Genomic DNA, 72089 nt, shown 5'->3' on the forward strand with positions numbered 1-72089 from the left:
AAGAGAGAAAGCCCAAATTCATAAAATTATGAATGAAAAGAGAGAGATCACAATGAACCCCAAGGAAGTAGAAACAATCATCAGAAGTTGTTATCAACAGTTATATGCCAATAAGCTTAGCAACCTAGATAAAATGGATGCATTCCTTGAAAACTATAAACTCTCAAAATTGAACCAGGAAGAAATTGACAACTTGAATAGACCAATATCTAGTAACGAGATTGAAGCGGTATCAAAAACCTCCCAAAAAACAATAGCCCAGGACTTGATAAATTCCCTGGGGAATTCTACCAAACTTTCACAGAAGAAATAACACCTATTCTCCTGAAGCTGTTTCAAAAAATTGAAGCAGAAGGAAAACTTCCAGAGTCTTTCTATGAAACCAGCATTACCCTGATCCCCAAACCAGGCAAAGACCCTACCAAAAAGGAGAATTTCAGACCAATGTCACTGATGAATATGGATGCTAAGATTCTCAACAAGATCCTAGCAAACAGGATCCAACAGCACATTAAAAAAGATTATCCACCATGACAAGATGGGATTCATCCCTGGCCTACAAGAATGGTTCAACATTCGCAAATCAATCAATGTGATACAACAAATTAATATGAGAAAACAGAAGAACCACATGGTCCTCTCAATTGATGCAGAAAAAGCATTTGACAAAATCCATCATCTGTTCCTGATTAAAACGCTTCAAAATATAGGATAAAGGGAACATTCCTGAACTTCATCTTTTCTTTTTTTAAAGTTTTTATTTGTTTATTTGACAGAGAGAGAGATCACAAGTAGGCAGAGAGGCAGGCAGAGAGAGAGGAGGGATCAGGCTCCCTGCTGAGCAGAGAGCCCAATCGGGGCTGGATCCCAGGACTCTGGGATCCTGACCTGAGTCAAAGGCAGAGGCTTTAACCCACCGAGCCACCCAGGATCCCCTACATTTTATTTTCATAAGTCACATGATTAGTGAAGGAAACTACTAGGATCTTTTTCCTTGGATTGAATTCAGCCCCTCAATAAAGGGTGATTTCACCCAGTGAAAAATCTCACAAAGACATGATGAATACAGTCATAGCATATGGGATCATGGGCCAAGAATTACTTTCTAAAGAAGAAGAGCATAACAGCTTAGTGGCACTTTAGTCAATAGAGGTTATGGGACTTGGTCCTTGCATGACAGAAAGCTCCTTAGGGTTTACATGCATTTGACTATTTTGTTTGATCAGGCTTGCCTTAGAAATACAAAGTCCCTGTTCTCATTTCCCTCCTTCTCCTCTTCCAGCCCTTCCTCTTTCCATCAAGGAGGAGGCTCAGCAACAGTCCATACTTCCTAACCACCCACATGCACACACTTGCCTCCTCTCCTCATCATTCAAAATCCATGCCTACTTCCTGAGCAGCCACACCAGTGTCCTTACATTGACTGTGTATTCTCCTAGCTCCACCTGAGGTCCTGAGGGAAGAGCTACACAGTGTGAAGGCAGAGGAAATAATCCCAACTATCCCTCAGGTACAGTCATTTTAGAAAATATTTTATTTATCTGAGAAGGAGAAAGAAGCACTAGCAGGGGTAGTATCAGTGATAAATGGAGAAACAGGCTCCCTGCTGAGGAGGTATCCCAATGTGGGGGTCCATCCCTGGACCCTGGGATCCTGACCTGAGCTGAAAACACACCTTTAAACAGATGAGCCACTCAGACACCATGGTAAAGTCACTTTCTGTGTTTTAAGGAAAACCTTTATTTTATATATGTTTCCATGAACATCTGAGCATTTACCTGCCAGAGGATAGAGACAATTTCCTTCGTGCTGAGAGTCTGCAGTGAGCTTATACCATTAATGAACACCATATGTAGAAGGCGTTCAGAAAATACCACCATCAATTAGTTAGGCAATGGATGTTCAGGAGCATTTTCCAGGAGTTAATTTTGTCTATTGAAACTAGCTTTGTCATTACTAAAGAAAATGGAACTGGGAGACCTGATATTCCAAGCTGAAGCCTTTTCTGGAGGTGATTTTCTCTCTGGATCATAAACTCAATGATTCCATCCTATCTTGTTTGCTTACATCACCAAGGGCACAGAGATGTGTGCATATGGTGTGCACAGGGTGACGTGATCCTTAGAGTTTCCCTTTCTCCGACTGCAGGAGGTGGCAACCAGAAGTGGCCCATGTACATGTTCTCAGATCAGTAACTTCTTGGGTACAAATCTAGCTTAAGGACAAGGTAGGGCTTTCTCTCCTCCTTTTGTCTGTAGAGCTTCCCTGATTCTGAGCTCCTGCTGGGAATGGAGGCTGGGGTGGACTGAAAAAGATGGACTATACTGTAGAAACCTAGGACCCTGTGTTAAAGTCCTTGAGAACAACTAGTTCTTGTAGATGGTGTGCTTGCTGTGTCTGAGGGTTGGGGCTTGTGTCTGTGTGTGTCAATGCGATGAGACTGAGCATGTGGGTGTGTTGAGTGCATGTCAGAACACATTTCCCACTTAACGCAGTTCAGTGCAAGGGTCAAAATTCCAAAGGCATACCTCCTTTGTCCTCACTGTGCACACCGCCTAGGACACCACATTTCTCTCTTACCACAACTACACCTGGAGGGTTGCTTAGGACTACCTTTCCTCAGACAGGGATGGGGAGAAATGAAGGGACCAACATCTGTCCTAGTTGGGGACATGTCTCATACATGGTCAAAGCACAGAAGAATCAGGAATCCAGTTTATTCTATCAAAAGATGATCAGATGTCTTAAAAAATGTTCACATCTTGCATTCCCACCAACAGTGGAAGAGGGTTCCCCTTTCTCCACATCTGCTCCAACACATGTTGTTTCCTGTCTTGCTGATTTTGGACATTCTAACTGGTGTAAGGTGATTTCTCAAGGTGGTTTTAATTTTAATCTCCCTGAGGGGTAGTGATGAACATTTTTTCATGTGTCTGATAGCCATTTGTATGTCTTCATTGGAGAAGTGTCTGTTCATATCTTCTGCCCATTTTTTGATGTGATTGTCTGTTTTGTGTGTGTTGAGTTTGAGGACTTCTTTATAGATCCTGGATATCAACCTTTTGTCTGTACTGTCATTTGCAAATATCTTCTCCCATTCCATGGGTTGCTTCTTTGTTTTCTTGACTATTTCCTTTGCTGTGCAAAAGCTTCTGATTTTGATGAAGTCCCAAAAGCTTATTTTGGCTTTTGTTTCCTTTGCCTTTGGAGACATATATTGAAAAAAGTTGCTGTGGCTGATATCGAAGAGATTACTGCCTATGTTCTCCTCTAGGATTTTGATGGATTCCTGTCTCACGTTGAGGTTGGTGCAGCCTCTTTGGAGAACAGAACTTCCCTATGACCCTGCAATTGCACGTCTGGGTATTTACCCCAAAGATACAGATGTCGTGAAAAGAAGGGCCATCTGTACCCCAGTGTTTTTAGCAGCAATTGCCACGGTTGCCAAACTTTGGAAAGAACCAAGATGCCCTTCAATGGACGAATGGATAAGGAAGATGTGGTCCATATACATTATGGAGTATTATGCCTCCATCAGAAAAGATGAATACCCAACTTTTGTAGCAAGATGGATGGGACTGGAAGAGATTATGCTGAGTGAAATAAGTCAAGCAGAGAGAGTCAATTATCATATGGTTTCACTTATTTGTGGAGCATAACAAATTGCATGGAGGACATGGGGAGTTAGAGAGGAGAATGGAGTTGGGGGACATTGGAAGGGGAGGTGAATCTGAGGGTTTTGAAGGGGCAGGGGGTGGGAGGTTGGGGTACCAAGTGGTGGGTATTATAGAGGGCACAGATTGCATGGAGCACTGGGTGTGGTGCAAAAATAATGAATACCGTTATGCTGAAAATAAATAAAAAATAAATTAAAAGAAATGTTCACATCTTGAAAGCAAGGAGGGTTGACATTGACAAATGGGCACTCCCAGGAAAGTTTCGTCATTAGCTTGGTGTCCGACCATACTTCCTGACAATATACTACATGGCCACCTTAGAGAGTCCCCCAGCTCTTGCCAGGCCTCCCCTCTGCAATTAACTTGCTAGTTGCTTGGGGCAGGGGGAGGGCTCTGGGAAAAAGGGTCCCACTGACTCAAAGGACACACACGCATGGCACAGAAAAGGAAGAATAGAAGGAAACAGAACTTTGTTGGTGGTGACTATATTGAAATGCAGAGATGTCAGCATGCTGAAATCATGTGTCTTTGTTTTTCCTCATTATAAATGATTAGTGAACAAATATAAAACTTTAGGGTAGTTTTCCTAGGATTAAATATAACCCTGCAAGACAGTGTTCTTTTAATAAATTACAATTTCTTAGAAGAGATGAGATATAAGTAAGAGTAGCATATGTCAATCCTGGCAAAGAAGTTGTCTTGAAAATGTCCACAACACAGCTGCTGTTTTGATGATCTTGGCTCTGTCAGTAAAACATAGTGTGCATATTAGTGTTTAACCTCTTTCAGATTGATAATTTCACCATGATTCAATTCCCTGTAGCCAAAATTCAGATGCAGTGCTTCTCCTTACTTTCCTGCTCCTTCCCCTGACATTTCTTGATCCAGCAGCAGTTCATTCCATACCGATTAACCACCCAACTCCATAGATGTGTACACAATGACCACACCAAGCAAAACTCCCTGAGCAATTTCTGAGGAGCCCCACCAATGTCCTTTTTCTGTGTATATCTACCTATCTTCCCTGGATGGCCTGATGGATGAATGTTCCATAAACAGTGTAGAGGAAGACACCTCATTTTTCATGATGATGGTAAGTTGGCCTTTCTTCATGTGAGATACAGAATTGTTTTTTTTTTTTTTCCTTTTTAATCAAAGTCAGATACAAAAATCTAAGCATGTACCCTTTACCCATATTTAGTTGGGGTCTATTATCAACTGCTACATGAGTCAAAAGACATTGAAAAAGCAGCAGGAATAGTTATAATCTGCAAGGTAGTGAGCTATTCCTCCTTGCCAATTAGTTTGTCAAACAGACCCAGGACATGTAACCTGTAGAGAGATTTGATGGCTCTGTCCATGACCCAGTTTTCTCTATTCATACTTTGGGGTTCTCTGGCCTCTATCACCTTTACATGTCTGGTTTTGTCCCATTAACAAGATAACAAAAGAGCTGTGTGAACAGGACAAGGCATGATTCGATACTCATAATGTTTTCTCCTCTGAAATCCTAGGCTGCCCTGCCATAAAGAGAGACTGGTAAGTATTCTGTACCCTGGAGTCACTCACTTGTTTGGAGAAATCTGGAAAATGGGAACAAAAGTGGGGCTTTATTGTAGGCTCAATCTTGAGAACCACCCAGAATCCAGATCCTGCTGAAAGGAGAATAAGGGTCATTTTCCAAGTGAAGACATGGGATCACATCGCACTGCCCCTGGAAGCTACTACACTGCCCTTAGGTGGTGTAGTTTGTGTGTGGGGCAGTAGGGGTGTCTACATGTGAGTCCATGCCCTGGATTCTCAGGGTTGGTGTGTGTGCTAGTTATTTGAATGGTGCATAATCAAATGTGTTTGTGTCCACAATTAATTAATGGTGTCCACTTTCTCAGGGAAGTTTCCCATCAGCATCATATCATGAATGTCTATGCATGTGAAAAATCTTCAACATGTACAATTTTTATATGTGTATATTACTGCAATTACACATCAATTCACCTTGAAAACAAATCGCATCACTAATGAGGAAGAGGATAACTGCACAAAAGACACACATTCATCTTTTACAATCCCTGTTACTGAGTTAGTGACTATGCAACTCTCACCTCATGGTAGGTCACTGGCACAAATGGTCACAGTACCCCACTCTTGCCACTTTACTCACACAAAACCCTCAGCATCAGAGGCTCCACAATAAGTCTCCCCAACTTCATCTGAAGCACGGAGTGCTGGGACAGACTCCTGCCTTCTGCAGGGGGGGTTCTGGGGCAGCCTCATGCCACACCCCATTCTGCAATGACTCTTGAGAAAGGAGCAACAGAAACGAATACACATTCCCTCCATCTTTGTCCTTTGAGATCTACTCTTTCCCTTCAATTAACATGTTTAAGAAACTGTCATCCTCACATGGAAAATCACACACTCACCACTGATCCTAGTTGCGGCTTTCTGAGGTGGGCCAAAAGGTATCCTATCAAAGGAGAAATGAGGTCTTCTTCAGGGACTGAGCACACTGTGGGAACCTGGGCCTCTTTCATGGAGGAAGGAAGGGTGCTTTGTGCATTGCAAGGCTGGTAAAGAGAACCTCAAACTTCACACTAAAAGAGATAAAAAGACTGGTACAAGTATATGACAAGAGGAAAAAATATATATATGCAAATAAAAAAAGAACCTCATCAAAAAGAACCCCACATGTAAGATTTATATGCTATCAGGACAAACACAAAAACACAGAAACACTGGTGGAAGAAGATGGGAGAGTTCTTATAAATTCTCAGTGTGTGCGAGGAAGGTTGTTTTGATTCTTCCTGGATGTATCTTGATATCTTTGTTAAAGGACTCAACTTTCCTAAGATAAAGGGGATTAAAAATTGGTTTAACTATAGGGATAGTATTGATTGTGGAAAGGGGATTATTTTGAAGTTTAACTCTATATGAATATTACAGGATAAAAATAAAAAGGAATAAACTAGACTAAACTAAACTAAAATGAAAAAAATGGAATTCAAAAAATAAAAATGCAAAAGAAAAACATAGGTGTATGTATCAAAAAGTTCAGGTTAGAAAGGTATTATGGAATTTGATGTACTGTATAGCTTGCTGTGATGGTAAATAGGCTAAAAATATTACCTATGTGTAAAAAAAAAAAAAAAGAACCAGAATAGTGGGAATGAGTGAACAATACAAGTTTTCCTATGAAGTAGTGGTTGTTCTCTTATAGTCCTTTCCACCCCCCCTCTTTTTTTTTTTTTCCTTTCTTGGTTTGTTTTCTGGGGGAGGGGCCTGCCACGTCGGTTGTCAGTCAATGATGTTTCCTGATTTAAGTCCTCCTGCCCCCCTCAAGGGGGTGGGCTCTGAGGAAACTGTTTTTTTTCAGACTTTTGTTCTCAGGCGGTTTTTATGCTTGTTCACTTTTTTTTTTCTCTCACCTGGACCGCCTTTGATGGTGTTTGTAGTTTTAGAGGAAAACAAACCACACCCTGATCTCCCTCTCAGAGAGAAGCCTCAGTCTGGGTGCAGATCCTAAATAAGTTCCCCCTTGGCCGCTGGCAGAGCAGGTTCCAAGTTTCAGACCCTGGGGGCGCAGGATCTTTGCTTGTACCCAAAGCCAAGGCAGTGGCAGCTGTCTGGGAGCTCCTGACCGCCAGAGAGGTTCCAAGCAGTGATCACACACTGAGATTTTGCCACTGGCCGAGGGTGGGAGTGCCTGGTCTTGCTGGTTCTAAGAGTGTGTGGCTTGCGCGCACCTCTTTCAGAGGCGACTATGGGTCATGCGCATGTCTCAGGCACTGAGATCGGGGCACAGGTCCGAAAGCACCAGGCTGGGCTTTTGCACACCTCTGTCCAGGGAGAGTTAGGGGCGCGTGGCTTAGGCTTTGAAACAATGGCGGGGGTCAAAGAGCGCCGGCCAGGCCTTTGTAACTTAGTGGAGCATGAGGGACTTGCATGCGTATCTCAGGCTTTGTGGTAGGGCTATCGCGTCTGCCGACCGGCCTGGCTCTAAAAAACAATCAGAGGGGTTTGAAGTGGTGGGTGGGGGAGGCTGGGGTACCAGGTGGTGGGTATTATAGAGGGCGCGGATTGCATGGAGCATTGGGTGTGGTGAAAAAATAATGAATATTGTTTTTCTGAAAATAAATAATTTTTTTTTAAAAAAGAGAACCTCTTTTTTTTTTACTCTTGCAGTTAATTTAATTTTTTCTTTTTCATTTTTTTTTTCTCGCCTTCGGGTAAAATTTTTTTTTAACTGTTACCTTTTTCTTTTTTAACGATTTTTTACTAGTTTATCTAATATATATATATTTTTTTTACATTTTTCTTAGGTGTTTTCCTTTTTTAAAAATTCCTTTCTTTTCTTTTTTTTTTTTTTTTTTTTTCTTTTTTTTTTTTTTTTCTTTCTTCCTTTCTGAACGTCTTTTTATCCCCGTTCTCCCCACTCACGATTTTGGACCTCTTCTAATTTGGTTAAAGCATATTTTCCTGGGGTTGTTGCCACCCTTTTAGTATTTTACTTACCCCTTCATTTACTCTTTTCTGGACAAAATGACAAGACGTAAAAATTCAACACAAAAAAAAGAACAAGAGGCAGTACCAAAGGCTAGGGACCTAATCAATACAGACATCGGTAATATGTCAGATCTAGAGTTCAGAATGACAATTCTCAAGGTTCTAGCCGGGCTCGAAAAGGCATGGAAGATATTAGAGAAACCCTCTCGAGAGATATAAAAGCCCTTTCTGGAGAAATAAAAGAACTACAATCTAACCAAGGTGAAATCAAAAAAGCTATTAATGAGGTGCAATCAAAAATGGAGGCTCTAACTGCTAGGATAAATGAGGCAGAAGAAAGAATTAGTGATGTAGAAGACCAAATGACAGAGAATAAAGAAGCTGAGCAAAAGAGGGACAAACAGCTACTGGACCACGAGGGGAGAATTCGAGAGATAAGTGACACCATAAGACGAAACAACATTAGAATAATTGGGATTCCAGAAGAAGAAGAAAGTGAGAGGGGAGCAGAAGGTATCCTGGAGAGAATTATTGGGGAGAATTTCCCCAATATGGCAAAGGGAACGAGCATCAAAATTCAGGAGGTTCAGAGAATGCCCCTCAAAATCAATAAGAATAGGCCCACACCCCGTCACCTAATAGTAAAATTTACAAGCCTTAGTGACAAAGAGAAAATCCTGAGAGCAGCATGGGAAAAGAAGTCTGTAACATACAATGGTAAAAATATTAGATTGGCAGCTGACTTATCCACAGAGACCTGGCAGGCCAGAAAGAGCTGGCATGATATTTTCAGAGCACTAAACGAGAAAAACATGCAGCCAAGAATACTATATCCAGCTAGGCTATCATTGAAAATAGAAGGAGAGATTAAAAGCTTCCAGGACAAACAACAACTGAAAGAATTTGCAAATACCAAACCAGCTCTACAGGAAATATTGAAAGGGGTCCTCTAAACAAAGAGAGAGCCTACAAGTGGTAGATCAGAAAGGAACAGAGACCATATACAGTAACAGTCACCTTACAGGCAATACAATGGCACTAAATTCATATCTCTCAATAGTTACCCTGAATGTGAATGGGCTAAATGCCCCTGTCAAAAGACACAGGGTATCAGAATGGATAAAAAAAACAAAACCCATCTATATGTTGCCTCCAAGAAACACATTTTAAGCCCGAAGACACCTCCAGATTTAAAGCGAGGGGGTGGAAAAGAATTTACCATGCTAATGGACATCAGAAGAAAGCAGGAGTGGCAATCCTTATATCAGATCAATTAGATTTTAAGCCAAAGACTATAATAAGAGATGAGGAAGGACACTATATCATACTCAAAGGGTCTGTCCAACAAGAAGATTTAACAATTTTAAATATCTATGCCCCCAATGTGGGAGCAGCCAACTATATAAACCAATTAATAACAAAATCAAAGAAACACATCAACAATAATACAATAATAGTAGGGGACTTTAACACTCCCCTCACTGAAATGGACAGATCATCCAAGCAAAAGATCAGCAAGGAAATAAAGGCCTTAAATGACACACTGGACCAGATGGACATTACAGATATATTCAGAATATTTCATCCCAAAGGAACAGAATACACATTCTTCTCTAGTGCACATGGAACATTCTCCAGAATAGATCACATCCTCGGTCCTAAATCAGGACTCAACCGGTATCAAAAGATTGGGATCATTCCCTGCATATTTTCAGACCACAATGCTCTAAAGCTAGAACTCAACCACAAAAGGAAGTTTGGAAAGAACCCAAATACATGGAGACTAAACAGTATCCTTCTAAAGAATGAATGGGTCAACCGGGAAATTAAAGAAGAATTGAAAAAAATCATGGAAACAAATGATAATTAATATACAACGGTTCAAAATCTGTGGGACACAACAAAGGCAGTCCTGAGAGGAAAATATATAGCGGTACAAGCCTTTCTCAAGAAACAAGAAAGGTCTCAGGTACACAACCTAACCCTACACCTAAAGGAGCTGGAGAAAGAACAAGAAAGAAACCCTAAGCCCAGAAGGAGAAGAGAAATCATAAAGATCAGAGCAGAAATCAATGAAATAGAAACCAAAAAAAAACAATAGAACAAATCAACGAAACTAGGAGCTGGTTCTTTGAAAGAATTAATAAAATTGATAAACCCCTGGCCAGACTTATCAAAAAGAAAAGAGAAAGGACCCAAATAAATAAAATCATGAATGAAAGAGGAGAGATCACAACTAACACCAAAGAAATACAAACTATTATAAGAACATACTATGAGCAACTCTACGGCAATAAATTTGACAATCTGGAAGAAATGGATGCATTCCTAGAAACATATAAACTACCACAACTGAACCAGGAAGAAATAGAAAGCCTGAACAGACCCATAACCAGTAAGGAGATTGAAACAGTCATTAAAAATCTCCAAACAAACAAAAGCCCAGGGCCAGACGGCTTCCCGGGGGAATTCTACCAAACATTTAAAGAAGAACTAATTCCTATTCTCCTGAAACTGTTCCAAAAAATAGAAATGGAAGGAAAACTTCCAAAGTCATTTTATGAGGCCAGCATCACCTTGATCCCAAAACCAGACAAGGATCCCACCAAAAAAGAGAGCTATAGACCGATATCCTTGATGAACACAGATGCGAAAATACTCAACAAAATACTAGCCAATAGGATTCAACAGTACATTAAAAAGATTATTCACCACGACCAAGTGGGATTTATTCCAGGGCTGCAAGGTTGGTTCAACATCCACAAATCAGTCAATGTGATACAACACATCAATAAAAGAAAGAACAAGAACCATATGATACTCTCAATAGATGCTGAAAAAGCATTTGACAAAGTACAACATCCCTTCCTGATCAAAACTATTCAAAGTGTAGGGATAGAGGGCACATACCTCAATATCATCAAAGCCATCTATGAAAAACCCACCGCAAATATCATTCTCAATCGAGAAAAACTGAAAGCTTTTCCGCTAAGGTCAGGAACACGGCAGGGATGTCCATTATCACCACTGCTATTCAACATCGTACTAGAGGTCCTAGCCTCAGCAATCAGACAACAAAAGGAAATTAAAGGCATCCAAATCGGCAAAGAAGAAGTCAAATTATCACTCTTCGCAGATGATATGATACTATATGTGGAAAACCCAAAAGACTCCACTCCAAAACTGCTAGAACTTATACAGGAATTCAGTAAAGTGTCAGGATATAAAATCAATGCACAGAAATCAGTTGCATTTCTCTACACCAACAGCAAGACAGAAGAAAGAGAAATTAAGGAGTCAATCCCATTTACAATTGCATCCAAAACCATAAGATACCTAGGAATAAACCTAACCAAAGAGACCCAGAATCTATACTCAGAAAACTATAAAGTACTCATGAAAGAAATTGAGGAAGACACAAAGAAATGGAAAAATGTTCCATGCTCCTGGATTGGAAGAATAAATATTGTGAAAATGTCTATGCTACCTAAAGCAATCTACACATTTAATGCAATTCCTATCAAAGTACCATCCATCTTTTTCAAAGAAATGGAACAAATAATGCTAAAATTTATATGGAACCAGAAAAGACCTCGAATAGCCAAAGGGATATTGAAAAAGAAAGCCAACGTTGGTGGCATCACAATTCCGGACTTCAAGCTCTATTACAAAGCTGTCATCATCAAGACAGCATGGTACCGGCACAAAAACAGACACATAGATCAATGGAACAGAATAGAGAGCCCAGAAATAGACCCTCAAATCTATGGTCAACTAATCTTCGACAAAGCAGGAAAGAATGTCCAATGGAAAAAAGACAGCCTCTTCAATAAATGGTGCTGGGAAAATTGGACAGCCACATGCAGAAAAATGAAATTGGACCATTTCCTTACACCACACACAAAAATAGACTCAAAATGGATGAAGGACCTCAATGTACGAAAGGAATCCATCAAAATCCTTGAGGAGAACACGGGCAGCAACCTCTTCGACCTCTGCCGCAGCAACATCTTCCTAGGAACAACGCAAAAGGCAAGGGAAGCAAGGGGAAAAATGAACTACTGGGATTTCATCAAGATCAAAAGCTTTTGCACAGCAAAGGAAACAGTTAACAAAATCAAAAGACCACTGACAGAATGGGAGAAGATATTTGCAAACGACATGTCAGATAAAGGACTAGTGTCCAGAATCTATAAAGAACTTAGCAAACTCAACACCCAAAGAACAAATAATCCAATCAAGAAATGGGCAGAAGACATGAACAGACATTTCTGCAAAGAAGACATCCAGATGGCGAACAGACACATGAAAAAGTGCTCCATATCACTCGGCATCAGGGAAATACAAATCAAAACCACAATGAGATATCACCTCACACCAGTCAGAATGGCTAAAATCAACAAGTCAGGAAATGACAGATGCTGGCGAGGATGCGGAGAAAGGGGAACCCTCCTACACTGTTGGTGGGAATGCAAGCTGGTGCAGCCACTCTGGAAAACAGCATGGAGGTTCCTCAAAATGTTGAAAATAGAACTGCCCTATGACCCAGCAATTGCACTATTGGGTATTTACCCTAAAGATACAAATGTAGTGATCCAAAGGGACACATGCACCCGAATGTTTATAGCAGCAATGTCCACAATAGCCAAACTATGGAAAGAACCTAGATGTCCATCAACAGATGAATGGATCAAGAAGATGTGGTATATATACACTATGGAATACTATGCAGCCATCAAAAGAAATGAAATCTTGCCATTTGCAACAACATGGATGGAACTAGAGCGTATCATGCTTAGCGAAATAAGTCAAGCAGAGAAAGACAACTATCATATGATCTCCCTGATATGAGGAAGTGGTGATGCAACATGGGGGCTTAAGTGGGTAGAAGAAGAATAAATGAAACAAAATGGGATTGGGAGGGAGACAAACCATAAGTGACTCTTAATCTCACAAAACAAACTGAGGGTTGCCGGGGGGAGGGGGTTTGGGAGAAGGGGGTGGGATTATGGACATTGGGGAGGGTATGTGCTTTGGTGAGTGCTGTGAAGTGTGTAAACCTGGTGATTCACAGACCTGTACCCCTGGGGATAAAAATATATGTTTATAAAAAATAAAAAATTAAAAAAAAAAAAGAAACAGCTGAAAGCAATCAGGTCAGACAGAGCCAAGGGGTGGAGGAATTTTTAAAATTACAAAAACCGAACCAAATCAAACCAAAACAAAAATCAAAAACAATGGCCAAGGGCGCCTGGGTGGCTCAGTGGGTTAAGTCACTGCCTTCAGCTCAGGTCATGATCTCAGGGTACTGGGATCGAGTCCCACATCGGGCTCTCTGCTCAGCAGGGAGCCTGCTTCCCTCTCTCTCTCTCTCTGCCTGCCTCTCCATCTACTTGTGATTTCTGTCAAATAAATAAATAAAATCTTTAAAAAAAAAAAGAATGTAGTGTCCTTTGGTATCTCTGATTACAGTGTTTAGGTTAAAATCTAATTTATCCGATATGAGAATCACTATCCCAGACTTCTATTGAGTCTCATTGCATGAAGGATGCTTCTCCATCCCTTCACTTTTAGTCTGGGTGCATCTTTAGGTTCAAAATGGGTCTCTTGTAGACAACAGATGGATAGGCCCTGTCGTTTTATCCAGTCTGCAACCCTATGCTGTTTTATGGGCGCATTTAGGCCATTCACATTGAGAGTGATTATTGATAGATACGTTTTTATTGACATCGTGTTACCTTTGAAGTATTTCTTTCTGTAGATTGTCTCTATATTGCTGTCCAATGCTATTCTTAGGATTTTTCCTCTTTTATAGAACCCCCCCCCTTCTTAATATTTCCTGCAGTGTCGGCGTGGTGGTTGCATAATATGTGAAGCCTTCCTGGTCTTGGAAACTCTTTATCTCTCCATCCATTTTGAATGTCAGTCTTGCTGAATAAAGTATTCTTGGCTGCAAGTTCTTCTCATTTAATGCCCTGAATATGTCTTGCCAGCCCTTTATGGCTTTCCAGGTCTCTGTGGACACGTCTGCCGTTATTCTGATGGGCTTCCCTCTGTAAGTAAGGAGCCTCTTTGTCCTAGTGGCTTTCAAGAGATTATACCTACAATTATGATTCCTCAATTTGACTTTCAGGTGCCTTGATGGGTTTTTGGAATCTATAATCTTGGGTGGAGACCTTTCTTCCTCTATTAAATGAACGCTGGATCCATTCGTGTTATTGGGAAAATTTTCATGAAGGACTTGTTCCACTATATCTTCTAGACTTCTTTCTTTCTCTTCCCCTTCAGGGATTCCAATCATTCTGACATTGGAACATTTCATGGCATCATTTCCCTGATTCTGTTTTCATGGTTTCTAAGCTGTTTGTTCCAGGCTTCCTCCTGATCCTTTCTATCTGTTTGTCCTCCAGATCACTAATTCTATCTTCTGTCTCAGTTACCCTAGCTTTGAGAGAATTTAGATTAGATTGGAACTCATTGAGAGCATTGTGAAGTTCATACCTGGTAGCTTTTGGCTCCGCCCTGACATTGTGAACATCCTGTCTGGTCACTTTCAGTAGGGCCCTAATCAATTCTATTTGGTCATCCATGGCTTTCTCCAACCTAGATATTGCCTGGATAATTGTTAGCCTGAGTTCTCTTTCCGACATATTGTCTATGTTGATAGCCATTAGCTCTGTTCTAGAAAGTCCATCCTATGTGTTTTTCTTCTGTTGGGCATTCCTCCTCCTAACATTTTCGTGAGAGATGACTGAATAGATGTAGCTGGATGTATCGACCGTGGTGCAGTCAAGGTGCGCCCTGTAACACTTCTGAGCAATCTGGATTCCCCACCCAAACGAGAGACAAAAGAAAAGAAAAAGAAAAAAAGAGAGACAGAGACAGGAAAGAAAGGGAAGATGAAAGAGAAGGTTCAGCCCAAATGGGTCCCAATGTATGATTTATGAAGTATATAAACAAATACAGACAAACAAAAAGACTGATAAAAGAATATGACACAAGAAATATATATATATATATATATATATATATATATATATATATATATATGAATACATGCAAATAAAGGAAGAACCTCATCAAAAAGAGCCCCAAGTATATGATATATATACTATCGGGACAAACACAAAAACACACAAACAGTGGTGAAAGAAAAAGATGGGAGAGTGGTTATAAATCCTCAGTGTGGGTAAAGAAGTTTTTTTTTTTTTTAAGATTTTTATTTATTTATTTGACAGACAGAGATCACAAGTAGGCAGAGAGGCAGGAAGAGAGAGAAGGAAGCAGGCTCCCTGCTGAGCAGAGAGCCCGATGAGGGCCTCGATCCCAGGACCCTGAGATCACGACCTGACCCGAAGGCAGAGCTTTAACCCACTGAGCCACCCAGGTGCCCAGGAAGGTTGTTTTGATTCTTCATGGATTTATCTTGATATCTTTGTTAAAGATATCAACTTTCCTAAGATAAAGCAGGGATTAGAAATTGGTTTACCTATCGGGGTAGTATTGATTGGGGAAAGGGGATTACTTTGAAGTTTAACTCTATATAAATATTAGAAAATAAAAATAAAAAGGAATAAACTAGACTAAACTATACTAAAATTAAAAAGAATAAATTTAAAATATAGAAATATAAGAGAAAAACACAGGTGTATGTATCAAAAAGTTCAGGTTAGAAGGTTATTATGGAATTTGATGTACTGGACAGCACACTGTGATGGTAAATAGGTTAAAATATTATCTATATAAAAAAATATGAACCAGAATAGTGGGAGTGAGTTGAAAATAAAAGTTTTCCTATGGTTGTTCTCTTGCAGACTTTTTGTTTTTGTTTTTATTGTTTTTGTTTTTTTACTATCTTGGTTTGTTTTCTGGGGAAGGGGCCTGCCATGTGGGTTTTCAGTCAATGATGTTCCCTGAGTTAAGTCCCCCTGCCCCCCTCAAGGGTGTGGGCTCTGAGGAAACTGGCTTTTTTTTTTAGGCTTTTGTTCTCTGGTGGATTTTATGTTTGCTCACCTTTTTTTTTTTTTTCTTCTCTCACCTTGACTGCTTTTGATGGTTTTTGTAGTTTTAGAGGAAAACAGACTGAACCCTGACATCCCTCTCAGAGAGAAGCCTCAGTCTGGCTGAAGAGCCCAAATGAGTTCCCCTGTTGCTGCTGGCAGAGCAGGTTCAGAGTAGTGGTCCCTGGGGACACCGGATCTTTTGCTTGTACCCAAAACCACCGAAGGGGCGGCAGTCTGGGAGCTCCACACCACCAAAGAGATTCCAAGCAGTGATTGCACACTGAGATTTTTCCACTGGCCTGGGCTGGAATTGCCTGGTCTTTCTGGGTCTAAGAGTGCTGGGCTTGCGCCCACCTCTTTCAGGGGCGGCTATAGGTCGCATGTGCGCATGCCTCAGGCACTGAGAAGGGGGTGCAGGTCTGAAAGCACCATGCTGGGCTTTTGTGCCCTTCTGTTAGGGGAGAGATTGGGACGCACATCTTAGGCTCTGAAAAAATGGCATGGGTCAAAGAGCAGTTGCTGGGTCTTTGTAATTCTCTCAGGGGAGTATGAGGGATGTGCACATGTATCTCAGGCTTTGTAGCAGGTCTCATGAATTCTGCCGTCTGGCTTGGCTCCCATCTCCTCACAGGAGCCAGAACCCACCCATGCTTGGGCGCGCTGGAGGCTTAGGGACCAAGACCTGTTTCTCCGCCACACTCTCTCTGTCTCAGCACCAGGGGAGGCTGTCCTGGGACCAGGGACTTAAGCCCCTGTCCCTAGTTTCCCCAATTCCTACAATTCCCCCCCCACACCAGGATCATTTGCTCTTTTTGAGTGCTTTCAACCAGTCTCCAAGTTAATGCTGGTCCCCAGATGCAGGGCACTCTCAGATTGGGGTATTACTTTCCAACCGGTCGCCTCTGGTGGCTCCCTCCCCCTTTTGTTTATCTTCTGGTATCAACCCAACATTCCCACTCCACTTTATCTGCCCACTGGTGTCTTCTGCCCCTGTAGAGATCCAGACGTGTATAATTCTGATCTCAGGCTGATTTCATGGGTGATCAGAGTTCTTTGGGAGGTAATCAGCTCACTTTAAGGTACAGGTTGAAGAGGTGCCTCCTCCTACTTCCCTGCCATCTTGTCCCCTCAATAGTACCACTTTTTTTAAGATTTTATTTATTTATTAGGGGGGGGAGCAAGCACAGGAAGACAGAATGGCAGGCAGAGGCAGAGGGAGAAGCAGGCTCCCTGCTGAGCAAGGAGCCCGATGTGGGACTCGATCCCAGGATGCTAGGATCATGACCTGAGCCGAAGGCAGCTGCTTAACCAACAGAGCCAGCCAGGCATCCCGTACCACTTTTTAATTTAAAGGCTATTTAAGGAATCCAGCTTCACTGACAAATCAAAAATAAGCAACACAGAAAAACTAGAAAATACATTCATTTAATAATGAAGAGAAATTGGAGGATGGAAATAAAAAGAAACAAAACAAAACAATAACAACAAAAACACTGATTTCCCTAAAAGTGAGGTAGCCAACTTAAGAGAGGAGAATTCAGAAAATCAATGTGAACATACCCATAGAACAGCAATTCATATTTCCTCTAATGGGAACCTTCACACCTGTTCACCAAACTGAAAGAGGCTAGGTTCACAGAGTGACAGTTGAAGTGGAAGAAAGGGTGTGTGTCATAAGGTCACCATGGTGATACATCATGATAGAATTTTTAGAGTGAAGACAGCTCTGCACACTATGGGTTGATGGAGAGGGTGGTTCAGGGATTGTTTGATGGATGCTGGGCATTAAAGAGGGCACTTGTTGTGATCAGCTTTGAGTGTTGTATGCTAGTGATGAATCACTGAATTCTACTCCAGAAACAAATACTGCACTGTAAGTTAACTAACAAACAAAGAAAACAACAACAAAAAACAAACAACAATAACAATAAAAGAATACTCCTGGAGGGGGAATGTAAGAGACTTAAATTTTCATCTCACATCTTCTATTCTATAAAACTTTTATTAATAAGACATTGTTTCAAAATGTCTTTCAAGGGGAACTTGGGTGGCTCAATTAGTTAAGCATCTGCCATGGGTTCAGGTCATTCTCCTGGAGTCCAGGGGTCAAACCCAGTATCAGCCTTTCTGCTCAGTGGGGAGTCTACTGCTCTCTCTGCCTCTCACACCACTCCTGTGGTCACTATCACTCTCTAAAATAAGTAAAACCTTTAAAACAAAAGCCCTTTCTACAAGGATTCTCTCCCTCTTTTCCTTCCAGGAAAGAAGTCCCCCTTTTCCTTCCAAGAAACCCTTGGAGCCAAGGATGACAATTACTGATGTTGTCTCAGGGATGGACTGCCTGAACCACAAGGTTTGGACACAAAAATATTTCCCTAATTTTCGAACAAATTTCATTAATTTGATTTTCAAGTTTCCTTTTCTGCTGGGGCCAGAAAAATATTCTTCAAAAAACAGTGGATTTCTCCTGCATTTCATATCTTAAAGGCATTTCATGAATTGACTTCTCTCTCCCCTGCCCTCCAACCTGAATTTCTGGTCTGCAATGAGGGTAGTTCTGTGTGGACAGTGGGTCCTACCCCATCACTGGATGAGGCCTCCTCTGGCACGTGTGCATGTCATGGGGCTAGGTTACATTTTCAGGCATGGGGTGTCCTAACACAGACTCATAAGTAGAGGCAGTTCACAACTAGACATAAACCTCTTGGTTGCTGAGGTCAATCTGGGCACTCTGAGTGTTTGTACCCAAAACTTGTCTGCTGGTTTCACCCCTTGTCCATCCACTCAACTGAGCTGGCATGCAGGGTACCACAGAACTGTAAGCCCCTGTAGGACTGGCGATATGCTGTGTGGTCTCTTGGAACGTGAAAATTCAGAACTCCTTCAGCACCTAGAGTAGTAGGCAGTTCCAGGCAGTAAATATAATGTGTTTTCCATTATGACTTATAAAACATAATAGGATTGAAACAAATGAGAAGCAGCAAAAATTTACACATTACAAAACAATATTTTTGCTTCTTTAGGTAATGCAGTTATACTGTTTTACCAAATAATATCTAAAATGATCATTTTTTTCTGACAGTTTAAAAAAGCTGTATTAGTTATGTCATGAAAATGTATACTTTTAAGAACTTAATTTTTTAATAATGCCATCAGCTAATCTCTGTCATGTTGGCAAATATCAGATAACTAATTTTAGTTTATGGCTTGTGAGTATTTTTTCTGTTGGTGTGAATACAGGTATACATATTTAGAGTACCTTATATCTATGATGGATGATATTGGATGGATTTCTGATAACAAAATAAACATTTATGACCCCTAGAGCTGATTCTTTTGAAACCCATTTTCCAAAAAGATTTAACTGTAAACAAATCAATGTCAGGAATCTGGATTTAATGTGAGCTCTACTTTGGCATTTTGATGTTTCTTCTGATGTTTGCCATAATTTAATGATGTATAAATTGTCTAACGTGTTCTTTGCATGTGTACCAAATTCCTGTCAATGAAGAAGTAGGAGCTGGAAAATACCTGAAACTTCAATTTGGAAAATTAAGGACTGTTGTATGGGAGACATAGATTGGAGAGAATTCAGGTGTACCCCTGATTTTTAGTGGGTAGTTCATGTTTATGAGGGAAAAACATAGGCACTTGTTTTGAAAGAATGATGGTATTGGCTGGCAGCTAACAGGTTTCATTGTCTCTATTTCATTATCTCTATTTCAGTCCAGTGTAGAAGGATGTGTACCAAGAGGTGGGCCAGTTGTAACTCAGCAGTTCTAGGCTGCATGCTTCTCATTTAGTGCCCTGAATATATCTTGCCAGCCTCTTCTGGCTTGCCAGGTCTCTGTGGACAGGTCTGACGTTATTCTGATGGGCTTACCTCTGTAAGTAAGGAGCCTCTTTGCCCTGGCGGCTTTCAAGAGATTATACCTACAATTATAATTCCTCAATTTGACTATCAGGTGTCGTGACGTTTTTTGGGAATGTATAATCTTGGGTGGAGACCATTCAGCCTCTAGTACATGAACGCTGGTTCCATTCACGAGATTGGGAAAATTTTCATGAAGGACTTGTTCCACTATATCTTCTAGACTTCTTTCTTTCTCCTCCCCTTCAGGGATTCCAATAATTCTGACATTGCAACGCGTCATGGCATCATTTATTTCCCTGATTCTGTTTTTGTGGTTTCTAAGCTGTTTGTTCCAGGCTTCCTCCTGATCCTTTCTCTCTATCTGTCTTCCAGATCACTAATTCTATCTTCTGTCTCAGTTACCCTAGCTTTGAGAGAGCAGGTCCATATGGGTGCTGGAAGTAAAAAATTAATGGTGTTCTGAAAATTGAAACAGGAAATGTGTATATGCTTTATTTCCTTATTTTCTTTTTCTGTCTAGTTTGAGTGGCTGTCTTAGCAAAACTTCATTTTGAATCTTCTTTCATAATTCCAGCCCATCTTTTTTCTGAAATACTTCTGAAAGGAAAACCTCAATGATAAAATTGTGCTTTTCTACAATCCCATTTCATTGTGGGTGGTAGGCAACCTGTTCTGGGTCCATCATGCCCCTGGAAGTTGGGATTTTCATGGGGATAACCCAAGCTAGATGAGTCTTTGAGGAGATCTCATCTAGCTGTTACTTCAATTCCCATTTCTGATAGATCTGATGAATGACGTACCTTATTTGAGCAAAAATCATTTTGATATTTTCAGTATTACTATAAGGTAAAATGCAAAGTATAAGCAATTATAAAATTGCAAATAGTGTAAGATAAACATATTCAACAGTAAAATTTATAAATCTAGATGCAGGAGAACCCCACATCTTGGAGAAGGCAACTTAAGTACCAGAAAACAACATTCAACAGTTTTGGGGTAAGTGTCAGTTGACTTTTAAGGATCTATCTAGTGTTTGTAACTTAGTAGCTTTTAATTTTTAATTTAAGAATGTCATGCTCTTGAATATATGTAAATGCAGTGAGGGAACAACAATAAAGATCCAGAAACCCTTGAGAGTGTGTTTACCAGCAGAGAAGTAGCTTTCTTTAGTGTAAAAGAGCAAAACTCACAACAATACCTACCCAGAGAAAAATTGAGTCTCCATTAGATTTTTGTGTTTTGAGTGTATTACAGTATGTCCTTGCCCTGCCTCTTGGGAAAGAAATCCACTCAGTTGCCATCTGCTTCTTTTTCTGGGCTACAATCAGTTGAGGTCGGTCATTAGTTTGGTTGTCCTGTGGGAGTTTGCAGCCATTTTAATGAAATGGTATACATGAATCCATGACCTGGTGCCTTCTAATTTAGTGATGAGAAATAGCTGGTATGAATCCTTCCAGAGATACTGAAGGGAGTCTTTGTGGACTCTTCTCCAGGTTGAAGGCCATGATGATGTTTCTGTCTCCCAGGCACATGGTGTGGACAGACTGTTCCAGTAATGACTCATTTCTTTAAAGGGCATATTTAGAGTTGTCATTTCTTACAAAGTCATCATATCACCTTTATCTTGCTGGGCTCATATGCCCTTTGATCTCATCTCCCTGATCTTTCAGCAATGATTTCAAAGTATTAATGTTTTTGTCTCCCATGGGGAGTGGATCTAAGGTTCAATAATATTAAGGGAAGACCTTTGGACCTTGGTGAATGGAAAGATACCTTGTATTTCACCATTTGGGATTTGATGATGCCATTTATTTCTTCCACAAGGTGGAATGTTTAGGGAAGATATGGCCAGTTAAAATATTGCAGGATTGGGCCCAGCATGTATCCTGTGAAATGGGACCTTCAGTCACTGAATATTCTCCAGTTTGGAAGTACTTTATTCAGTAACATTTTTCTACTCTTGAAGTTGTATCTCTTAGAACAGAGAAGACTTCTATCCATTGAACAGTCTTACAAACCATTAGTAAAACACATCATATCCTGAGATGATGGCAGCCAGATTCCATTCATCACATCTATGTTTCATTTATTCCTTTATTATCTTCTTCCTTCTATTAACCTTGGTTTTCATTCTTTCCATAGTGTTATGTTTGGATTTCTTTTTCTTTAATCATTTATCTATTTTCCATCTATTACAGATTTTGGGTTTGTGGTTACCATGAGGTTCATATATGACATCTAAAGTATAAGCCAGTCTATGTTAGGTACATAGTCACTTATGTTTGAACACATTTTAGAACTTTTTGCTCTCCCCTCCACACATGATGTATATTCTGTCCTATTTTCCACCATTCTATTCATAATTTACTCAAATCTAATTATGTCTTTTCCACTTAAAAGAGTCTCTTCCTATTTCTTGTAATGCCATTTTAAGGGTGATAAACTCCTCTGAGTTCTTTTTGTCAGAGAAACTCTTTTCCACTACTTCAATTCTGAACGATCACCCTACTGGATGGAGTATATATTGTTATAGAATTATTCCTTTCAGAATATTGAATAGATCATGCCATTGTCTTCTGGGCTGCAAGGTTTCTGCTGAAAATTCACCTGATGACTTTATGGGGTTTCCTGTATACAGAACTTGTTGCCCTCATGCTATTTCTAAAGCTTTTTCCCTTTAATTTTTAATATTTGAATTATTATGTAATCCTGTGGGCCTCCTTGGGTGGCTCTTATTTTGAAATCTCTATGCTTCCTGATTTGGATGTCTGGTTCCTTTTTCACTTGAGGGAAGATTTCATCTAGTATTTATTCAACTATGGTTTCTGCTCTTTCTCTCTCTCTCCTTATTTTGACAACACAATAATGTGAGAGTTTCTTGCATCATGGTGTCCAAGAGACCCTTTAACCTAGACTTACATAGTTTTTTTTTATTATTATTCTTTTTATGGTCCAGCTTCCAAGCTCTCCATCACCTGGTCTTCCAGATGACTACCCATTCTTCAGAATCCATGAATCTTCTTTAGATTCCCTATGTTGTATATATGGTTTCAGTTATTGTATTATTTACCTCTCTCTCTTTTTTAAAATTTATATATTCTATCTCTTGTTGAACTTCTTACTGAGTACTTCCATATTTTTCCTGCAATCCAGTGAACATATTTTATAATCATTACCTTAAATGTCTCTTTTAATTTTTTTTAATTTACTTTAAACTTCTTTTTTAATTTCTTTTTTATTGTTTTGTTATTTATTTTAATTTTTAAAAATTTTAAATTTCTTATCAGTATACCAGAATTCATTGTTTATGCACCACACACAATGCTCCATGCAATACATGCCACCCATAATACCCACCAAAACTCCCAACCCCTGCCCCTCCAAAACCCTCAGATTGTTTTTCAGAGTCCATAGTCTCTGATAATTAATCTCCCCCTCCAATTTCCCCCAACTCTATTATCCTCTCAATCTCCCCATGTCCTTCGTGTTATTTCTGATGCGCAAACAAAACAAAACAAAACAAAAAAACCATGAAACTATATAATTGGCTTGACTTATTTTTCTCAGCATAATCTCTTGCAGTACCATCCATGTTGACACAAAAGTTGGGTATTGGGGAGGAGTAGGAGGAGGTGCCTTTTCAGCTGGTACCCCAAAGTGAGCTGATTACCTACCAAAGAACACCGATCACCCATGAAATCAGCCTGAGATCAGATTTATACGTCTGGATTTCTACAGGGGCAGAAGACACCAGTGGGCAGGTAAAGCGGAGTGGGAAGGCAGACTGATCAGAAGATAAACAAAAGGGGGAGGGAGCCACCAGAGACGACTGGTTGGAAAGTAGAACCCCAATACAAGCAAGAGTGCCCTGCGTCTGGGGACCAGCATTAACTTGGAGACTGGTTGAAAGCACTCAAAAAAAGCAAAGGATCCTGGGGGGAAATTGTGGGAATCAGGGCAGCTAGGGACAGGGGCTTAAGTCCCCGGTCCCAGGACAGCCTCCCAGGCGCTAAGGCAGAGAGAGTGTGGCGGATAAAACAGGTCTTGGTCCCTAAGCCTCCAGCACACCCAAGAATGCATGGGTTCTAGTTCCTGTGAGGGGATGGGAGCCACGCCAGTTGGTAGAACATGTGAGCCCTACTTCAAAGCGTGAGATACGTGTGCACATCCCTCATGCTCCCCTGAGAGAGTTACAAAGGCCCGGCCTGCGCTTTTGACCCACGCTATTGTTTCAAAGCCTAAGCCATGCGCCCCAAACTCTCCCCAGACAGAGGTGCACAAAAGCCCAGCCTGGTGCTTTCAGACCTGTGCCCCATTCTCAGTGCCTGAGACATGCGCATGACCAATAGCCACCTCTGAAAGAGGTGCGCACAAGCTGGGCACTCTTAGACCCAGCAAGACCAGGAACTCCCACCCTGGGCCAGCGGCAAAATCTCAGTGTGTGATCGCTGCTTGGAACCTCTCTGGCGGTCGGGAGCTCCCAGACAGCTGCCACTGCCTTGGCTTTGGGTACAAGCAAAAGATCCTGCGCCTCCAGGGTTGCAACTTGGAACCTGCTCTGCCAGCGGCCAAGGGGGAACTTATTTAGGCTCTGCACCCAGACTGAGGCTTCTCTCTGAGAGGGAGATCAGGGTGCGGTTTGTTTTCCTTTAAAACTACAAAAAACATCAAAGGCGGTCCAGGTGAGAGAAAAAAAAAAAGTTAACAAACATAAAAACCGCCTGAGAACAAAAGCCTGGAAAAAAACAGTTTCCTCAGAGTCTACCCCCTTGAGGGGGGCGGGAGGACTTAACTCAGGAAACATCATTGACTGACATCCAACGTGGCAGGGTCCTCCCCCAGAAAACAAACCAAGAAAGGAAAAAAAAAAGAGAGAGAGAGAGAGAGAGAGAGAGAGAGAAAGGAAAACTTGTATTGTTCACTCGTTCCCACTATTCCGGTTCTTTTTTTTTTTTTTTTTAAACACATAGGTAATTTTTTTAACCTATTTACCATCACACATCACAGCAAGCTGTACAGTACATCAAATTCCATAATACCCTTCTAAACTGAACTTTTTCGTACATACACCTATGTTTTTCTTTTGCATTTCTATTTTTGGAATTCCTTTATTTTATTTTATTTTTTTTTTAAGATTGTATTTATTTATTTGATGGAGATCACAAATAGGCAGAACAACAGGCAGAGAGAGAGAGGGAGAAGCAGACTCCCTGCTGAGCAGAGAGCCTGATGTGGGGCACAATCCCAGGATCCTGGGATCATGACCTGAGCTGAAGGCAGAGGCTTTAACCCACTGAGCCACCCAGGTGTCCTCTGGAATTCCTTTTTTTTAAATTTTAGTTTAGTTTAGTCTAGATTATTCCTTTTTTATTTTTATCCTCTAATATTCATATAGAGTTAAACTTCAAAGTAATCCCCTTTCCACAATCAATACTACCCCTATAGGTAAAACAATTTTTAATCCCCTTTATATTAGGAAAGTTGAGTCCTTTAACAAAGATATCAAGACACATCCAGGAAGAATCAAAACAACCTTCCTCGCACACACTGAGAATTTATAACCATTCTTCCATCTTCTTCTTCCACCAGTGTTTATGTGTCTTTGTGTTTGTCCTGATAGCATATAAATCTTACACTTGGGGTTCTTTTTGACGAGGTTCTTCCTTTATTTGCATATATATTTTTTCTCTTGTCATATAATTGTATCAGTCTTTTTGGCTCTTTTTGTTTGTCTAATTTATAAATCTTACCTTTGGGACCATTTGGGCTGAACCTTCTCTTTCATCTTCCCTTTCTTTCCTCTCTCTCTCTCTCTCTCTCTCTCTTTTTTTTACTTTTTACTTTTTTTCTTTTCTTTTGTCTCTCATTTGGGTGGGGAATCCTGATTGCTCAGAAGTGTTCCAGGGTGCACCTTGACTGCACCACAGTTGATACATTCAGCTACATTTATTCAGTCATCTCCCACCAAAATGACTAGGAGGAGGAATGACCAACAGGAGAAAAATACAGAGGATGGACCTTCTGCAACAGAGCTAACAACTATCAACATAGACAATATGTCAGAAAGAGAATTCAGGGTAACAATTATCCAGCCAATAGCTAGATTGGAGAAAACCATGGATGACCAAACGGAATTTATTAGGGGCAAACTGAAAGCGACCATACAGGATCTTCATAATGTTAGGGTGGAGCTTAAAGCTACCAGGGAGGTGCTCTCGATGAATTCCAATCTAATCTAAACTTTCAAAAACTAGGGTAACTGAGACAGAAGACAGAATTAGTGATCTGGAAGACAAACAGATAGAGAGAAAGGATCAGGAGGAAGCCTGGAACAAACAGCTTAGAAACCACAAAAACAGAATCAGGGAAATAAATGATGCCATGAAGCATTCCAATGTCAGAATTATTGGAATCCCTGAAGGGGAGGAGAAAGAAAGAAGTCTAGAAGATATAGTGGAACAAGTCCTTCATGAAAATTTTCCCAATCTCGTGAATGGAATCAGCGTTCATGTACTAGAGGCTGAATGGTCTCCACCCAAGATTATACATTCCCAAAAAACGTCACGACACCTGATAGTCAAATTGAGGATTATAATTGTAGGTATAATCTCTTGAAAACCACCAGGGCAAAGAGGCTCCTTACAGAGGGAAGCCCATAAAAGAAGAAAATCCTAAAAGTAGCATTGAAGAGAAATATAGAGAGAGTATACAGACAGAAAGACTTCAAAGGTAACTCAATGTCAATAAAAACGTATCTATCAATAATCACTCTCAATTTGAATGGCCTAAATGCACCCATAAAACGGCACAGGATTGCAGATTGGATAAAACGACAGGACCCATCCATATGTTGTCTACAAGAGACCCATTTTGAACCTAAAGAAACACACAGACTGAAAGTGAAGGGGTGGAGAAGCATCTTTCATGCCAATGGGCCTCAAATGAAGGCTGGGGTAGCGATTCTCATATCAGATAGATTAGACTTTAAACTAAAGACTGTAGTCAGAGATACAGTAGGACACTACAATATCCTTAAAGGGACTATCAACCAAGATGATCTAACAATGGTACATATCTATGCTCCCAATATGGGAGTAGCCAATTACTTAAGAAAACTGTTATTCAAGATAAATAGTCATATTGATATGAATACACTAATCGTAGGAGATCTTGACACACCTCTCTCAGAAATAGACAGATCAAAGAAGCAGAAAATCAATAAAGAAACAAGAGCAGTGAATGACACATTGGACCAGATGGACCTCATACATATATACAGAACATTCCACCCTAAAACAACAGAATACTCATTGTTCTCAAGTGCACATGGAACCTTATCCAGAATAGAGCACATGCTGGGTCATAAATCCGGACTCAGTTGATATCAAAAAACTGAGATTATTCCCTTCATATTCTCAGATCATAATGCTTTGAAACTGGGCCTCAAGCACAAGGAAAAGTTCAGAAGGAACTCAAACACTGGGAAGCTAAAGACCACCCTGCTTAAGAATGCTTGAATCAACCAGGAGATCAAAGAAGAGCTGAAACAATTCATGGAAACCAATGATAAAGAAGACACTTCAGTCCAAAACCTATGGGATACAGCAAAGGCGGTCTTAAGGGGGAAATACATAGCCATCCAAGCCTCCCTCAAAAAAAATTGAAAAATCCAGAATACACCAGCTGTCTCTACACCTTAAAGAACTGGAGAATCAACAACAAGTCAAACCAACTCCACACATAAGAAGGGATATAATCAAGATTATAGCTGATATCAATGAGGTAGGAAACAAAGAAACGGTAGAACGTATCAATGAAACTAGAAGCTGTTTTTTTTGAAAGAATCAATAAGATCGATAAACTATTGGCGACACTAATCCAAAAGAAAAGAGAGAAAGCCCAAATTCATAAAATTATGAATGAAGGGGCGCCTGGGTGGCTCAGTGGGTTATGCCGCTGCCTTCGGCTCAGGTCATGATCTCAGGGTCCTGGGATCGAGTCCCGCATCGGGCTCTCTGCTCGGCAGGAAGCCTGCTTCCCTCTCTCTCTCTCTCTGCCTGCCTCTCCATCTACTTGTTATTTCTCTCTGTCAAATAAATAAATAAAATATTTAAAAAAAATTATGAATGAAAAGGGAGAGATCGCAACTAACACCAAGGAAGGAGAAACAATCATCAGAAGTTGTTATCAACAGTTGTATACCAATAAGATAAGCAACCTGGATGAAATGGATGCATTCCTGGAAAACTATAAACTCCCAAAATTGAACCAGAAAGAAATTGACAACCTGAATAGAACAATAATAAGGAGATTGAAAAAGGGATCAGAACCTTCCAAAAAACAAGAGCCCAAGACCTGAAAGATTCCCTGGAGAATTTTACCAAACTTTCAAAGAAGAAATAACACCTATTCTCCTGAAGCTGTTTCAAAAAATTGAAGCAGAAGGAAAACTTCCAGACTCTTTCTATGAAGCCAGAAAGCATTACCCTGATTCCAAAACCAGGCAAAGACCCTACCAAAAAGGAGAATTTTAGACCAATATCACTGATGAATATTGATGCTAATATTCTCAACAGGATCCTAGCCAACAGGATCCAAAAGCTCTTTAAAATGATTATCCACCATGATCAGGTAGGATTCAACCCTGGGCTACAAGGCTGGTTCAACATTCACAAATCAATCAATGTGATAGACCAAATTAATATGAGAACAAAGAAGAACCACACGGTCCTCTGAATTGATGCAGAAAAAGCATGTGACAAAATCCAGCATCCGTTCCTGATTAAAACACTTCAAAGTATAGGGAGAGAGGGAATATTCCTGAAACACATCAAATCTATCTATGAAAGACCCACAGCAAATATCATCCTCAATGGGTAAAAGCTTGCAACCTTCCCGATGAGATAAGGAAAAAGACAAGAATGCCGACTTTCAACACTCTTGTTCAACATAGTATTAGACCTCCTAGCAACAGAAATCAGACAACAAAGAGAAATAAAAGGTATCCAAATTGTCAATGAAGAAGTCAAACTCTCTCTCTATTTGCAGATGACATGATTCTTTATATGGAAAACCCAAAAGACTCCACCCCCAAACTACTAAAACTCATACAGCAATTCATCAACATGGCAGGATACAAAGTCAATGTGCAGAAATCAGTGGCTTTCTTATACAGTAACAATGAAAATACAGAAAGGGAAATTAGAGAATCGATTCCATTGACTATAGCACCAAGAACCATAAGATACCTGGGAATCAACCTAACCAAAGAAGTAAAGGATCTGTACTCAAGGAACTACAGAACACTCATGAAAGAAATTGAAGAAGACACAAAAAGATGGAAGACCATTCCATGCTTTTGGATCAGAAGAATAAACATTGTTAAAATGTCTATACTTGCCTAGATCAATCTATACTTTTAATGCCATTCCTATCAAAATTTCGCTGGTATTCTTCAAAGAGCTGGAGCAAATAATCCAGAAATTTGTATACAATCAGAAGAGACCCCAAATCGCTAAGGAAATGTTGAAAAACAAAAATAAACCTGGGGACATCACGTTACCTGATTTCAAGCTTTACTACAAAGCTGTGATCACCAAGACAGCATGGTACTGGCATACAAACAGACACATAGACCAGTGGAACAGAGTAGAGAGCCCAGATATGGATGCTCAACTCTATGGTCAATTAATCTTCGAAAAAGCAGGAAAAATATACAGTGAAAAAACTACAGTCTCTTCAATAAATGGTGCTGGTAAAACTGGACAGCTATATGTAGAAGAATGAAATTCGACCATTCTCTTACACCGTACACAAAAATAAACTAAAAATGGATAAAAGACCTCAACGTGAGACAGGAATCCATCAGAAGCATAGAGGAGAACATAGGCAGTAATCTCTTTGATATCAGCCACAGCAACTTCTTTCAAGATATGTCTCCAAAGGCAAAGGTAACAAAAGCGAAAATAAACTTTTGGGACTTCATCAAAATCAAAAGCTTCTATACAGCAGAGGAAACAGTCAAAAAAAAAAAAAAGCGAAGAGGCAAACCACGGAATGGGAGAAGATATTTGCAAATGACTGTACAGAAGAAAGGTTGATATCCACGATCTATAATGAACTCAAACTAAACAAACATGAAACAGGCAAACATATTTAAAAATGAGCAGAAGAGCGGGGAGGAGTCAAGATGGCGGAGAAGTAGCAGGCTGAGACTACTTCACCGACCCGGAGATCAGCTAGATAGCTTATCTAAAGATTGCAAACACCTGAAAACCCATCGGCAGATCGAAGAGAAGAACAGTAAATCTGGAAACAGAAAAACAACCACTTTATGAAAGGTAGGACCGGCAGAGAAGTGAATCCAAAGCGACGGGAAGATAGACCCCGGGGGGAGGGGCCGGCTGCCAGCAAGCGGCGGAGCAATGGAGCACAAAATCAGGCCTTTTAAAAGTCTGTTCCACTGAGGGACATCGCTCCAGAGGCTAAACCAGGGCGAAGCCCACGCGGGGTCAGCATGGCCTCAGGTCCCGCAGGGTCACAGAAGGATCGGGGGTGTCTGAGTGTCGCAGAGCTTGTGGGTATTGGAACGGGAAAGCCGGCTAAAGAGAGAGAGCAGACAGTAAGCTCAGAGCTCGGTGTTACCTTGAACCAGTCACAGGCTCCGTGAGCTCGGAGCGCGGCCAGAGGTCAGGCAGACAGGAGTAACTGGGCGCTGTTCTAGAGGGCGCACTGAGGAGTGGGGCCCTGGGCTCTCAGCTCCTCTGGGCCGGAGACCAGGAGGCCACCATTTGTATTCTCATCCTCCAGAACTCTACGGAAATTGATCAGGGAACAAAAACTCCTGAAAGCAAACCCAAGCGGATTACTCATCCCGGCCCCTGGTAAGGGCGGTGCAATTCCGCCTGGGGAAAAGACACTTGAGAATCACTACACCAGACCCCTCCCCCAGAAGATCAACAAGAAATCCAGCCGAGACCAAGTTCACCTACCAAGGAGTGCGGTTTCAATACCAAAGAGAGCAGCAGAATTTCAGAGGAGGAGAAAGCAAAGCACGGAACTCATGACTTTTTCCCTGTGATTTTTTTTAGTCTTGCAGTCAATTTAATTTTTTCTTTTTCATTTTTTGTTTTTCTCCTCGCCTTATGGTAAAAATATTTTTTAAACTTTTACCTTTTTCTTTTTTATTGTTTTTTAACTACTTTATCTAATATATATATTTATTATTTTTTTTATATTTTTCTTATTTGTTTTCTTTTTTTAAATTCTTTTCTTTTATTTTTATTTCTTTTTTTTTCTTTCTTCCTTTTTGAACCACTTTTTATCCCCTTTCTCCCCCCTCACGATTTGGGATATCCTCTAATTTGGTTAAAGGATATGTTCCTGGGGTTGTTGCCACCCTTTTAGTATTTTACTTGCTCCTTCATATACTCTTATCTGGACAAAATGACAAGACAGAAAAATTCAACACAAAAAAAAGAACAAGAGGCAGTACCAAAGGCTAGGGACCTAATCAATAAAAACATTGGTAATATGTCAGATCTAGAGTTCAGAATGACAATTCTCAAGGTTCTAGCCGGGCTTGAAAAAGGCATGGAAGATATTATTGAAATCCTCTCGGGAGATATAAAAGCCCTTCCTGGAGAAATAAAAGAACTAAAATCTAACCAAGTTGAAATCAAAAAAGCTATTAATGAGGTGCAATAAAAAATGGAGGCTCTAACTGCTAGGATAAATGAGGCAGAAGAAAGAATTAGTGATATAGAAGACCAAATGACAGAGAATAAAGAAGCTGAGCAAAAGAGGGACAAACAGATACTGGACCACGAGCGGAGAATTCGAGAGATAAGTGACACCATAAGACGAAACAACATTAGAAAAATTGGGATTCCAGAAGAAGAAGAAAGTTAGAGGGAAGCAGAAGGTATACTGGAGAGAATTATTGGGGAGAATTTCCCCAATATGGCAAAGGGAACGAGCATCAAAATTCAGGAGGTTCACAGAACGCCCCTCAAAATCAATAAGAATAGGCCCACACCCCGTCACCTAATAGTAAAACTTACAAGTCTCAGTGACAAAGAGAAAATCCTGAAAGCAGCCCGGGAAAAGAAGTCTTAGCATACAATGGTAAAAATATTAGATTGGCAGCTGACTTATCCACAGAGACCTGGCAGGCCAGAAAAAGTTGGCATGATATTTTCAGAGCACTAAACGAGAAAAACATGCAGCCAAGAATACTATATCCAGCTAGGCTATCATTGAAAATAGAAGGAGAGATTAAAAGCTTCCAGGACAAACAAAAACTGAAAGAATTTGCAAACACCAAACCAGCTCTACAGGATTCTTGAAAGGGGTCCTCTAAGCAAAGAGAGAGCCTACAAGTGGTAGATCAGAAAGGAACAGAGAACATATACAGTAACAGTCACCTTACAGGCAATACAATGGCACTAAATTCATATCTCTCAATAGTTACCCTGAATGTGAATGGGCTAAATGCCCCTGTCAAAAGACACAGGGTATCAGAATAGATAAAAAAACAAAACCCATCTATATGTTGCCTCCAAGAAACTCATTTTAAGCCCGAAGACACCTCCAGATTTAAAGTGAGGGGGTGGAAAAGAATTTACCATGCTAATGGACATCAGAAGAAAGCAGGAGTGGCAATCCTTATATCAGATCAATTAGATTTTAAGCCAAAGACTATAATAAGAGATGAGGAAGGACACTATATCATACTCAAAGGGTCTGTCCAACAAGAAGATTTAACAATTTTAAATATCTATGCCCGCAAAATGGGATCAGCCAACTATATAAACCAATTAATAACAAAATCAAAGAAAAACATCAACAATAATACAATAATAGTAGGGGACTTTAACACTCCCCTCACTGAAATGGACATATCATCCAAGCAAAAGATCAGCAAGGAAATAAAGGCCTTAAACGATACACTGGACTAGATGGACATCACAGATTTATTCAGAACATTTCATCCCAAAGCAACAGAATACACAGTCTTCTCTAGTGCACATGGAACATTCCCCAGAGTAGATCACATCCTCGGTCCTAAATCAGGACTCAACCGGTATCAAAAGATTGGGTTCATTCCCTGCATATTTTCAGACCACAATGCTCTAAAGCAAGAACTCAACCACAAAAGGAAGATAGAAAAGACCCCAAATACATGGAGACTAAACAGCATCCTTCTTAAGAATGAATGGGTCAACCGAGAAATTAAAGAATTGAAAAAAATCATGGAAACAAATGATAATGAAAATACAATGGTTCAAAATCTGTGGGACACAACAAAGGCAGTCCTGAGAGGAAAATATAAAGCGGTACATGACTTTCTCAAGAAACAAGAAAGATCTCAGGTATACAACCTAACCCTACAGCTAAAGGAGTTGGAGAAAGAACAAGAAAAAAACCCTAAGCCAAGCAGGAGAAGAGAAATCATAAAGATCAGAGCAGAAATCAATGAAATAGAAACCAAAAAGACAATAGAGCAAATCAATGAAACTAGGAGCTGGTTCTTTGAAAGAATTAATAAAATTGATAAACCCTTGGCCAGACTTATCAAAAAGAAAAGAGAAAGGACCCAAATAAATAAAATCATGAATGAAAGAGGAGAGATCACAACTAACACCAAAGAAATACAAACTATTATAAGAACATACTATGAGCCAACATACTCTACGCCAACAAATTTGACAATCTGGAAGAAATGGATGCATTCCTAGAAACATATAAACTACCAAAACTGAACCATGAAGAAATAGAAAGCCTGAACAAACCTATAACCAGTAAGGAGATTGAAACAGTCATGAAAAATCTCCAAACAAACAAAAGCCCAGGGCCAGACGGCTTCCCGGGGGAATTCTTCCAAACATTTAAAGAAGAACTAATTCCTATTCTCCTGAAACTGTTCCAAAAAATAGAAATGGAAGGAAAACTTCCAAACTCATTTTATGAGGCCAGCATCACCTTGATCCCAAAACCAGACAAGGATCCCACCAAAAAAGAGAGCTATAGACCAATATGCTTGAGGAACACAGATGCGAAAATACTCAACAAAATACTAGCCAATAGGATTCAACAGTACATTAAAAGGATTATTCTCCACGACCAAGTGGGGTTTATTCCAGGGCTGCAAGGTTGGTTCAACATCCGCAAATCAGTCAATTTAATACAACACATCAATAAAAGAGAGAACAAGAACCATATGATACTCTCAATAGGTGCTGAAAAAGCATTTGACAAAGTACAGCATCCCTTCCTGATCAAAACTCTTCAAAGTATAGGGATAGAGGGCACATACCTCAACATCATCAAAGCCATCTATGAAAAACCCACCGCAAATATCATTCTCAATGGAGAAAAACTGAAAGCTTTTCCGCTAAGGTCAGGAACATGGCAGGGATGTCCATTATCACCACTGCTATTCAACATAGACTAGAGGTCCTAGCCTCAGCAATCAGACAACAAAAGGAAATTAAAGGCATCCAAATCGGCAAAGAAGAAGTCAAATTATCACTCTTCGCAGATGATATGATACTATATGTGGAAAACCCAAAAGACTCCACTCCAAAACTGCTAGAACTCATACAGGAATTCAGTAAAGTGTCAGGATATAAAATCAATGCACAGAAATCAGTTGCATTTCTCTACACCAACAGCAAGACAGAAGAAAGAGCAATTAAGGTTTCAATCGCATTTAAAATTGCACCCAAAACCATAAGATACCTAGGAATAAACTTAACCAAAGAGTCACAGGATCTATACTCAGAAAACTATAAAGTACTCATGAAAGAAATTGAGGAAGAGACAAAGAAATGGAATAATGTTCCATGCTCCTGGATTGGAAGAATAAATATTGTGAAAATGTCTATGCTACCTAAAGCAATGTACACATTTAATGCAATTCCTATCAAAGTGCCATCTATCTTTTTCAAATAAATGGAACAAATAACTCGAAAATTTATATGGAACCAGAAAAGACCTCGAATAGCCAAAGGGATATTGAAAAAGAAAGCCAGCGTTGGTGGCATCACAATTCCAGACTTCAAGCTCTATTACAAAGCTGTCATCATCAAGACAGCATGGTACTGGCACAAAAACAGACACATAGATTAATGGAACAGAATAGAGAGCCCAGAAGTAGACCCTCAACTCTATAGTCAACTATTCTTCGACAATGCAGGTAAGAATGTTGAATGGAAAAAAGACAGCCTCTTCAATAAATGGTGCTGGGAAAATTGGACAGCCGCATGCAGAAAAATGAAATTGGACCATTTCCTTACACCACACATTAAAATAGACTCAAAATGGATGAAGGACCTCAATGTGCCAAAGGAATCCCTCAAAATCCTTGAGGAGAACACAGGCAGCAACCTCTTCAACCTCAGCCGCAGCAACATCTTCCTAGGAACAACGCCAAAGGCAAGGGAAGCAAGGGCAAAAATGAACTATTGGGATTTCATCAAGATCAAAAGCTTTTGCACAGCAAAGGAAACAGTTAACAAAATCAAAAGACAACTGACAGAATGGGAGAAGATATTTGCAAATGACATATCAGATAAAGTACTAGTGTCTAAAATCTATAAAGAACTTAGCAAACTCAACACCCAAAGAACAAATAATCCAATCAAGAAATGGGCAGAGGACATGAACAGACATTTCTGCAAAGAAGACATCCAGCTGGCCAACAGACACATGAAAAGTGCTCCATATCACTCGGCATCAGGGAAATACAAATCAAAACCACAATGAGATATCACCTCACACCAGTCAGAATGGCTAAAATCAACAAGTCAGGAAATGACAGATGCTGGCGAGGATGCGGAGAAAGGGCAACACTCCTACACTGTTGGTGGGAATGCTAGCTGGTGCAGCCACTCTGGAAAACAGCATGGAGGTTCTTCAAAATGTTGAAAATAGAACTGCCCTATGACCTAGCAATTGCACTATTGGGTATTTACCCTAAAGATACAAAGTAGTGATCCAAAGGGGCACGTGCACCCGAATGTTTATAGCAGCAATGTCCACAATAGCCAAACTTTGGAAAGAACCTAGATGTCCATCAACAGATGAATGGATCAAGAAGATGTGGTATATATACACAATGGAATACTATGCAGCCATCAAAAGAAATGAAGTCTTGCCATTTGCGACAACATGTATGGAAGTAGAGCATGTCATGATTAGCGAAATAAGTCAAGCAGAGAAAGACAACTATTGTATGATCTCCCTGATATGAGGAAGTGGTGATGCAACATGGGGGCTTAAGTGGGTAAGAGAAGAATCAATGAAACAAGATGGGATTTTGAGGGAGACAAACCATAAGTGACTCTTAATCTCACAAAACAAACTGAGGGTTGCTGGGGGGAGGGCTTTAGGGAGAAGGGGGTGGGATTATGGACATTGGGGAGGGTATGTGCTTTGGTGAGTGCTTTGAAGTGTGTAAACCTGGTGATTCACAGACTTGTACCCTTGGGGATAAAAATATATGTTTATAAAAAATAAACAATTATAAAAAATTTAAAAAAAAAAAAGATAAAAATAAAAATGGGTAGAAGATATGAACAGACACTTCTCCAATCAAGACATACAAATGGCTATCAGACACATGAAAAAATGTTTATCATTACTAGCCCTCAAGGAGATTCAAATTAAAACCACATTCAGATATCACCTTACACCAGTTATAATTGCCAAAATTAGCAAAACAGGAAACAACATGTGTTGGAGAGGATTTGGAGAAAGGGGAACCCTCTTCCACTGTTGGTGGGAATGCAAGTTGGTGCAGCCTCTTTGGAGAACATTGTGGAGATTCATCAAGAAATTAAAAATAGAGCTTCCCTATGACCCTGCAATTGCACTCCTGGGCATTTACCCCAAGCATACAGATGTCGTGAAAAGAAGGGCCATCTGTACTCCAATGTTTATAGCAGCAATGGCCACTGTCACCAAACTATGGAAAGAACCAAGATGCCCTTCAAAGGACCAATGGATAAGGAAGATGTGGTCCATATATGCTATGGAGTATTATGCCTCCATCAGAAAAGATGAATACCCAACTTTTGTACCAACATGGACAGGACTGGAAGGGATTATGCTGAGTGAAATAAGTAAAGCAGAGAGTCAATTATCATATGGTTTCACTTATTTGTCGAGTATTACAAATATCATGGAGGACAAGGGATGTTAGAGAGGAGAAGGGAGTTGGGGTAAATTGGAAGGTGAAGTGAATCATGAGAGACTATGGACTCTGAAAAACAATCTGAGGGGTTTGAAGTGGCGGGGGTGTGGGAGGTGGAGGTACCAGGTGGTGGGTATTTAGAGGGCACAGATTGCATGGAGCACTGTGTGTGGTGAAAAAATAATGAATACTGTTTTTCTGAAAATAAATAAATTAATTTATTTTAAAAAAGATTACTCATTCTATGAAAGGAAAAAAAAATTGGGGTTCTTTGCAGATCCTGGATATTAACCTTTTGTCTGTACTGTCATTTGCAAATATCTTCTCCCATTCCATGGGTTGCCTCTTCGTTTTGTTGACTGCTTCTTTTGCTGTACAGAAGCTTTTGATTTTGAGGAAGCCCCCCAAATTCATTTTCGCTTTTGTTTGCCTTTGGAGACATATCTTGAAAGAATTTGCATGCATGATGTCGAAGAGGTTATTGCCTATGTTCTCCTCCAGTACTCTGATGGATTCTTGCCTCATGTTGAGGTCTTTTATCCCTTTCCAGTGTAACTTGAAGTATGGTGTTGAGTTTCATTCTTCTACACATAGCTGTCCAACTTTCCCAGCACCATTTAGTGAGGAGACTGTCTTTTTTCCACTGTATACTTTTTCCTGCTTTATCAAAGATTATTTTACCATAGAGTAGATGGTCTGTATCTTGGCTCTCTATTGTGTTCCACTGGTCTACGTGTCTGTTTTTATACTGGAACCATGCTGTCTTGGTGATCACAGCTTTGTAGTAAAGCTTGAAATCAGGCATCGAAATGCCTCCAGTTTTATTTTTCTTTTTCAACATTTCCTTAGCAATTTGGGGTCTTTTCTGATTCCATACAGATTTTAGGATTGTTTGCTCCAGTTCTTTGAACAAGGCTGGTAGTATTTTGATTGGAATTGTATTGAAAGTATAGATTGCTCTAGGAAGTATAGACATTTTAACAATGTTTACTCTTCTTATCTAAGAGCATGGAATGGTCTTCTATGTTTTTGTGTCTTCTTTGATTTCTTTCATGAAAGTTCTATGGTTCCTCGAGTACAGATCCTTTACCTCTTTGGTTTGGTTTATTTCCAGGTATCTTATGGCTCTTGGTGCTATAGTAGATGGAATTGATTCTCTAATTTCTCAGTCTGTGCTCATTGTTAGTGTGTAAGACAGCAACTTATTTCTGTACATTGATTTTGTAATATGCCACATTACTGAATTGCTGTATGAGTTCTAGTAGTTTGGGGGTGGAGTCTTTTTTTGTTTTCCATATAAAGAATAATATAATCTGTGAAGAAAAAGAGTTCGACTTCTTCATTTCCAATTTGAATACATTTTATTTCTCTTTGTTGTCTGATTGCTCTTTCTAGGCCTTCTAATACTATGTTGAACAAGAGTGGTGAAAGTGGGCATCCTTGTCATATTCCTGATCTCAAAGGGAAGGTTGTTGGCTTGGATATTATTAGCTAGGATTGTGTTGAGAATCTTAACATCCATATTCATGAGGGATATTGGTCTGAAATTCTCCTTTTTGGTGTAGCCTTTGCCTGGTTTGCGAATCTGAGTAATGCTGGCTTCATAAAAAGCATCTGGAAGTTTGCCTTTTGTTTCAATTATTTGAATCAGCTTCAGAAGAGTAGGTATCATTTCTTCTTTGAACATTTGGTAGAATTCCCCAGGGAATCTGTCAGGTCCTGGGGTTTTGTTTTTTGGGAGGCTATTGATCACTGCTTCAATCTTGTCAGTAGATATTGTTCTATTCAGGTTGTCAATTTCTTCTTGATTCAGTTTTGGAAGTTTATAGTTTTCCAGGAATGCATCCATTTGATCTATGTGGCATAACTTATTGACATATATCAGTTGATAATAACTTCTGATGATTGTTTCTATTTCCTTGGTGTTAGTTGAGATCTCTCCCTTTTCATTCATAATTTTATTAATTTAGGTCTTCTCTTTTGGATTAGTTTGACCAATGGTTTATCGATCTTATTCTTTCAAAAAACAGCTTCTAGTTTAGATGATGTGTTCTACTGTATCTCTAGTTTCTACCTCATCGATCTCTGATCTATTCTTGTGTGTGGGGTTTGCTTAATTTGTTTTTAATTCTCCAGTTCTTTAAGGTTTAAAGACAGCCAGTATATTCTGGAGATTATATATATATATATATTTTTTTTTTTTTGAAGGAGGCTTGGATGGCTATATATTTCCCCTTTAGGAATGCCTTTGTCATATCGCATAGAGTGGACCCATGGGCCAATGTGTCTTCATTTTCATTAGTTTCCATGAGTTATTTAATTTCATTGTTTTCCTGGTTGATCCAGGCATTCTTAAGCAAGGTGGTCTTTAGCTTCCAATGTTTGAATGCCTTTCAAATTTTTTCTAGTGGTTGAGTTTCAGTTTCAAAGCATTGTGATCTAAGAATAAGCAGGGAATAATCTCAATCTTTTGCTATCAGTTGAGCCCCGATTGGTGACCCAGTATGTGTTCTATTCTGGGAAGGTTGCATGTACACTCTAGAAGAATAAGTGTTCTGTTGTTTTAGGGTCGAATGTTTTGTATATATCTATGAGGTCCATGTTGTCCCATGTGTGATTCAGTGCTCTTGTTTCTTTATTGATTGTCTGCTTGGATGATATGTCTGTTACTGAGTGTGGTGTGTTAAGATCCCCCATAATTATTGCATTTATGTCAATAAGACTTTTATATTGATTAACAGTTTTCTTATGTAATTTACTCCTCCTATATTTGGGGCATAAGTATTTACAGTCGTTACATTGTCTAGCTGGATATTCCCTTTAAGAATGATTTAATGTCCACCTGTATCTCTGACTACAGTCTTTAGTTTAAAATCTAATTATCTGATATGATAATTGCAACCCCAACCTTCTTTTGAGGCCCATTGGCATGAAAGATGATTCTCCACATTTTCCCTTTCAGTCTGGATGTATCCTTAGATTCAAAATAGGTCTCTTCTAGACAACATATGAATGGGTCCTCTCATTTTATCCAATCTGCAACCCAGTGCCATTTTATGGGCACATTTATGCCATTCACGTTGAGAGTGATTATTGAGAGATATATTTTTATTTTATACATTTTCATGTTACCTGCAAAGTATTTGTTTCTATAGACTGTCTCCATGTACTTCTGTTCAACTATATTCTTGGTGGGGTTTTTTTCCTTTTTATAGGACCCCCCCCCCTTAATATTTCTTGGAGTGTCGGCTTGGTGGTCACATACCCTTTTAAACCTTGCTAGTCTTGGAAGCTCCTTATATCTCTATCCATTTAAATGTCAGTCTTGCTGGATAAAGTATTCTTGGTTGCATTTTCTTCTCATTTAGTGCCCTGAGTATGTCTTGCAGCCCTTTCTGGATTTCCAGGTTTCTATGGACGGGTCTGACATTATTCTGATGGGACTTCCTCTGTATGTAAGAAATGTATTTGCCCTAGCTTCTTTCAAGATCTCTTGTTTACAATTATGATTCATCATTTTCACAGTCAAGTGTTTCAAGGTCTTTCTAGATTCTATGATCTTGGGGGGAGACATTTGTGCCTCTAGGAAATGAATGCTGGTTCCATTCATGAAATTGGGAAAATTTTCATGGAGAATTTGTTCATCTATATTCTCTAGTCTTCTTTCTTTCTTCTCCCTCTCAGGGATTCCAATATTCCTGACGTTGGAATGTTTCATGTTGTCATTCATTTCCCTAATTCTGTTTTCATGGCTTCTAAGCCGCTTGTCCCAGGCTTCCTCCTAATCTTTTTTTTTTTTTTTTCTGTATCAGTTTGTCATCTAGATCACTAATTCTGTCTTCTGCCACAGTTACCCTAGCTGTTAGAGAATTAAGATTAGATTGGAACTCATTGAGAGCATTCTTAACATCTTCCCTGATCATCTTCCCTGGTGGCTTTCACTTCTGCCCTAATAAAGTCCATTTTGTCATGAAAGGGTTTTTCCAACCTAGTCATTGCCTTGGGCAATTTTTAGCCTGAATTCCCTTTCTGACATATTGTTTATGTCCATATCCAATTGGTCTGATGGAGAGAGCACAGTCTCCGAATTTTTTCTTTATTGGACATTTTTCCTCCTAGTCATTTTGGTGAGAGATGGCTGAGGGGATGTGTAGCTGAATTTATCAACTGTGGTGCAGGCAAGGTGAACTCTGGAGTGCTTCTGAGCAATCGGGAGTCCACACAATAAGGAAAGAAAAAAAGGAAAAAAGATAGAGAGACAGGGAAAAAAATCTAAAAAAGTAAAAGAGAGTAAAAGAGAAGACCCAGCCCAAATGGGCCCCAAATGTAAAATTTATAAAGAATATAAACAAAAACAGAGAAACAAAAATACTGACAAATGTAAATTACAAGGAAAAAAAAAAGAAGAAAGAATCCAGCTACAATGAACCCCAAGTATAAGATTTATATATTACCAGGAAATACACAGAAACACTGACAGGAGAAAAATATGGGAGGGCGGTTATAAATTCTCAGTGTGTGTGAAGAAGGTTATTTTGATATCTCTGGATATATCTTGATATCTTTGTTAAAGGACTCAACTTTCTTGAGATTAAGGGGGATGAAAACTGGTATATATATATGGGTAGCATTGATTGTGGAAAGGGAATTACCTTGAAGCTTATCTCTATATGAATATTAAAAAAATAATAAAATAAAATATAAGTGGGGCGCCTGGGTGGCTCAGTAGGTTAATGCCTCTGCCTTCAGCTCAGGTCATGATCTCAGGGTCCTGAGATAAAGCCCCACATCAGGCTCTCTGCTCAGCAGGGAGCCTGCTTCCCCCCACCCCCCACCTGCCTGCCTCTCTGCCTCCTTCTGATTTTTCTGTCAAATAAATTATATATATATATATATATATATATATATATATATGAATAAAAATATAAAAGCAAAAGAAAAGCACAAGTATATGTATAAAGAAACTTCAAGTTAAAAATTTATTATGGAATTTGTTGTACTGAACATCTCATTGTGATGGTAAATAGGTTAAAATTGTTTAAATAATTGAAAAGAACTAGAATAGTGGGAAAGAATTAATTAAAAATAAAAGTTGTATCCACGAAGCACTGGTGGTTGTCCTTTTCTTTTCTTTCTTTTTTTTTTTCTTTTTTTTCTTTTTGGCTTGTTTTGCTGTGATTTTGTTGTTGTTTTTGGCTGGCTTTCTGGGGGAGGGTCCTGCCACATGGTTTTTCAGGCAGTTTTCCTAGAGTTGAATCCTCCTGCCCACTATCAAGGGGCTGGGCTCTGAGGAAACCAGTTTTTCAGGTTTCTGTACTCTGGAGGTTTGTTTGTGTGTTTGGTTTTTGTTTGTTTGTTTGTTTGTTTTCTTCCCTTGGGGATTTTGGCAGTTCTTTGGGTGTTTAGGGGAAATCAAACTGCACCTAGACCTCCCCTTTATGTGCACCAGAGCACATAAATCCCCATTCTGCTGCCAGTATAGCATATCCTCAGTCTCGGTCTCTGGGGTCAAAGGAACTCCACTTTTACTCAAAACCACAAAAAGTACTAGTCCAGACAGCTGCCTTCCAGCAGCTTCCTCTACCAAGGATGTGTGGGCAGGTCTAGGCTTCCATAGAGATCCTAACCAGAGACAGCACACTGATATTTTCATGCTGGCTGGGGCTGGGAGTTTTCAGACTCTCCTAGTCCTAGAGATCACTGGCTAGAGACTGCAGACTCCTCTCTCAGGGAAGGGTGTGGAGCACGACTCAGACCCTGGTCACACAGCACACCTGCAGAGTGCAAAAGGCTGTGCTTCTAGAGAACACTGGCTGGAGTCCACACCAGACTCTCCCGTGTATTGCCACCCAGATGCTCTCACACACACACCAGTGGATCAGGGTCCAAGGCCTGGATTCTTCACTGCACTCTCTCTGGCTCAGTGCCAGAGGTGGCTGCCCTGGGTCCATGGGCTTAAGATCTTGTCCTTAACCTCCCCATTCCACAAATTTCCCCTTAAGATCTTTTGCTCTTTTTGAATACTTTCAACTATATTCCAAGTTATTTCTTGTCCCCAGTCACAGGGCTCTCTTGTATTTGGTTTTTTTTTTTTTTTTTACATTCCCATGGGTTGCTTCTAGTGGCTCCCTCGCCTTTTGTTTTTCTTCCGTTATCAGTCTGATGTTCCCATTCTGCTTTACCTGTCCACTGGTATCCTCTGCTCCCATAGAGATCCAGAAGTGTATAACTTAATCTCAGGCTGATTTCATGGTTGATCAGAGTTCTTTAGTTGATAATCAGCTCAATTTAGGGGACCTGTTGAAACAGCACCTCCTACTTCTCTGCCATCTTGTCTCTCCTACTTTAAACTTCTTGTCAGGAATATTGTTTATCTCTGTTTCACTTAGTTCCTTTTCTGAGGTTTTATATTTTTCACCTGTCTGGAGCATATTTCTCTTTCATCTCATTTTATTTGACTTTATGTGCTGTTATGGTTGTTGCTGTTGTTCTTTTTAATAATTTGGGCAGAAAAGCTACCTCCTAATGTTGAAGGAATGGTCTAGTGTATGGTCATCCCCTCTGTAAACTGTGTGTGCCTGGTGACTGAATAACTGGTCAGAGCTGTGGACAGCATGTGCTATGGGCCTAGCATACTTTGTGTGGGCCGCCTGGTGGAAGAGCCAATCTCAAGTGGGTGTGAGCCAGGGTGTTCACAGGGCTCTTTGGGCAGAGAATGTCCTGACAGAACATCCTAAGCTTGAATGGACGGGGATGAGAGTGGTCCTGGGGCTCTCTTCAGAGGGCTCCCTAGTAATGCAGTTCTAGGCGAGCTGCTTGCAAGGTGGGGTCTCCCAGTGTGCTCAGGGTGAACCCTGGTGCAGCAATTGGAGCCAGAGAGCAGGGTTGTGGAGAGCAATTACTGATGGTGGCTGGAGCTCAGATGGGAGTCACACCAGGAAACTGGGGTGCAGGGTAAGAAGGTACCCAGTCAAGGAGGGTGAAGACAAAGCAGGCAGGAGTCAGGAAACTTCAGAGTACTCTGCACCAGGAGTGCCCAAAAACACTTCTGGAGATCAATTACTGTGGACATGGATGTTTCTGAGATTCTTTACACCTGTGGCACATTGGCAAGACATCTGGATATGCACTGAGTGCTGACCAGGATTTCTCAGATATGCTGTTCTGGGGCTGCCTCAGAGAGATGACTAGGATTGCTGTGGGCTAGGAACCTGGGGCTGAGAAGATAGGTGAGCTAGAACTCCCAAACCCTGCTCCAGTGTCCATTATGAATTTAGAGGTATAGTGTAAACTATAGTACTTGCCAGCCCCTCCAACTGGGAGAGTGTTCCAGCTACTTCTTTGTTATTTGTCTGAGTTGTAGGGCTGTTTTATTTATATTCTAGTTGTGCTTTTAAACACCAGCTTTTCTTCTGTGCCCCAGGGCTGACAAGTCTGTCCATGGTGCCTCCATACTAACTCTCCACTCCAGTTTGTAGTGCCAGGACTGGGGATTGCCTTCACAAGAGTGTCTCTGTCTCCATTAAGGTTGTTTTAGATAGTTTGTATCCACAGATTAAGGAAGCGAGTAAGGGGACTTTTTACATGGCCATCTTGTATCAGCTGGGTTTCTATTTCTAATTATGTTTCAATCATTCCTGTAAGAATCCCAGGATGCAACTCTAAGCCTTCTGACGCCCTGGGAAGTAGTCTGCATCCATTATAACACCTCTGCTTTCATGGGAGTAAGACTCCAACTCCGGCCCTTGGTTTTATTTATTTTTATTATTTTTAAAAATATTTTATTTATTTGATATATAGAGAGAGCCCAAGTAGGCAGAGAGGCAGGCGGGGGGGGGGGGGAGACTCCCTGCCATGCAGAGTCCCCAAGCAGGGTCCAATCCCAGTACCTGAGACCATGACCCAAGCTGAGACAGAGGCCCAACCCACTGAGTCACCCAGGCACCTCAGCCCCTAGTTTTAAACACTGTGCTTACATCTGGCTGGCTTTCTCACCTGGATGACTGTTTCTATTCCCCTGTGGACATGCACTCTCAAGTGCCTCCAGCTAAGTCAGAAAACAGACATCAGTGTGCACACAGCTTAAGCCTTGCTCACATTTGGTGTTTCCTTTTCCTTTCAAAGCATGTAAATGTTTACATGTTTGTGTTCCCATCTATGTAGTCCCATTTGAAAAACTATTTTATTAACCATTTATATATCATTGCTTTGGGACAACGTACCAGCACAATTTCCACCTGACTGACAATTCTCTTTCAGCTTCTGCTATCTGGGAGTGGCGGTCAGGACTCCAAGATGATGGCTGAGATGAAAGTGGAGGCAGTGGACAGAAGCACCTCGACTCAAAATATATATTTGATAATGAATTTTGTAAAATGTATTAATTGAATGTGGGTGGTGAGGTATGGGATTGTTACAACATCTGTCAATATTTAAATTTGATCAATGGATAAATCTGGAATAATTTAGTTAAGTGGGATAGACTGGAAGAGAAAGCTTATTTCCTAAGTGGTTGCCATCCAGTTTCCTACTGACAACGGAAAGATGGAACATTGGTAAGACTTAGAAGTGAACCTACCAAGCAGCTGGATGGATACCTGAGAGACTCAGGAAAAAAGTCTGCATGGAAACAAAATAGGAAGTTGTCAGCTTATTGATGGTACTGAAAGCCTGTCTCTGCCATTTATACCTTCTGCTGTAGGTTAGTCATATTGATTGTCCAGAGCCACATTCAACTAACAGATCTCTCTATTCAGATTTGGCAACTCTTCCTCCTTCATGTCACTGGATGCCTAAGTTTTCTCTTACACAAATAATCCTTCACATTTGCATGACAAAGAAACACAAGTGGCTCTTAACTCAATACTGAGAACATGGGTATCTTTTAACATGAACAAGTGGATATAGGATAGAATAGGTGGTTATCTAGATGTTAAGCGAGAACTGTTTTCTACCTGAACTCACATCATCCACACATAGCATAATACTGAGCTTCTTTGTGAATGGGGATGAGAAAGGACTTAGCCAACTTGCTGGGGTCTTCTTCAACACCTGGATAGAGTAGCTTTCAGTCATCCTCTCCTCCATCTACCTGGGTGACCTTTCCCCTCTTTCATACCCACCAAACCCTGTCAGTTCTTTCAGCTTCATACTTAAGATTATGTAGATTTCTATTGTGGTATAAATGCACGTAACATTGCATCTACCCTCTTGATGAATTTCCAAGTGTAAGGCACACTATTGTCAATTCTATTCATCTGGTCTGGCACCAGGTCTCTAGATTCTTCCATCTGGCATGACTCAATATCCAGCAGTATGGAAGAGCAACACCACATTTCTTCTTCCCTAAACTCCTGGAAGCCACCCCCTGCTCTCTGCTTCCATAACTCTGACAAGTTTAGAGCCCTCTTATAAATGTAATCAAATGGGAAGGGATTTTGGTAGGTGGCTTCTTTCACTTACAGTCCTGTCCTCGATGACATTCATGTGTCCACAGTGACAGGTATGGTTCCTCTTCTAAAAGCTAAAGAAGATTGCATTGTATGGATATACCAATTTTTCCTGGGAATTCATCTGTCACTGAACACTGGGCTACTTTTTGCACCTGGGGGATTCTGGATAATTCTGCAAAGAAGATGCGATTATAGATGTATCTTTAATATAATAATTTAAATTTCTTTGGTTGTTTCCCCGGACATGAGAGTACTTGGTGTATTGGAGTTCCTTTTGCAACTGTTTGAGGACACTCAAAACACTTTCCCAGGGTAGTTGGCACCATTCTATATTCCACTAGTAGCAAATTAAGTCTCAAATTTCCTGCATCCTTCCAACATGGGTTTTGGGTTGGAATTTATAGTTTGGGTCCTAACTACCCTAATAGATGAAGTCTTTTGGATTTACATTGCCCTCACAGTGTGTTATGCTGAGCATCTTTTCACAGGTCTGTTGGCCAGTGATTTGTTTCCTTTGCAGCAAAGTCTATTTAGATCTTTTCCCTGATTCTCTAACTTAGTTAAATGTTGTTCCTTTTTTTGTTCCTTTTGTAAATGAACTTTTCTGATATAAGGATTGCAAATATTGTGTCCAATATATAGGTTGTCTTTACATTCTGTTTGTTGTTTCAGAAGGGAATGCTTTTTCTAACCTGTAGTCTTGTCAAGGATCATTATGTCATCATGGTTGCATTTTATTTGGGGGTCTCTATTTTGCTCCAACATGTTCCTGCTTATTTCTATGCCAGAAGTGCCTAGTGTGTTTAATGAAGTGATCTAATGTATTGGAAAGTCTGCATCAATGGAGCTACCACCTGATTCTTCATACTCAAGACTGTTTTAGCTATTGGTGTTCCTTTGTGGTTCCATATATATTTTAGAAATTTTTCTGTTTCTATAAAATCACATTGTGTTGCATTGAATATGTACACCATTTATTCTAGGAACTGGAGGTTCACCTTACTTTATTAGTGTCCAAAGGCCTCTAGCAGTGTCTGGGAGGTGTGTGTGTGAGCCCAGGAACTTCTTACATATATAAATGGTTCTATCAGGAGCATCACAATCAATGCCAGAGAAATAATCAGGGGAGCAGGGATGGTATCTAGTTCATCATTGGCTTCCAGTATTGTGCTATCCAGGAAGGAATCTGTCTACAATCCATTTTACAGTTACTCATTACCTAAATGAATTATACTAATATCATAAAAGAAAAGAAAACCTCCACTTCCTCACTCACACTAGCCACATGCCAAGTGTCCTGTAACTGCTGGAATTTCAGATTCTGACATTTCAAAGGGGAGAGCTGTAAAGGGCATGTAGAGGTTACATGGAAGTGATTCCTATAGCATCTTGGTCACATTAGAAGGACTGAAACTCTGATCCCTATCTCCTTGAAGGTCTCTGACTCCAACAGCCCAGTGAACATCTGACAACATACCAGAAAGGTTAGGCATATGCTGAAAGGCCCACAGCCATCTCAAGTAAAGTGGGAGGAATGGGTGAGCCAGTCTCTCTAGTAATAGGATTTCTCCTGTTTTAGTTACTGTATATTTGCATGTGGTGATCATACAGGACCCCAACAGTGAGGAGGACTTCTCTTCAGGTAAGGAATGGCACAAAGGAAGGGGACAGTGGGCCATGGCTCTGGGGAACTTGGGGTTGCCCCTGCTGCTCTAGAGGATGAAGATGGTGGATAAGAAATCAGAAAAGAAAGGGACACATTCGTGACAGGTCTGATTTGTTCATTTCAGATTTTCTGACTGAAGAGAACAACAATGGTGTTCATGGGCCCTTCACGTATGCTGCATTTGAAATTACCATTCCTTGGTTGGCTATTTTAATGATCATTCTCATAAAATCGATACTTCCTTCCCTTTGCTGCTGCCCACTGTCAAACCTTGGTTTCACTGGTTGTTGGCACTGTGGAATTGTGCATGAAAGATTCTGGAACTTTCTTGACATTGGCCTACAATGGACATGACTTGGGGGCCACAGCAACCCACTCCTGTGGAAGAGAAATGGACACAAAGTTCTAGTGTGAGCCAGGAGGTGAAAGACAAACTCTCTCCCTTATAACAGCCAGGACTTGTACCAAGCATTCCTGGTTCTGTCATATTTGTTGCACCTTCAAGAGGGCGCCTAGAGCTGGAGAAGGTAAAGCATACTTCCTATGGGTTCACTACATAGGCTTCTGTCGACCTTCACATCCCACCCAAGTCTGACCTGTGCTTCCAGGGGAAAAAGTCCCACATGCAGCTGTCCTGGGGAACTTCTGTGGTGATCCCGGATTCTAGATGACTGTGTAAAGGTGTTAATGGGCCTCCTTCACACACCTGTTGTCACATCCCTGTTGACACTCTCTTGGAAGCAGGGCCAGGGAGTCACTGCTCCTTTCATAACCCACCTCTCCAGCACACAGCACTGGCCATGCTCCCCACACCCCAGTCATGCTGATCATGTGAACTTTACTCAGGCATTCCCAGGGCCCTACGTGACACCCCCCCCCATTACTTTTCCTGCAAAGCTCAGCAGGAGCAACAGCAAGCACCCTGTGTTTTAGTGGCCACACCACTGGGCATTTTTCAGGGATACACTTAAAATTTTAGGGAAATTTCCACATTACTGTCCCTTCATTTTCATTAATCTTCTATAACACTTCCGGGAACAGATGACATTGTTTCACAATGTTGTTTCTAAGCTCACACTGTCTGAGGGGCCTCAGAAAGGGAGGCTGGGCTTGGGTGCCCTGAGTTGGCTGTTTCCTACCTGGAAGACTGTGGTCATGCTCAAGTATGCTCTTCCTTTCAGCTTTCAAGAGGTTTCCCTTCAGTGGACTGGAGAAACAAACAAACAAACAAACAACAACAAAAAGACAAGGGAAGCAATCTAACAATCAGAAGAAGAGGACTTGGGAATGGGGTGGGTTTGGAAGAAAAAGGGGCAGGCAAGCATCCATACATGTTCTTTATCACGACTTACTTGTTGGTACCTCAGGAAACCTGAGGTGCTACCCTAGTGTTTTTGCACCAAGAGGAGATGAGAGGAAGTTCATAGTTCCTGCAGGCACTGGGATGCCCTGAGAACATCCCCTGAGGAACCTGAACCTGATTTGTAAAACTCTTTGTGGTGGTTGGGCTTTGTTATCTAGCAGCTCCTCAACTTGGAGAAAGGGCACTGGACCCCAGGAAGTATATGCAATGTGCTCTTTAGAAAAGAGCTTTGAGGGCTGTTGATCCCCTCACTCTGTAGGACCCACCCCTGTGCTCCCAAACTGCAAGCCAGCAGATTACTTCCAAGAACATCACTATTTGAGATGAAATATTGGTAGGATGACCTAATCTCCTACTTCTGGCATCTGGGAAATGAGTGAACAAGACAATCCCCTGGGCTCATGTGAGCAGGAGAACTCACCACACTGAGCACTACATCCCTGCTATCAAGTAGGTCCCATCATCAAGCTCAGACACATATGACTGCCACTCCCTTGGAACCTACCCAACTTCTCAAGTCCCCTGAGCCTCCAAGAAGCCTTGTGGGTCACCTCATGCCACCATTTCCCCATGCAAGCTTGATATTCTGTCAATCATCCTCCATATGTCACAAGACGATCAGGGAAAGGCCACCCTATCTGCTCCTCACTTGCTCATGCCCTGCCCACAGTGTGTGGACTGTGCAATATCACTTCCCATGGGAGTCAGGAGCACATAGCCTCTGACACACCACCTGCAATACTCATGTGTTCCTTTACAGAGAAGGGCATGTTGAGGACTCTCAGAGAGGCCGGGGAAGAGACAGTCAAGCAGGAGGAAGACCCAGCAGTCACAGGGGAGGATACTCGTGGAAGGGTCCCAAGTGACACTGGTAGTGTAGTCCTCATTCAGCCCCAGGGGGCCCATGGGAAACTTAATATTCTTCATGCTACACATTGGTCCTACAAGAAAATCCCCATCTCAAGACCTCAGAAGGCACTTCCAACAATAACCCACAGGCCTTAGGTAAGAGCTTCCCCAGACCACATGCCACTTGCTATCTCATACAACTCCACCCTCTGTCACCTACAGATACACAGCATGACAGTCTGCCAAAACCCAGATACACCAGATTCTGCAGAGGTCCTCAGAGAAAGGTAGCCAGGAGGGCCTTGGCACTCCATCTGCACTTTGATATTGGCCCAGAGGAAGAGTCATCCTGAAAAGGATCCACACTGAAAAAAGGAGAAAAAATATACATGGAGGAACTGTTCTATGCATTTGACCTTTGCAGACCCCCCAAACAGACAACTACTGCATCCAACCAGAAGACATAACTGGGACCCCTGGGGGTCCTTTGAATCAGCCACCACACCCATAGGTGGGTGTCCAGTCACTGTTGATAACTGGCATTATGAAGAGGAGGCAATGCTCTGGCCCTTCAATAGTCCATTGTCTTGTGAGATTGCACCCACATTGGACTGTGGGGCTAAGCGACCTTCCAGTCTTTGCCCCTATCCACTGAAGGGGCTGCTACTACTATGACTGTCTTTCCAGTTCCCAGAAAGAAAGCAAAGCATGAGAGATACAAGAAGAAGCAGGCCTTCCAGGGCCCTATAACCACCCTGGAATCTAACTGATGCACAGCAGCCACCCTAGCTGTAGTCCCTCATGGCACATTCACTGAATTGCCTGTCACTACCATGCACAAGAACGTAATCAGTGCTGGGCCTAACACTGACACTGGCACCATAAAACAGAACCACTTCAGCCTGTGTATTTCTGCAGCAGCAATAGGTTGAAGGAGGAGAGGCTATCCCAAATCTGAGCTCAACCTCTGGAGCACACAGACACCACAGTAGAGTAACTGGGGCTGCAAGCATTGTGTTGCAACTTGAGGAAAACTTGGGCGTGAATGACTGGGATGCTAGATATCTAGAACTTACAGAAATGTGATCACACGTTTATTTAAAAGGAAGTTAAAGCATCTAGCTTTTCTTTATACCTGAACCCTCAAACTCAAAAGGTCTCAGTTAAGTATTCTTACTTCCATGGCAATCATAGCCATTTGCATGACTTCAATCAGAATCTGTTCTCCTAGTAACAGGATATCATTGGAAACATGGGTTATTTTACCAGGACTGTGAGTGGAATGTCATCTTTCAGAGAGATATGGATAGACTCAGATAGGACCAAATGGCTTTAAGGAACTAAGGTTGGCATTATGAAACCTGGAGCCATCAAGCCCCTTGAGAATGTTGGCCTGGCACATTGCTTCCAGATTGCCAGCAGCCTCACAAGATGCATAAAGAATGTCACCTGTGGCAGGTGCAGGGACCTCAGGATATATTGGGGACCTCAGGCAGAGTAATCTTCCCAAATCTACAGGTATTTCAGGCATGTCTGTTGGAAATCACTTCCCTCGGCTTCTGACCTGGAGAGACAATTGGAAGTTCAACCTAGAGATTAATTATAAAAGTTCCAGCACGGCAGATTCAGAAGGATCAGTATGATCCATCACTGTTCTTGCTGAGCTATGTAAATAATTCAGCCAAGCGTGTTAAAACTGGACTTGTTTTTCAAATAAATCAGTCTTATTTTGGTTATCTTTAGAAATGAGTGTTCTTTTATAGACAAATGTATGTTTCCATAACCCACCTTTGCTGACATTAAATTTTAACTCTGGTTGTCTTTAACAATTTGTTGCTTACCTAAGCTAGACAACTTGAGGTCATCTTCAGAAAAATTACCACAGCAACTCATGCAATCTCCTGGCTTGTTACTCTGTGGGGATAATAACAGGACTCCATGGTGTCAGGATTAGTTGAACAACTGGAAAATAAGATTAATTACCCAACAATTGTATAATTCAGTTAGCACATGGCCAATTCTATATGGCTGGGGTGACGAAATAATTTCCTCAAAGCCTGAGCATACGCCACTCCACAGGGTTAACTATGGACCTAGGAAGATAATGGATGACCCCAATTTCTTTTGAGCTGGATTGGATGAGGTAGTTGGGGATGCCCTTGTCTCTTGACAAGTTTTCTCCCACTTACCAGTGATTTCTTATCATTAGGATATTAAGGCTGGACCTCAAACAAATAGGGTTCCTAACAGTTTTATCTCTCATAGTCATACTGATCCTAGAAGCCACCACTATTGAGATACAATTGCCAACAAAGACTTTACCTGAGCATACAACTGCCCTCCGGGTAAAAGGGACCTCAGAGTTCACTTCAGGACAGTCCCTGACTGTAATGACTTCACATCAGGTCCAGAATGTCTTAGAGACCAAAGGCAACCAATAGCTGATAAGGGGCTGACTTATTAAGTATCAGTTTATGCTTATAGATATACCCAAACTAACACTTGAAACCTGTCAAACTTTAAATCCAGCTATCTTTATGCATTGACATTACCATTAAATGTCTATGGAACATGATTCTTCAGAGGTTATTCAGTTTACCAGATTTAAGATGCCCCTATGAAAATCCAGATGACAGTTGGTTTACCAATCGCAATAGTTTCATGGAAAGGGGTAAGAAAAGCCAGGTATGGGGGGAGACAAGATGGCGGGGAAGTAGTAGGAGGCATCTTTTAAACCTGTACCCTAAAGCGAGCTGATTACCTACTAAAGAACACCGATCACCCATGAAATTAGCCTGAGATCAGAATTATACACGTCTGGATCTCTACAGGGGCAGGAGATGCCAGTGGGCAGGAAAAGTGGAGTGGGAACATTAGACTGATATCAGAAGATAAACAAAATGGGGAGGGAGCCACCAGAGGTGATCAACTGGAAATTAATACCGCGAAAATGAGAGTGCCCTGCATCTGGGGACCAGCATTAACTTAGAGACTGGTGGAAACCACTCAGAAAGAGCAAATGATTATGGGGGGGATTGTGGGAATCGGGGTGACTAGGTATAGGGGCTTAAGTCCCCAGACCCAGGACAGCCTCCCCTGGTGCTGAGCCAGAAAGAGTGCGGCGGAGAAATCAGGTCTTGGTCCCTGAGCTTCCAGCATGCCTGAGAACACGTGGGGTTGGGCTCCTGTGAAGGCCTGGGAGCCTCGCCAGAAGGCAGAATGCCCAGCCGTGCTACAGAGCCTGAGACACGTGTGCCCCTCACCCTCCCCTGAGAGAGGTGCAACAAGATCCAGCCTGGTGCTCTCAGACCTGCTCCCTGCTACCAGAGCCTGAGACACACACATGACCCACAACCTCCCCTGAGAGAGGTGTGTGCAAGCCCAGCGCTCTTAGACCCAGAAAGACCAGGCACTCCCCGCCCAGGCCAGTGGGAAAATCTCCGTGTGTGATCACTGCTTGGAACCTCTCTAGTGGCCTGGAGCTGCCCAGACAGCCGCCGCTACCATGGTTTTTGGGTAAAAGCAGAAGATCCTGCATCCCCAGGGACTGCAACTTGGAACCTGCTCTGCCAGAGGCCAAGGGGGAATTTATATGGACTCTGCAACACCCACAAGGGACCAGATTGAGGCTTCTCTATGTGAGGGAGGTCAGGGTGCAGTTTGCTTTCCTCTAAACCTACAAAAACCATCAAAAGCGGTCAAGGCAAAAGAAAAAAAAAAAGTGAACAAACATATAAAAACCTCCAGAGAACAAAAGCCTGAAAAAAACCGGTTTCCTCAGAGCCCACCCCCTTGACGGAGGCGGGAGGACTTAACTCAGGGAACATCATTGACTGAAAACCCACGTGGCAGGCCCCTCCCTCAGAAAACCAACCAAGAATGAAAAAGAAAAAACAAAACAAAACAAACAAACAAATAAAAAACAAGAGAACAACCACCACTACTTCATAGGACAGCTTTTATTTTTAACTTGTTCCCACTATTCTGGTTCATTTTTTGTAAATAGCTAATTTTTCAACCTATTTACCATCACAGTGAGATGTCCAGTACATCGAATTCCATAATAACCTTCTACCTTAACTTTTTGATACATACACATGTGTTTTTCTTTTGCATTTCTATTTTTTTAATTTTTTTTCCTAAATTTTAGTTCAGTTTAGTCTAGTTTATTCATTTTTATTTTTATTTTTAAAAATTCATATAGAGTTAAAATTCAAGGTAATCCCCTTTCCCCAATCAAATGCTACCCTTATGGATGAACTAATTTTTAATCTTCATTTATCTTAAGAAAGTTGAGTGATTTAACAAAGATATCAAAATACACCCAGGAAGAATCAAAACAACCTTCCTCGCTCACACTGAGAATTTATAACCACTCTCCCATCTTTTTCTTCTGCCAGTCTTCCCCGTGTTTTTGTGTTTCTACTCATAAATATTAATAATATACTTGGAGTTCTTTTTGACGAGGTTCTTCCTTTAATTGCATATATAAATATATATTTTTTCTTTTTCTCTTTTCATATACAGTTATCAGTCGTTTGTTTGACTGTCTTTGTTTGTATACTTCTTATATCTTACCTTGGGGCCCATTTGGGCTGAACTTTCTCTTTTATCATCATCGCTTTCTCTCTCTCTCTCTCTCTCTCTCTCTCTTTTCTTTATCTTTTCTTTTTTCTCTCATTTGGGTGGGGAACCCTGATTGCTCAGAAGCATTCTGAGCATCCAGGGTGCACCTTGACTGCACCACAGTTGATACATCCAGCTATATCCATTTAGTCATCTATCAACAAAATGACTAGGAGGAGGAATGCCCAACAGAAGAAAAATACAGAGAATGAACCTTCTGCAACAGAGCTAACAGCTATAAACATAGACAATATGTCGGAAAGAGAATTCAGGATAACAATTATCCAGGCAATAGCTAGGTTGGAGAAAGCCATGGAAGACCAAACGGAATTGATTAGGGCAGAACTGAAAGCGATCAGGGACGATGTTCACAATGTTAGGGCAGAGATGAAAGCCACCAGGGATGAGGTTCACAATGCTCTCAATTAGTTCCAATTTAATCTAAATTCTCTCAAAGTTAGGGGAACTGAGACAGAGGATAGATGCAGTGATCTGGAGGACAAACAGATAGAGAGAAAGGATCAGGAGGAAGACTGGAACAAATAGCTTAGAAGCCACAAAAACAGAATCAGGGAAATAAATGATGCCATGAAATGTTCCAACGTCAGAATTATTGGAATCCCTGAAGGGGAGGAGAAAGAAAGAAGTCTAGAAGATATAGTAGAACAAGTTCTCTATGAAAATTTTCCCAGGCTCACAAATGGAACCAGCGTTCATGTACTAGAGGCCGAACGGTCTCCACCCAAGATAATAGATTGCAAAAAAACATCAAGGCAACTTATTGAGGAATCATAATTATAGATATAATCTCTTGAAAGCCGCTAGGAAAAAAAGGCTCCTTACTTACAAAGGAAAGCCCATCCTGGGGGGAGGAGTCAAGATGGCGGAGAAGTAGCGGGCCAAGACTACTTCAGCTAGCAGGAGATCAGATAGATAGCTTATCTAAAGATTGCAAACACCTGAAAATCCATCGGCAGATCGAAGAGAAGAAGAACAGAAATTCTGGAAACAGAAAGAAGATAGACCCCGGGGGAGGGGCCGGCTTCCTGCAAGTGGCGGAGCAACCGCGCACAAAATCAGGACTTTTAAAAGTTTGTTCCGCTGAGGGACATCGCGCCAGAGGCTGCCGGGGCAAAGCCCACACGGGGTCAGCGTGGCCTCAGGTCCCGCAGGGTCACAGAAGGATCGGGGGTGTCTGACTGTCGCAGAGCTTGCGGGTATTGGAACGGGAAAGCCGGCTACAGAGATGGAGCCGACAGTAAGCTCACAGCTCGGTGTTACCTTGAACCGGTCGCAGGCTCGGTGAGCTTGGAGCGCGGCCGGAGGTCAGGCAGACGGGAGTAACTGGGCGCTGTTCTCTGAGGGTGCACTGAGGAGTGCTGCCCTGGGCTCTCGGCTCCTCCAGGCCGGAGACCAGGAGGCCGCCATTTGTATTCCCGTCCTCTGGAACTCTACGGAAAGCGCTCAGGGAACAAAAGCTCCTGAAAGCAAACCCGAGCAGATTACTCACCCCGGCCCCAGGTAAGGGCGGTGCAATTCCGCCTGGGGCAAAGACACTTGAGAATCACTACAACAGGCCCCTCCCCCAGAAGATCAAAAAGAAATCCAGCCGAGACCAAGTTCGCCTACCAAAGAGTGCGGTTTCAATACCAAGGAGAGCAGCAGAATTCTAGAGGAGGAGAAAGCAAAGCACAGAACTCATGGCTTTTACCCTGTGATTTTTTTTAGTCTTGCGGTTAATTTAATTTTTTCTTTTTCATTTTTTGTTTTTTTTTCTCGCCTTCGGGTAAAATTTTTTTTAACTGTTACCTTTTTCTCTTTTAACGATTTTTTACTAGTTTATCTAATACATATATTTATTCTTTTTTATATTTTTCATAGGTGTTTTCTTTTTTTAAAAATTCTTTCCTTTTTTTTCTTTCTTTTTTCTTTCCTTTTTTTTTCTTTTTTCTTTTTTTCTTTCTTCCTTTTTGAACCTCTTTTTATCCCCTTTCTCCCCTTCACGATTTGGGATCTCTACTAATTTGGATAAAGCATATTTTCCTGGGGTAGTTGCCACCCTTTAGTATTTTTCGTGCCCCTTCATATACTCTTCTCTGGACAAACTGACAAGACGGAAAAATTCAACACAAAAAAAAAGAACAAGAGGCAGTACCGAAGGCTAGGGACCTAATCAATACAGACATTTGGTAATATGTCAGATCTAGAGATCAGAATGACAATTCTCAAGGTTCTAGCTGGGCTCCGAAAAGGCATGGAAGATATGAGAGAAACCCTCTCGAGAGATATAAAAGCCCTTTCTGGAGAAATAAAAAAACTAAAATCTAACCAAGTTGAAATCAAAAAAGGTATTAATGAGGTGCAATCAAAAATGGAGGCTCTCACTGCTAGGATAAATGAGGCAGAAGAAAGAATTAGTGATGTAGAAGACCAAATGACAGAGAATAAAGAAGCTGAACAAAAGAGGGACAAACAGCTACTGGACCACGAAGGGAGAATTCGAGAGATAAGTGACACCATAAGATGAAACAACATTAGAATAATTGGGATTCCAGAAGAAGAAGAAAGAGAGAGGGGCACAGAAGGTATACTAGAGAGAATTATTGGGGAGAATTTCCCCAATATGGCAAAGGGAACGAGCAACAAAATTCAGGAGGTGCAGAAACGCCCCTCAAAATCAATAAGAATAGGCCCACACCCCGTCACCTAATAGTAAAATTTACAATTCTCAGTGACAAAGAGAAAATCCTGAAAGCAGCCCGGGAAAAGAAGTCTGTATCATACAATGGTAAAAATATTAGATTGGCAGCTGACTTATCCACAGAGACCTGGCAGGCCAGAAAGAGCTGGCATGATATTTTCAGAGCACTAAATGAGAAAAACATGCAGCCAAGAATACTATATCCAGCTAGGCTATCATTGAAAATAGAAGGAGAGATTAAAATCTTTCAGGACAAACAACAACTGAAAGAATTTGCAAACACCAAAGCAGCTCTACAGGAAATATTGAAAGGGGTCCTCTAAGCAAAGAGAGAGCCTACAAGTGGTAGATCAGAAAGGAACAGAGACCATATACAGTAACAGTCACCTTAGAGGCAAAACAATGGCACTAAATTCATATCTCTCAATAGTTACCATGAATGTGAATGGGCTAAATGCCCCTGTCAAAAGACACAGGGTATCAGAATGGATAAAAAACCAATACCCATCTATATGTTGCCTCCAAGAAACTCATTTTAATCCCGAAGACACCTCCAGATGTAAAGTGAGGGGGTGGAAAAGAATTTACCATGCTAATGGACATCAGAAGAAAGCAGGAGTGGCAATCCTTATATCAGATCAATTAGATTTTAAGCCAAAGACTATAATAAGAGATGAGGAAGGACACTATATCATACTCAAAGGGTCTGTCCAACAAGAAGTTTTAACAATTTTAAATATCTATGCCCCCAACGTGGGAGCAGCCAACTATATAAACCAATTAATAACAAAATCAAAGAAGCACATCAACAATAATACAATGATAGTAGGAGACTTTAACACTCCCCTCACTGAAATGGACAGATCATCCAAGCAAAAGATCAACAAGGAAATAAAGGCCTTAAACGACACACTGGACCAGATGGACATCACAGATATATTCAGAATATTTCATCCCAAAGCAACAGAATACACATTCTTCTCTAGTGCACATGGAACATTCTCCAGAATAGATCACATCCTCGGTCCTAAATCAGGACTCAACCGGTATCAAAAGATTGGGATCATTCCCTGCATATTTTCAGACCACAATGCTCTAAAGCTAGAACTCAAACACAAAAGGAAGTTTGAAAAGAACCCAAATGCATGGAGACTAAACAGCAGCCTTCTAAAGAATGAATGGGTCAACCGGGAAATTAAAGCAGAAATGAAAAAAATCATGGAAACAAATGATAATGAAAACACAATGGTTCAAAATCTGTGGGACACAACAAAGGCAGTCCTGAGAGGAACATATATAGCGGTACAGTCCTTTCTCAAGAAACAAGAAAGGTCTCAGGTACACAATCTAACCCTACACCTAAAGGAACTGGAGAAAGAAGTAGAGGGAAACCCTAAGCCAAGCAGGAGAAGAGAAATCAAAAAGATCAGAGCAGAAATCAGTGAAATAGAAACCAAAAAGACAATAGAGCAAATCAATGAAACTTGGAGGAGGTTCTTTGAAAGAATTAATAAAATTGATAAAACCCTCGCGAGACTTATCAAAGAGAAAAGAGAAAGGACCCAAATAAATAAAATCATGAATGAAAGAGGAGAGATCACAACTAACACCAAAGAAATACAAACCATTATAAGTACATACTATGAGCAACTCTATGCCAATAAATTTGACAATCTGGAAGAAATGGATGCATTCCTAGAAACATATAAACTACCACAACTGAACCAGGAAGAAATAGAAAGCCTGAACAGACCCATAACCAGTAAGGAGATTGAAACAGTCATTGAAAATCTCCAAACAAACAAAAACCCAGGGCCAGACGGCTTCCCGGGGGAATTCTACCAAACATTTAAAGAAGAACTAATTCCTATTCTCCTGAAGCTCTTCCAAAAAATAGAAATGGAAGGAAAATTTCCAAATTCATTTTATGAGGCCAGCATCACCTTGATCCCCAAACCAGACAAGGATCCCACCAATAAAGAGAACTATAGACCAATATCCTTGATGAACACAAATGCGAAAATACTCAACAAAATACTAGCCAATAGGATTCAACAGTACATTAAAAAGATTATTCACCACGACCAAGTGGGATTTATTCCAGGGCTGCAAGGTTGGTTCAACATCCGCAAATCAGTCAATGTGATACAACACATCAATAAAAGTAAGAACAAGAACCATATGATACTCTCAATAGATGCTGAAAAAGCATTTGAAAAAGTACAGCATCCCTTCCTGATCAAAACTCTTCAAAGTGTAGGGATAGAGGGCACATACCTCAATATCATCAAAGCCATTTATGAAAAACCCACCGCAAATATCATTCTCAATGGAGAAAAACTGAAAGCTTTTCTGCTAAGGTCCGGAACACGGCAGGGATGTCCATTATCACCACTGCTATTCAACATAGTACTAGAGGACCTAGCCTCCGCAATCAGACAACAAAAGGAAATTAAAGGCATCCAAATCGGCAAAGAAGAAGTCAAATTATCACTCTTCGCAAATGATATGATACTATATGTTGAAAACCCAAAAGAATCCACTCCAAAACTGCTAGAACTTGTACAGGAATTCAGTAAAGTGTCAGGATATAAAATCAATGCACAGAAATGAGTTGCATTTCTCTACACCAACAGCAAGACAGAAGAAAGAGAAATTAAGGAGTTAATCCCATTTACAATTGCACCCAAAACCATAAGATACCTAGGAATAAACCTAACCAAAGAGACACAGAATCTATACTCAGAAAACTATAAAGTACTCAGGAAAGAAATTGAGGAAGACACAAAGAAATGGAAAAATGTTCCATGCTCCTGGATTGGAAGAATAAATATTGTGAAAATGTCTATGCTACCTAAAGCAATCTACACATTTAATGCAATTCCTATCAAAGTACCATCCATCTTTTTCAAAGAAATGGAACAAATAATTCTAAAATTTATATGGAACCAGAAAAGACCTCGAATAGCTAAAGGGATATTGAAAAAGAAAGCCAACGTTGGTGGCATCACAATTCCGGACTTCAAGCTCTATTACAAAGCTGTCATCATCAAGACAGCATGGTACTGTCACAAAAACAGACCCATAGATCAATGGAACAGAATAGAGAGCCCAGAAGTAGACCCTCAACTCTATAGTCAACTAATCTTCGACAAAGCAGGAAAGAATGTCCAATGGAAAAAAGACAGCCTCTTCAATAAATGGTGCTGGGAAAATTGGACAGCCACATGCAGAAAAATGAAATTGGACCATTTCCTTACACCACACACGAAAATAGACTCAAAATGGATGAAGGACCTCAATGTGCGAAAGGAATCCATCAAAATCCTTGAGGAGAACACAGGCAGCAACCTCTTCGACCTCAGCCGCAGCAACATCTTCCTAGGAACAACGAAAAAGGCAAGGGAAGCAAGGGCAAAAATGAACTATTGGGATTTCATCAAGATCAAAAGCTTTTGCACAGCAAAGGAAACAGTTAACAAAATCAAAAGACAACTGACAGAATGGGAGAAGATATTTGCAAACGACATATCAGATAAAGGACTAGTGTCCAGAATCTATAAAGAACTTAGCAAACTCAACACCCAAAGAACAAATAATCCAATCAAGAAATGGGCAGAGGACATGAACAGACATTTCTGCAAGACAACATCCAGCTGGCCAACAGACACATGAAAAAGTGCTCCATATCACTCGGCATCAGGGAAATACAAATCAAAACCACAATGAGATATCACCTCACACCAGTCAGAATGGCTAAAATCAACAAGTCAGGAAATGACAGATGCTAGCGAGAATGCGGAGAAAGGGGAACTCTCCTACACTGTTGGTGGGAATGCAGGCTGGTGCAACCTCTCTGGAAAACAGCATGGAGGTTCCTCAAAATGTTGAAAATAGAACTGCCCTATGACCCAGCAATTGCACTACTGGGTATTTACCCTAAAGATACAAACGTAGTTATCCAAAGGGGCACGTGCACCTGAATGTTTATAGCAGCAATGTCCACAATAGCCAAACTGTGGAAAGAACCTAGATGTCCATCAACAGATGAATGGATCAAGAAGATGTGGTATATATACACAATGGAATACTGTGCAGCCATCAAAAGAAATGAAATCTTGCCATTTGCGACAACATGGATGTAACTAGAGCGTATCAAGCTTAGCGAAATAAGTCAAGCAGAGAAAGACAACTATCATATGATCTCCCTGATATGAGGAAGTGTTGATGCAACATGGGGGCTTAAGTGGGTACGAGAAGAATAAATGAAAGAAGATGGGATTGGGAGGGAGACAAACCATAAGTGACTCTTAATCTCACAAAACAAACTGAGGGATGCTGGGGGGGTGGGGGTTTGGGAGAAGGAGGTGGTATTATGGACATTGGGGAGCGTATGTGTTTTGGTAAGTGCTGTGAAGTGTGTAAACCTGTTGATTCACAGACCTGTACCCCTGGGGATAAAAATATATGTTTATAAAAAATAAAAAATTATATTACATTTAAAAAAAAAAAAAAAGAAAGCCCATCCAAATAATGTCAGACCTGTCCACAGAGACCTGGAAAGCCAGAAATGGCTGTCATATATTCAGGTCACTAAATGTGAAGAACATGCAGCCAAGAATACTTTATTCAGCAAGACTGGCATTCAATATGGATGGAGAGATAAAGAGTTTCGAAGTCCAGCAAGGCTTAAAAGACTATGCAACCACCAAGCTGACTCTACAGGAAATATAAAGGGGGGTTCTATAAAAGAATAAAAATCCTAAGAATAGCATTGAACAGAAATTTAGAGACAATCTACAGAAAGAAAGACTTTAAGGTAACAGGATGTCAATAAAAACATATATATTAATGCAACATGGGGGCTTAAGGGGGTACGAGAAGAATAAATGAAACAAGATGGGATTGGGAGGGAGACAAACCATAAGTGACTCTTAATCTCACAAAACAAACACTCGGTTGCTGGGGGGAGGGGGGTAGGGAGCAGGGGGGTGAGGTTATGGAGACTGGGGAGGGTATGTGCTTTGGTGAGTGCTGTGAAGTGTATAAACCTGGAAATTCACAGACCTGTACCCCTGGGGATAAAAATATATTATATGCTTATAAAAAATAAAAAAATTAAAAAAAATCCTTATCTATCAATAATCACTCTCAATGTGAATGGCCTAAAAGCGCCCATAAAATGACAGAGTTGCAGATTGGATTAAATGACATGACCCATCCATATGTTGTCTACAGGAACCCATTTTGAAACTAAAGATACACCCAGACTGAAAGTGAAGGGATGGAGAAGCATCTTTCATACCAATGGGACTCAAAAGAAGGCCAGAGTAGCGAATCTTATATCAGATAAATTAGATTTTAAGCGAAAGACTGTAGTCAGAGAAACAGAACGACACTACAGAATTCTTAAAGGGACTATCCACCAAGATGATCTAATAATTGTAAATACCTGTGCCCCCAATATGGGAGAAACCAATTACATAAGAAAACTGTTAATCAAGATAAAGAGTTATATTGATATGAATACGTAAATAGTAGGAGATCTTAACACGGCTCTCTCAGAAATAGACAGATCATTGAAGCAGAAAATCAATAAAGAAACAACAGCATTGAATGACACATTGGACCAGATGGACCTCATAGATATATACAGAAAATTCCACCCTAAAACAGCAGAATACTCATTCTTCTCAAGTGCTCATGAAACCTTCTCCAGAATAGAGCACATACTGGGTCACAAATCAGTAATCAGCCACTACCAAAAGACTGAGATTATTCCCTGCATATTCTCAGATTACAATGCTTTGAAACTGGAGCTCAATCACAAGGAAAAATTTGGAAGGAACTCAAACACCTGGAAGATAAAGACCACCTTGCTTAAGAATGCTTGGATAAACCAGGAGATCAAAGAAATAGAACTTCCCTATGACCCTGCAATTGCACTCCTGGGTATTTACCCCAAAGATACAGATGTCGTGAAAAGAAGGGCCATCTGTTCCCCAATGTTTAAAGCAGCAATGGCCATTGTCGCCAAACTATGGAAAGAACCAAGATGCCCTTCAACAGACGAATGGATAAGGAAGATGTGGTCCATATACACTATGGAGTATTATGCCCCCATCAGAAAGGATGAATACCCAACTTTTGTAGCAACATGGACCGGACTGGAAGAGATCATGCTGAGTGAAATAAGTCAAGCAGAGAGAGTCAATTATCATATGGTTTCACTTATTTGTGGAGCATAACAAATATCATGGAGGACAAGGGGTGTTAGAGAGGAGAAGGGAGTTGGGGTCAATTGGAAGGGGAGGTGAATCACGAGGGACTATGGACTCTGAAAAACAATCTAAGGGTTTTGAAGTGGCAAGGGGGTGGGAAGTTGGGGTACCAGGTGGTGGGTATTATAAAGGGCATGGATTGCATGGAGCACTGGGTGTGGTGAAAAAATAATGACTGCTGTTTTTCTGAAAATAAATTAATTAATTAAAAAAAAAAAAGAACTGAAACAACTCATGGAAAACAATGAGAATGAAGACACTTCGGTCCAAAATCTATGGGATACAGCAAAGGTGGTCCTAAAGAGAAAATACATAGACATCCAAGGGTCCCTCAAAAAAATTGAAAAATCCAGAATACACCAGCTGTCTCTACACCTTAAAGAACTGGATAACCAACAACAAACCAAACCAACTCCACACATAAGAAGGGAAATAATCAACATTAGAGCTGAGATCAATGAAGTAGAAACCAGAGATATACTAGAAGGTATCAATGAAACTAGAAGCTGCTTTTTGGAAAGAATCAATAAGATCGATAAACCATTGGCCACACTAATCCAAAAGAAAAGAGAGAAATCCCAAATTAATAAAATTATGAATGAAAAGAGAGAGATCACAACTAACACCAAAGAAGTAGAAACAATCATCAGAAGTTATTATCAACAGTTATATGCCAGTAAGCTAAGCAACATAGATGAAATGGATGCATTCCTGGAAAATTGTAAACTCCCAAGATTGAACCAAAAAGAAATTGACAACCTGAATAGACCGATATCTAGTAACGAGATTGAAGCAATGATCAAAAACCTCTGGAAAACAATCTGAGGGGTTTGAAGTGGCGGGGGGGGGGGGGGCGAGGTTGGAGTACCAGGTGGTTTATTATAGAGGGCACGGATTGCATGGAGCACTGGGTGTGGTGAAAAAATAATTAATACTGCTTTTCTGAAAATAAATAAATCAATTTAATAATAATAATAATAATAATAAACTCCAAAAAAACAAGAGCCCAGGACATGATGGATCCCCTGGGGTATTCTACCAAACTTTCAAAGAAGAAATAACACCTATTCTCCTGAAGCTGTTTCAAAAAATTAAAGCAGAAAGAAAACTTCCAGACTCTTTCTATGAAGCCAGCATTACCCTGATCCCCAAACCAGGCAAAGACCCTACCAAAAAGGAGAATTTCAGACCAATATCACTGATGAATATTGATGCTAAGATTCTCAACAAGATCCTAGCAAAGAGGATGCAAGAGCACATTAAAAAGATTACCCACCATGACCAGGTGGGATTCATCCATGGGCTACAAGGATGGTTCAACATTCACAAATCAATCAATGTGATAGAACAAATCAATTAGAGAAGATAGAGGAACCACATGGTCCTCTCAATTGATGCAGAAAAAGCATTTGTCAAAATCCAGCATCCATTCCTGATTAAAATGCTTCAAAGTATAGGGATACAGGGAACATTCTTGAACTTCATCAAGTCTGACAATGAAAGCCCCACAACAAATATCATCCTCAAAGGCTTGAAACCTTCACATTGAGATCAGAAACACGACAAGGCTGCCCACTCTCACCACTCTTGTTCAACATAGTATTAGAAATCCTAGAAACAGCAATCAAACAACAAAAAGAAATAAAGGTATACAAATTGGTTACGAAGAAGTCAAACTCTCTCTCTTTGCAGATGACATGGTTCTTTATGTGGAAAGCCCAAAAGACTCCACCCCCAAACTACTAGAACTCATACAGCAATTCAGCAACATGGCAGGATACAACGTCAATGTACAGAAATCAGTGGCTTTCTTATACACTAATAATGAAAATACAGAAAGGGAAATTAGAGAATCAATTCCATTTACTATAGCACCAAGAAACATAAGATACCTGGGAATAAACCTATCCAAGGAGGTAAAGGAACTATCCTCGAGGAACTATAGAACATTCATGAAAGAAATAGAAGAAGACACAAAAATATGGAAGTCCATTCCATGCTCTTGGATTGGATGAATAAACATTGCTAAAATGTATATACTTCCTGGAGGAATCTTTAATGTCATTCCAATCAAAATTCCACCGGTATTTTTCAAAGAGCTGGAGCAAATAATCCTAAAATTTGTATAGAATCAGAAGAGACCCCGAATCACTAAGGAAATGTTGAAAAACATTATATCAAAACATATCCTGTTGATATCCAGGATCTATAAAGAGCTCATCAAACTCAACACACACAAAACAGACATATAAAAAATGGGTAGAAGGTATGAACAGACACTCTCCACAGTGTAGAGATTCCTCAAGAAATTAAAAATAGAGCTTCTCTTTGACCCTTCAATTGCACTAGTGGGTATTAACCCCAAAGATACAGATGTAGTGAAAAGAAGGGCCATCTGTACCCCAATGTTTATAGCAGCAATAGTCATGGTCGCCAAACTGTGGAAAGAACCAAGATGCCCTTCAACAGACGAATGGATAAGGAAGATGTGGTCCATATACACTATGGAGTATTATGCCTCCATCATAGAGGATGAATACCCAACTTTTGTAGCAACATGGATGGGACTGGAAGAGACTATGCTGAATGAAATAGGTCAATCAGAGAAAGTCAATTATCATATGATTTCATTTATTTGTGGAGGTTACAAATAGCATGGAGGACATGGGGACATGGAGAGGAAAATAAAGTTGAGGGAAATTGGAAGGGTAAGTGAACCATGAGAGACTATGGACTCTGAAAAACAATCTGAGGGTTTTGAAGGGGCGGGGGGTGGGAGGTTGGGGGAACCAGGTGGTGGGTATTGGAGAGGGCACAGATTGCATGGAACACTGGGTGTGGTGCAAAAACATTGAATACTGTTACGCTGAAAATAAATAAATTATTTTTAAAAATTAAAATGTGGTAAAACAAAACAAAAAGAACAACAACAACAACAACAACAAAACGGAAAGACAGGTATGCTAATATCTAACTCAGACTGTTCAGGCCAAAAACATAAGCAAATATGACTGCCCCAGTACAGAATTCATATTGCCCACCAGTTGTTTGCAATTGACAAAAACATTGAAAGTATTTATGCAGACTCCAAATATGCTTTCTAGTCCTATATAACTGTGGAACAATTTACAGGACAAAAGGTATTCTTATTACACCATGACTCCCCAATCCAATATGATCCTAAAATTACTGCACATTCAAAGAATGGCCCTCCAAACAGAGTAGCCCTGGAAATCCTGTCTGCTGTTCAAGTAGGCCCACGATTATATGGCGAGGTTCTCGCTGGGATCCAATGACTATGCAGCTTTAACCTGTTGTCATGGCTTCCTCCTGGTTAGATAAGCCACTGTACTCTTGGATTGTGTCTGCATGCATGGGTGAGTTACTTAAACCATCACCAGCCCAACCAATCTCCCACATTTAAAGCAATGGTGGATGCATTGTGTTTGATTGGTATGACCACCTAGCATCCATCTTTGTTCGCTCCTTGGTCCTGGAGGATGTGTGGCACAAGGAATTCTTTACTGAGTGCACAGTCAAGGCCCAAAATGATACCCCAAACAGAATTTCTCTATTAAATACTAAAATGTTTCCAATGCATAAAGCGGTTATACAAAATAGAAAGGCATTATATGTTTTAATTATTACACAAGGTTGAACTTGTGCTAATATAAATACAGAATGCTGTGTGTACATTTCAAGATCATCACAAACAGATTTCTGGACTCCTAACGGACATGATTGCTCAATTTCGTGCTTTAAAGAATCCATCCCTTTCCTTTAAGGATTGGATCAACTCTTGGAGTGGGGAGAATTCTCATCAACTATCAAAGGACTCTTAATGGGGCTTCTATTTCTTTTTGTTATTCTAATCATGCTTTGTTGTTTTCTCCCGTTTCTCCACTTCGTGACAAGAATCCTTCACTGCAATAATCTTCCAAATGACAGATGGTCCTTTCCACTCCACCAAACAAAAGGTTTCTCCTGGATTCAGATGCCACTGCCTTTCACAACTCCTACATATTTAGGCCCACAGCTGACTAATACTGATGCATAGGTGGATACATCTTTATTTCCCTCTTTAGCAGCATGAAGTTACAGAAGGTGAAACCTTCCACCTTCAACAACTTTAATGACTGAAGGGTAAAAACTGTGTGGGGGAAATGATGGAGGGCCAGAAGACTAGCTGAGTATAAAGCAGAATCTGGAGTCCCACACTGCTCCCCATGTAATATATATTACATATTATGTATATGTAGTATGTGTGACTCAGGAAGTCCTGGCTGCCCTAAAGATAAGGAAAGAAAAAAAAATACTTATTAGAGATCAATATCCTGTGAAACCTGAGTTTCCCTCAGTCTACAAATATCCTAGTTATTGACAATAAGCTTGCTTATTAACAGGTTAACTTTCAGAGACCCATAAGTCAGTTTCCTGAAGCTCTAACAACACCCTCTTTTACAGAACACTGAGGGAGGCTGAAGCAGTAGGAAATGTCAATAAGATGGAATTTCTTTTAAACCTTCAGCCCAGTGATAAGTACCTGTGATGGGAGGAATGTAACATTCCTCTAGGAAGCTCCCAACAATCTTTCTGTTAATGCCTTCATAAAAGGAAAAACTACCTTAACTTGCCAGAGCAAAGCCTCTGGTATCCTGTACATCTTCTTTCATAATGGAAAGTTCTTACAAAACCTCTCTTTTCCCTCCCCAAACCCCAGAATAGAGAATCAGACACCCCTCATGATCCCCATGCAGCAGCTCTTTCTACGCATGGGTTCTGACCTCGTGCTTTAATAAAATATCATTTTGGCAACAAAGATGTCCCAAGAATTCTTTCATGACTATTGGCCTTGAACCCTCACATCTTTTCTACATAAGTCCTCAATCTTGTAAGACATCTGTCTAAAGACCCCTACAGCACTCTCATATCTTTCAACTCATCCATATTCATCCATCTAACATGCTGCACATTCCATGACCTCAGAGGACAAGGCATTTCTGTTATTCTTGGACTGAAATTGTAACCAGGCATATCTTTCAGCCCCTTAGATTTGTTGAGTTTTCTTATCTTTATCTCCCCAGCATTCCACCCTCAATTTATCTTTCTCACACTTTACCTTGTCAATAGGTTCTAGTGACCATTGTCTTATCACACATTACAGCTCATTGCTAGGGGACTCCATTGCTTTTCTTTGTGATCAAGGTCAAATTTTAACTCTCAGATGTTTTCCTCACAGCTTTCACAACATTTTCCTTCTTCTAATGCCACTCTACTTGTTTCTCTTCTGCCTTTTTTCAGACACTTTATTTTTCTTTTAATTATATTCAGATAGCCACTGTATGGAAACGTCACTAGTTTCTTTTCTTTTCTTTTTTTTTTTTGTTGTTGTTAATTTTTTTTAAATTTATTTTCAGCATAACTATTCATTGTTTTTGCACCACACCCAGTGCCCCTTGCAATCCGTGCCATCTCCAATACCCACTATCTGGTTTGCCCAACCTCCCACCCCCCACCCCTTCAAAACCCTCAGATTGTTTTTCAGAGTCCATAGTCTCTCATGGTTCACCTCCCTTTCCAATTTCCCTCAACTCCTTTCTCCTCTCCATTTCCCCTTGTCCTCCATGGTATTTGTTAAACTCCACAAATAAGTGAAACCATATGATAATGTAATATTCAATAATTCATCAATTACATATAGCAACCAATGCTCATCACTGCATGTGCCCTCCTTAATACCCATAACCCTGTGATGAATTCATGGGGAGACACACTAGCTCTCTATAATGGTTAGAGTAGCTTCAGTTGGAGCTCCAGCCTGAGTTTACACCAAGAACTCAGAATGCATGCCATCCCTGACACAGTAGTGAAGGTGCAAAAACCTCCTGAGACACCCTGGATCATTGCTGCTGGTGAAATCCAATGATATCAATGCAGAAATCCTATTACTCATGGATCCAACACATGAAGCACCTGCGAGGATTCACACAGAATATAATCCTCTCAGTGTGATGAGGAAGAGAAAGTCCTCACTTATCCCTTATTTCTTAGTGATCAAGGATATTCTCACACTGAAGAAACATCGATCTCAAAGCAATGTGGAAAATCCTTCCCCTGACATCCACATCAGAAAACTCTAATTGGGAAAATACTTCACAAGGAATTTTTCATTATATTGTCGAATTGAGACAGGAGCTCAGATATCGGCAACTTTTCACTACAAATATACACCATCTTGAATCTTTTGAGAAATGTTGAATGCAACATTTAATAACAGGTAATAAAGGAAAGGAAACATACTCACCTCAATGAATCAGTACTTCCAAAAATGTCAGCATTACTGAGTGGACAAGTATCTGTCAAAACCATGAACACTGTGTTGACCAAATTTTCCAACCCCTTCCCAAATGAAAGCCCAAATGAAGAATACAGAAAGCATGGACTAATGTCAGGTAATTATGTCTATCAGAAAAGAGAGCAAATGAAAGACTCTCCATAACCAGGAAAAAAATGGAACTCACCATGTACTGTTAACCACTTACTCTGCCACCAAATTAGAGGGGATAAGCAAATGGATCCATGTTTCTCACTTTAAAAAGGAGCTATCACCAGAATGGACTTAAACTCCTATGACTGACATGAGGGTCCTCCTAGGATGACATTAACCTCCAACACAGGATGATAAGTAGACAACAGCTGAGTGGAGAGCTATCCCCATGATTCAGGACCAGGGATGTTCTAGTTATCATTACTCTTTTTAAAAATTTTTTATTTCTTTTCAGCATAATAGTATTCATTTTTTTTTTGCACCACACCCAGTGCTCCATGCAATCCATGCCCTCTCCAATACCCACAACCTGGTTCCCCCAACCTCCCACCCCCCACCCCTTCAAAACCCTTAGATTGTTTTTCAGAGTCCATAGTCTCTCATGGTTCAACTACCCTTCCAATTTCCCTCAACTCCCTTCTCCTCTCCATCTCCCCTTGTCCTCCATGCTATTTGTTATGCTCCACAAATAAGTGAAACCATATGATAATTGACTCTTTCTTCTTGACTTATTTCACTCAGCATAATCTCCTCCAGTCCCGTTCATGTTGCTACAAAAGTTGGGTATTTGTTCTTTCTGATGGAGTCATAATACTCCATAGTGTATGCGGACCACATCTTCCTTAGAGATTATGCTGAGTGAAATAAGTCAAGAAGAAAGAGTCAATTATCATATGGTTTCACTTATTTGTGGAGCATAACAAATAACATGGTGGACATGGAGAGTTAGGAGAAGGGAGTTGGGGGAAATTGGAAGGGGAGGTGAACCATGAGAGACTAACGACTCTAAAAAACAATCTGAGGGGTTTTAATTGGTTGGGAGTGGGAGGTTGGGGGAACCAGGTGGTGGGTATTAGAGAGGGCAAAGATTGAATGGAGCACTGGGTGTGGTGCAAAAACAATGAATACTGTTATGCTGAAAATAAATAAAAAGTAAATTAAAAAAAAAGAAAATCGACTTGATTAACAGCAACAAGATCTGACAAAGAGGGGCTAATGCATCTCAGTTAGGGTTGGAAGCAAATAATATTGATGAAATTCCTCTGGTCAAATATGAGTTGTATTTTTCCAGCACGGAAATTGGTCCAGATGCACCTTTCCTAGGAAATTCCATAGGTAATGAGCTTACAAAACAAACAAACAAAAAACAACATTAAAAACAAAAACAAATCATCCAGGAAAGGAATGTTTAAGATGCACTGAGCAAATAAGCAAATGCAGAGAGATCTCCTTGGGCCCCAGTGGTCTGTGCTGGGTGCTGTAGCTATGGTTCAGAGAAACACAGAAAGAAGAGGTCTGGGAGATTTGATGGGGCTTCAATAACTTCTGTCTGAAATCTCCATCCATTCG

General features: G+C 40.5%; 1 long non-coding RNA gene across 1 annotated transcript; it reads left to right on the top strand.

Moving 5' to 3' along the window:
* The first annotated feature begins 17912 nt into the window (after window positions 1–17912).
* LOC101681074 lies at window positions 17913–45714 on the top strand. Its single transcript, XR_006603236.1, has 4 exons — window positions 17913–18056; window positions 18444–18536; window positions 20985–21053; window positions 45514–45714. It is a non-coding gene; the product is annotated as an uncharacterized LOC101681074 (long non-coding RNA).
* The last annotated feature ends 26375 nt before the right edge of the window (window positions 45715–72089 follow it).

This window comes from Mustela putorius, unplaced genomic scaffold, assembly GCF_011764305.1.
Source record: "Mustela putorius furo isolate JIRA1106 unplaced genomic scaffold, ASM1176430v1.1 tig00000081_pilon_pilon_pilon, whole genome shotgun sequence".
Classification (NCBI taxonomy): Eukaryota; Metazoa; Chordata; class Mammalia; order Carnivora; family Mustelidae; genus Mustela; species Mustela putorius.